The 61,708-nt window shown below is 42.6% G+C and overlaps 3 protein-coding genes across 5 annotated transcripts in view; 1 reads left to right on the top strand and 2 right to left on the bottom strand.

Annotated features, from left to right (window-relative positions):
* Positions 1-1,565: 1,565 nt before the first annotated feature.
* On the bottom strand, positions 1,566-29,443 carry LOC114040589 (arf-GAP with dual PH domain-containing protein 2-like). 2 transcript variants are annotated; one of them, XM_027858705.1, is made up of 10 exons: positions 29,335-29,443; positions 28,627-28,721; positions 26,254-26,345; positions 21,817-21,896; positions 19,469-19,581; positions 17,825-17,971; positions 12,194-12,277; positions 6,942-7,004; positions 3,446-3,523; positions 1,566-2,195 (listed from the first exon to the last, which is right to left on the bottom strand). In XM_027858705.1, the coding sequence occupies exons 1-10, from the start codon at positions 29,426-29,428 to the stop codon at positions 1,857-1,859; spliced, it is 1,185 nt and encodes a 394-aa protein (XP_027714506.1). In that variant the 5' UTR covers positions 29,429-29,443; the 3' UTR covers positions 1,566-1,856. The 2 variants fall into 2 exon arrangements, with proteins under 2 accessions (XP_027714506.1, XP_027714505.1); XM_027858704.1 differs by having other exon boundaries at positions 1,842-2,195; positions 28,591-28,721.
* A 16,151-nt stretch (positions 29,444-45,594) lies between these two features.
* On the top strand, positions 45,595-54,360 carry LOC114040587 (transcription elongation factor, mitochondrial-like). 2 transcript variants are annotated; one of them, XM_027858702.1, is made up of 5 exons: positions 45,595-45,671; positions 47,980-48,449; positions 50,253-50,402; positions 52,851-53,045; positions 53,664-54,360. In XM_027858702.1, the coding sequence occupies exons 1-5, from the start codon at positions 45,635-45,637 to the stop codon at positions 53,673-53,675; spliced, it is 864 nt and encodes a 287-aa protein (XP_027714503.1). In that variant the 5' UTR covers positions 45,595-45,634; the 3' UTR covers positions 53,676-54,360. The 2 variants fall into 2 exon arrangements, with proteins under 2 accessions (XP_027714503.1, XP_027714501.1); XM_027858700.1 differs by having other exon boundaries at positions 52,851-54,360.
* Positions 54,361-60,552: 6,192 nt separating this feature from the next.
* LOC114040588 (ATPase family AAA domain-containing protein 5-like) overlaps positions 60,553-61,708 on the bottom strand; it is a 3,563-nt gene continuing 2,407 nt past the window's right edge. Inside the window, exons 3-4 of the mRNA XM_027858703.1 lie at positions 61,518-61,679; positions 60,553-61,428 (exon numbers count right to left, since the gene is read on the bottom strand). Of these exons, the coding sequence (XP_027714504.1) occupies positions 61,350-61,428; positions 61,518-61,679 (241 nt within the window). The 3' untranslated portion in view covers positions 60,553-61,349. The remainder of the gene's footprint in view (positions 61,429-61,517; positions 61,680-61,708) is intronic.

Here is a 61,708-nt window from a genome sequence, read left to right as displayed (position 1 = left end):
GAGAAGAGAGAAAAAGAGAGGGTGAGGAAGACAGAGAAAAAGAAAGCAAGGAACAGAGATGGTAAGAGAAAGAGAGGGAAAGAAGAGAGAGAGGGAGAAACAAAAAGGAAGAAGATAGGGAGACAGGGATAAACAGAGAAAAAAAGAGACAAAAAAGAGAGAAAGAAAGAAAAGGAAGGAAAGAATGAGTGAGGACAGGGAAAAACAGAGAAAAGAAGGAAGGAAGAAAGGAAGGAGGAAAACAAGGCAAAGGATGGGAAAAAGAACAAGAAACAGAAAAAATAGAAAGGAAGAAAGGGCAGCAAATAGAAAAGAGAGAAAGAAAAAAAAAAGAAAAAGAAGTTTTATCTACTACCCTTAATCCAGAAAATTCCTGCCCCACCCTCACCACCCCCCACTGAGGTCAAAGGCCACATTGCTCTGAGGGCTGAAACTAGTTTGTACTCTTTCAGGCAAAGATCACTACTAGTGGTGAACTTGATCGAGCGCCTCCAGGGGGCAGTGTGGGGTCACTTTCAAAGCCGGCTGTTTTCCAGACCTAACTTCTTCTTAGGGCCCCTGCAGAAGGAGGGTCCTGTAGGTCCAGGGGCCCCTAGGCTTCTGGTCAGGCTGTAAAGGGATCAAAAGAGGAACTTTGGGGCTTTTGGAAGTGCTGCAGCTACTGGAGGGACTTAAATTAGACCTAAAAAAGGGCTTCCTGACCACAAAGATTGCAAGACACTGGAGGCAGGGCTGGGGGATGGGGGGGCCAGGGAGCTCATTTTCCCTTTCCTTTAGTGTTTTTAAACACAGAAGCAATTCTTATCCTTCTGGGATTTCACAGGGTCCTGCCCAAGGCTGGGGAGCCACAGATCCCGTCTCCAGATCTCTTCCTGTTCTGGGATTCTCTAGGATGTGTTTTTCTCATAAAATTCAGAACTACAAGGCACCTGTGAGATAATCCAATCCCAACACTACACCCCCTTCCCCAACCATGTTAGAGAGGAGGAAACTGAGGCTTAGAGACCATAAGAGAATGTATGCAGGTGATGAATTAGTATCTACATCTGTAAAAGAAACAGATTTATGTTTTCTCGTGAAAGTTATTGAATTACTTTTTCCACATACGTGTCTACCCCTATCCTACACCCACTTCTGTTGTTTGGGCTGGAATTTGACCTGTCAGATGGCCAGGTGGAGAGAGAGAGAGAAAGAGAGAGAGAGACAGAGAGAGAGACAGAGAGAGAGACAGAGAGAGAGAGACAGAGAGACAGAGAGACAGAGAGAGAGAGAGAGAGAGAGAGAGATGGAGAGAAAGTTTTTGTTGGGAGTCAGACTCCAGTGGTCAGGTAGAGAAAGAGGAAAAGTGGTTCAAGTTGGGGGCGGGGGGGGGGGGGGAATGGGGGGGGAGGGGGCCAGGGGGGGGGGGGGGTTGCTGACAGGAACAGAAAAGAACTGAGGCTAAAAATAGACTTCCCTTCCTGTGTACTCTGAAAAGTCCCAGGGGTGGCCCAGCGGGTGTAGGGCCCCAACTAATAATAAATAATCCAGCAACAAGGTCCACATTTTTCTCATGAGAAAAGGGTTGAGTTTTCCTTCTACCAGAGATCTGGTGGATTGGGAAAGGCGGGGACCAACAACCACCTTTGAGTCAGTGGTGGTGACATTCCTCCAGAATGAGCAGCATTGACTCCTCTGGAGGGGTGGGACCTGTACTTTTCAGGGACAGAACAAGAGAAACAGCAGTGATGGCAGAGACCCTGACCTCGTTTAGTGTCCTGGCATCCTGGGAAAGTCCCCAGGTGGCTGGAAGGAAATTCTAAGAAAAAAATCCAAACGTGACATTTTGTTGCCTGTGTGACTTTGAACAAATAATTTCACTTCCCTGGTCCGCAGTTTCCTCCACTTGTAAAATGGAGATTGGACCGAATGGCTTCTGAGGCCCCCTCTAGCTCTATGTGGACGTCTATGATTTTGTGGGTCTTACCATGAGGACTGAGGGCAGTCATGGGGAGGGCCAGGACGTGTTGTAAACTCTCCAGCCATTCCTTTTGTTCCTTGTCGTTGGGACAGGCGAAGACAAATCTTCGCTCTGGGGTGATGATGGTGATGCCAGCCTTCCATCGGTTCCCCCGGATGCCCTTCGGGAGTTCATTATGGATCTCATACCCATGCTCCTTGCTCCCAATAAAAACCTGACCCTGCTCAAATGCGTCCTGGAAGGAGAAAAGCAGGTGGGGAAGTGAATGACACGGAGGCAACCGTCGCCCTGCGTTGCTGTGGCCCTACGGGAGGACTCTCCCTTAGAGCTCATCTTCTTCCTCTTTTCCCAATGGATTTAAGGGTCTTCCAGATATTTTTTGCTGGGCGCCCCAGAACATGATCAAGCAGCAGCCCGACTTGAAGCCATAACTAGGGTGGGACAAGTGAGACTTTTTGTTTTTGTTTTCTTCCCAGGGTACCAAAATTTAGAAAGCATAGACCTCGAGCACCTTTATCAGATAGGAACTACCAATCTTAGCATCTCATTAACATAAATAATTAGTCCTAGAGACCATATCCCTCCCTGCTGGACTCCCCAGTAATAACCTCACAGTGTCCTAGACTATGTGTCTCCCTCTCACAGAAGTGTGTCAAGAGTCTCTCCCACCATAGTGTCTTATGTCCCAAGGTCCAAGGTCCCTCTTCCTTATCCTCCTTATCCACCTCGGCTGAATTTGGATTTGCCACAGAGTATAAAAATTGCTGATTTCTCTGTTTCCGGGTAAGGTGAAGATTTGGAAAATGAATGATTTGCATCCAGGATAAGCATTCCTAACCTAGAGTACAGGACTTCCAGGGAGTACCAGAAGCTTGTCAAGGGAGTATAGGGACCATCCTAAAATTAGGAGTATTAGTGGCCGGCGGGGGGGGGGGGGGGAATTGTAGATTAGAGGGAGAACAACTCGATGATACCATAAAATGTTATGTACCGAATAAAGTTTTTTTAGAAAAAATTAATATTTTTATCTGCATATACATGGGAAAATATAGAATTTATTTCTTTTCATATTGAATGGGGGAACAAGAAGGTTTGCTGAAAGCCAAGGGTCTGGAGACAGAAAAAAGCTGAGAATCCTTGAACCAGAGAACAACTAATTCCAGAGGTTATGATGGTAACAACAACAAAAAAGAAGCAGGCTCATTGAGCTGTAGCAGGAAGGATTTAGGTTAGATACAGAGAAGGAAAGACATATCTGACCCTAGAATGAACAACCAAGGATGGAGCTGTCCATTGGTCTTAGATAATTCGGGAGCACGTCTACCCAGAAACAGAAGGCTGAACGAGATAACTCTCTAACATGTATTTCCACATCCTTTAGTAAACTGGCATTCCCTATGTAAATTACAGTCATTGTCCACACTAGATTCCACACTTCCCTTTGGGGGCTGGAGCTCCCTTTGAGTCAACACAATTGTCCCTTACCAATGGGTTCTTGTAATACAGCAGCCTCCTCTCCTGAGGGTCAAGAGCGAACCACCGTTTCTTAAAGGCTTCTCTCTGCTACGAGACAGAGACAGATTATATCATCAGAGAGAGACAGAGACAGATAAACAGAAAGAGGAAGGGAGACGCAGAGACAATGAACCTCTTTATCACAGAGGATGGGGTGACGAGCACCTCCCAAGGCCAGAAGTCACAAACCAGACGTGGACTGAGCCCATGCAGAATGCCAGTCCCCCAAACAGGCTAGGGACTTCCCTAGGATGTCAATGGGAAGAGCATTCAGGGGACTGGCATGTTGATGCTTCTTTTCCCCCTCCAAATACCTCCTAGGAAAGATCAAACAGTATAGATTATCTCTCCCTGACTTCTGGAAGAACCATGGGATCATAGATTTAGAGCTGGAAGGGATCTTATAGGACAGAATCTAGCTCCTCATTTTTACAGATGAGGAAAATGAGGCACTGAGAGGCAAAGTGACTTGCCCCAAATCAATAGGTTATAAGGGGAAGAGATGGAATTTGAACTCAGGTCTCTGACTGCAACTCCATTAGTTTTTCCACTGTACTCACTCCAGAACCCCTTCTTCCAATTAATCAATCAACAAGCATTTGTTAAGTGCCTACTATGTGCCAGGCACTAGGCTAAGGATGGAGCAGTCCCTACTATCAAGAACTTTCCTTGGACTCATGATGGTGGAAAGTAAATTGGGAAGAAATCAGCCCTTCCTCCTAGTTCCCTCATTCCCTAGTTCCCTCACATGGCCTTGCTCTCTTACTCTCCTGATATAGCAAAAGTCCGTTCATGTGGGGGAGGGAACATTAAAAAAGGGATTTGTAGAGAAACCCCACTAAGTTGATAAGAGCCATCCCCACAATTCTTTTCTATTCCTGTTTTTCCCACAGGTTGAAGACCCTATAGCTCCCTCAGTCATGTCCCCTCCCTGATAGGTCTCCTCAGGCTCTGAAAATGTAGGCTTTTTGACCAAAAAGGAAAATGACAAATGCTGGAGGGACTATGGGAAAATGGCTATATCAATGCATTATTGGGAGAGCTAGAAACTGGGCCAGTATTTCTGGAAACTAATTTGAAAATGTGCCCAAAAAGTTATTAAATTGTACATATCCTTTGACCCAGTGATACTCCTACTAGATCTAAACTCCAAAGAGATCAAAGAGAGAGGAAAAGAATTCAGTTGGGCAAAAGAATTTATAGCAACTATTTTTATATTGGCAAAGAACTGGAAACTGGAGAGATATCTCCATCAACTGGGAGATGATTGAACAAGTTGTGGTATATGAATGTTATGGAATGCTATTGTTGTTGTTATTCAGTCATTTCGGTCGTGTCTGACTCTTTGTAACCCCATTTGGGGTTTTCTTGGCAAAGATACTGAAGTGGCTTGCCATTTCCTTCTCCAGCTCATTTTACAGATGAGGAATCCTGAAGCAAACAGGATTAAGTAATTTGCCCAGGGTCACACAGGTAGTAAGTGTCTGAGGCTGGATTTGAACTCAGGTCTTCCTGACTCCAGGCCTGATGCTCTATCCTAGCTATAAGAAACGATGACAGGGATGGTTTTAGAGAAACCTAGGAAGAGTTGTATGAACTGATGCAGAGTGAGATGAGCAGAGCCAGGAGAACAATTTGTACTACAAGACAAATGAATTTGAAAGACTTAGCAACTCTCATTAACATAATGACCAAGCATGACTCCAGAGGGCTCACGATGAATCACTCACCTCCTGATAGAGAGGTGATAAACTCAGTGCAAATATATATGGGCAACATGCAAATTTGTTTTGCTTAACAATACATTTTTGAAATGGGGATTTTGTTTCTCCTTCTTTCTCAATGGGGGTGAGTGAGAGGGAAGGAGAGAAAGCAGATTTTTGTTGACTGAAATTTTTTAAAAAGAAAACGTAGCCACCACCACACACCCACCTCCGCCATCCCCTCCTAGAGAGAAAAGCGCCTCTCTCTCTCTTTCTGAGCTGTGGTCTAGAAGCTAGGACGTAACCCTTTCATCAGGAAACAGACATTTCCCTTTTTCAGGTTGTGGGCAAGATGTCTGAGAAAAGGGAAGCCTGAAAAATCAGACAAGTCAACTGCTCAGGAGGACAAAAGTCTAGTCCTTGAATGGAACTCAGCCCCAGCCCCAAACCATTCTAGCGTGCAGGCTGTGGGTCTGGGGGATGATGTAGTACCTCTGAGTCATTGGGGACAGTCAAAAAAGGAGTCTGAGGAGCCTGTTTTTTCCCTCTGTAAACCAGATACAGGGTCCCCAAGAACAGAGGAAAGAAAAAGAGCTATGTGTAAGCCTATACACACATACGTGTACAAGTGGGTCTTTATATCTAGCATATGTGTATTTGGGCAGTGTGGCAGAGTGGACTAGGAATGAGGAAGACCTGTTTTTGAATCCTGCCTCTGACTCTTATTAGCTCTGTGACCCTAGGGAAATCCCTTGATCTCAATGAGCCTCAGTGTCCTTCTCTGTAAAGTGGGAATAACAGCATCAGCTTCACTGGGAGGCCATGAAGATCAAATGAGATAATGTATTGTACAGTGCTGTGCAAACCTCAAAGGGCTATGTAAGTGTGAGTTATTATTATTAAGTTTGTGGGCTATTTTCTTAAGTTTGAAGTTACTTAAATCTGAATACAATGGACTTGCTGTTTTTAGCTGCTTGGAAATAAGTCAGCCTAATCTAACAGTAGAATGGGATAGGGGCTATGTTCTTTCTCTACTTCTGCAAGAGTGGTGCTCCTTCAAAATTATCTTCTATTTATTTTGCATATAGTAATATGCGTGCACATTGTTTCCCCAAAACTGAATGTAAGCTGCTAGAGGGCAGGGAGAATTTCATCTCGGTCTTTGTATCTCCTAGTATCTGGCTCATAGTAGGTCTTAATAAATGCTTGTTGAATGACTGATATCACTGCCAAGAGATTTTATTGTTTACTTGTGATTGCCCAGAAATAGGGGTTGAGAGGAAGGGTGGCAGCTAGGTGGTAAGGTAGATAGAGTGCTCAACCTGGAGTTAGGAAGCCCTAAGTTGAAATCTGCCCTCAGACACTAGTTGTATAAACCCTGAGCAAATCGTATAACCTCCGGCTGCCTCAGTTTGCCCATCTGTAAAATGGGATAATAATAGCCCCTGTCTTCAAGCTGTTGTGAGGATAAAATAAGATTCTATTTATAAAATGTTTTGTAATCCTTAAAGGACTGTATAAATGCTAGCTGTTAATAATTAGACTGAGGTGAAGAGACTTGTCTAACTTTTCACTTTGTCTTCGAGAGTTCAGATAACACTGTTTTTTTGGGGGGGGGAGTGTCTTCACCAGGGCTCTTCATCTAAGACACCCACGACAAACTGATTTAAAAAGGTGCCTCCCTCCTACCTCCCCCAACCACCTCCCAAGCCTCTCTCCCCAACAATACTAGATCTCCCTGTCCTCCCCGCCCAAGAGCATACCTTTGGGCCAGTCTTTTCCATGTAGCCTTGTTTGAGGTAATTCCTGGTGATGTGAGGCAGGAGCTAGGATGGAAAGAGAGGTTAACACTGATTTCCTGCCCCATCCAGCATGGCCCACTCCATTTTGAAGCCCACCCACCACAATATGTTATCAAGCTTGCATTTGAACTCATAACCAAAGGGAAGTCTAGAATGGGGAAGAAGGTATGTTTGTTATCCACAGGATTATATTTGGAGCATGAGGGATTGCAATATTACTACTGAAACAGAATCACTGTCAGGTAGCATAGATAGGATACCTTTCCAGCTCCTCATAGAAGAGCTCTCTGTCTTCTCTGTCTGGGGAAGTTGTAGGAGTAAAGGGCCATGTCCGAAGCATCTTGCTGACTCTTTTTAGCCCTATCTACCAACCTTTGTGAGAGATGCTGGGAAAGTCTGATGAAAAGTACAAGCTATCTTACACTCATGGCATGAGATTACTCCTATGCCACACTCTTACAATGTATTTTCAATCTCTCCCTTACTGGCTCTCTCCCTACTGCCTACAACCATGGCCATGTCTCTCCCATCCTCGAAAAACTCTCACTTGACCCTATATCTCTTCTGCCCTCTGTAGCTAAACTCCTCAAAAAGTCTATCAACAACAGAAGCCTGCACTCCTTTTCCTCTTACTTTCTTCTTAACACCTTACAGTTTGATTTCTGACCTCATCATTCTACCAAAACTACTCTCTCCAAAGACACCAATGATCTCCTAGTGGCCAAATCCAATGATCTTTCTCAGAGGCCAACAGGTCTACTGCCCTCATTTTAAAGATGAAAAAATTGAGGTCTATAGAAGTCATATGACTTGCCCAGGGTCATACAACCAGTAAGTGCTAAAGGCAAGATTTGTACCACTGTCTTCCTGTCTCCCTGTGTCTTCATTCTATCCACAACACCACCACCGGCTTTCCCTCAGGCTGACACCCTATTCAAACAACAGTTTACCATCTGAGACTATAGGAAAAATCTGGACAAATTCTTGAATCTCATGAGTCCCCTTCAAACTTCAGAGACTACACAAAGCAGAAAGGGAGAGGGGAAAAGAGTTTATGGTCCTGAGCTCAAGTGCATGGTCTGGCAGAAGAAGGAGAGAACAAGGAGGAGCCAGGGAACAGGAGAGCTCAGAGGAGCTGCCTCTGCAGAGCAGAAGTGAGGGTTCTGAGATGGGGAACACTGAGAACTGAAAACTGAGATTTGTCACCTAAGACTCAACAATGAACAGTGAAGGTCCAACAATGGTAGTTGGCTGGTGGAGGGAAATTGATCAAGGAGATGAATAAGGCTGCTAGGATCATGCCTGACATCATGCATGGAACTATGGAGGAGGATGCAGGTCCAAGGAAGGATGCAAAGGCCCTGCATCATGATTAAAAGAGCAATTCATTTAAGAGGTGGATGTCCATGGGTGAGGAACATGGCATATGACATCTGATTTTTTTTTTTTTGGAACGGAGAGGGATGTATTAATTGGTTTTACTAATATTTTTCTCTTCCTCTTTTTTAAAACAAATTTTGTTTTAAGGGACAGCTCTCTGAGAGGGAGCAGAAGCAGGAAGAAATGTAGGTGATATTAAAAACAAAATATAACAATAAAATATTTTTAAATAACTACATTATATAGCCCTTTAAGGTTTGTAAAGCATTGTAATATGTTTTCTCATTTTTTAAAATAAAGAGCATTAAGTTTTGAGTCACAGAGGACTGAAATCCTGGCTAGGCCATTCATTATCCCTGTGACCTTGGGCAAGGCATTTGATACCTCCTGGGATCTCAGTTTCCAAATGAGAGGGCTGGACAAAGTGATCTCTCAGGTGCCTTCTGGTACTAAATCTGTAATCCAATGGACATGGTTTGGTGAAAAGATCATTGGCCTTAGAAGGTCAGAAGACCTGAATTCAAGTCCTTGTTCTGGTACAATCTAACAGTGTAACCTCGGGACGGTTGCTTGACCCATCTATAGGTCAGTTTCAGTCTCTCTAAAATGAGAGAATCGGGCTAAATAATGTAGAAGTGAGCTAATGCTTCACCATTCTAAATCAGGCTCAGATAACTATTTGGGATAATAGGCCCCAAGGACAGGAAAAGCCTGGAAGGGAGAGGAGGAGATGAGGGCTGGGGGGGGGGGGGAGGAAGATAAAGGATTAAGATGGTTGAGGGAAAGGATGGGAATGAGAATGCTGCCCAATGACTAACTTCCTACTGTTGGGTCAGCAACATTTTGAAAGCCACTTCAGGTCAAATAAGGCTAAGCATTTGTACTTTGTTCTGTTTGTTGCTGCTGAGTCTTTTCCAGGCATGTCCAACTCTCTGTGACCCCGTTTGGGATTTTCTTGGCAGAGGTCCTGGAGTGGTTTGCCATTTTCTTCCCCAGCTCATTTTACAGATGAGGAACTGAAGCAAATAGGGTGAAGTGACCAGCCCAAGGTCACCCAGCTAGGAAGTGTCTGAGGCTAGATTTGAACTCATGAAGACGAGTCTTCCTAACGCCAAGCCTGGTGCTCTGTACCCTGTGGCACTCCCTAGCTGCCCCACTTTGTCCTGCTATGGTCTTTCAAAGCGATCCCACTGGCCTGAAATGCACAGAAAACCCTGCAAGAGGGGAGTGTGGGCTCCCAGGCCCAAGGCCCAACAACGTACACCCCTTTAATTTCATCAGTTCAGAAGCCCTCCTATCTCCACTCATAATCACAATGGAAAATACTTCCATTTTACCCACTCCAAAGAAATGTTTCGCTTGTTTTCAAAGCCCCAGTTCCAGCACTTAGCACCGCCCCTTCCACTTTTTCCCTCCCTCTCCCCACCCTTCTTTGTCCAAACCCTCAGTCCGGCACATTCTTCCTGTTTCTGACCCCATCTCAGTCTGTGTCCCAGTCAACTCCTTCCTTAAAAAGACAGCTGGACACCAGGCAACTGAAGATAGAGGAGTCAGATCTGTCCTGTTCCTTCCTGTTTCAGTTATAACAGAGACAATCCAGCCTGCCTACCTGGGCACATGGTTGTTGTTTGTCCTTCATTCTGGAAGAAGACCATGACATCGGGAAGGTGATGTCATGGCTTGCATGCTACCCAGGTGGGATGCCAGGAGGCAAAGGCCCATCTGTTCCACCAGAATGGAAACTCCCAGAGGTCAGGGGCAGACCCAGCACCTACCACAGTACCACAGGCACAGAGTAGGCACACATGCTTATTGAGTTGAATGGATGGCCTTGGGTTCTAACCCTAGCCCTACACAGATTTCGAGCCAATTGGTCCTATTCTCATAAAAGCCAGATTGAAGTGCTGAGGTGGGGAAAGTGACCTGCCCCTGGTCACATAACCAGTAAGGTCCTCATCTGACTCCAAATGAAGCATTCATTCCACAACCCCACACTGTGTAACTGCTGAGACTTAATTTCTTACTCTGTGAAATGGGGAGAATGATACCCGTCCTACCATTCTCATAGGGTTATTTTGAGGACTAAATGTAAAACTGAATGAAAGCTGGGTGGGATAAGGGAATAATAACCAGCTGTTAAATCAGTCTCCCTAAAGTATACTCTTCATGATGTCATTCTCCTATTCAAAAGCTATCAATGGTTTCCCATTGCCTACTGAATCAAGGTCAAACTCTTTAGCTTGGCATTCAGGGCCCTCTGTGATCTAGCCCCAACTTCCTTTCCCAGACTCCTCTCTCTGCACTCCCCTTTATCACATCTCCATCTCTCCCAGACAAACAGCATGCTATGAAATGGGGATAAGTCAGCATCCCTGAAACACATCCTATGTTTTATGATCTCCTGCATGATGTCTTCTTTGATTTCTCAGCCTTAAGTAACCTTTACCTACTCAGAAATACCACACCATGTTGTTTGCCTTTAGCATCAGAGACAGTGGCTATAGCCCAGTGAACAGAAAGCTGGCCTCAGAGTCAGGAAGACTTGATTCAAGTCTTGCCTCTGGTACAAACTTGCTGTGTGATCCTAGGCAAGTCATTTAACATCTCCATCACCCAGGGGACTCTAAGACTCCACGGTGCATCACAAGTGCCGCCCTCTACTGGTAGAGGGAATCTTTTCATCCAGAGGTCCCCACACCATTCAGAGCTCTGATCCAAATGCATTTTTTACATTCTGTTTTGTGCCATTACTCATTTGTTTAAGAGGGACATTTTGGATATGTTAAGACCTGAACGAACTGATACAAAGCCAAGTGAGAAGAACCGGGAGATCATTGTGCACAGTAAAAGCAATGTTGTAATGATGATCAATTATGAAACACTTGGCTGCTCTGATTAATGCAATGACCCAAGACAACTCCAAAGGGCTCATGATGAAAAATGCTATTCACCTCCAGGGAGAGAACTGATGAACTGAGTGCATATTGAAGTACAATTTTCTCATTTTTTCTTGCTTTTTAAAAAAAATACGGCTAATATATAAATATGTTTTCACATGTGTAACTGATATATTGTTTGCCGTCTCTGTGGATGGGAGAAGGAATGGGAGGGAGGGAAAGAATTTGGAACTCAAAATTTAAAAAGAAAATAATCTTTAAAATAAATAATTAATTAAAAATGTTTGGGGGGCACATTTTGGTATGAAAGGCAAAATAGCAGGGGTATGGTAGTAAATGTTTAACAACCAGCTGGGGGCAGGCAAGGAGAAAAATGTAAACACAACAGATTTAAGTTTCATTATTTCTCCTTTTTCCCATCACTTTCTTAAGTCTAGACAATCAACAAAACAAGAAATCAAACCTTGATCTATAGCATTTACCAATTTCCAAAATGTCAATGTTCACACTGAATAATTTAACAATCAGGCTCTCTCTAGTTTGAGCTGGCTGTAGCATACCCTTCCAGCAAGGTATAATGGAGAAAGAGCTGACCTAGAAGCTGGGCAGATCTGGATTCGAGTCCTACCTTTGACATGTCCTGGTGGTGTGGCCTTCAGTACTCTAAGCAACTAGTAGAGGGAGTTTCCTCCCTGGGAGTTCCCTATATTAATGAAATCCCAGTTCCAGTACTATCTTGATATAATGAAGGGCTGGGGTGTTCTGGAAGTCCGAAGTACAGGAATTTCTTCCCTCTTCCCTTTGCATAGAAGACTGGGTGCAAACACGTCTCTGCTCCAGAGGATTGAGACTCAAGAGAAAACTAAAGATTGCAGCATGTGGGGAGAGCAGGAGTGTGGAAGAGTCCATTGAAATCAGAACCCTCATGTAGCTCACCTCAGACTCTGGGAGCTCAGGAAAGGCTGTTTTCAGGTAGTGTAGACGGGCGGCTCGGAGGGCATTGAACCAATCCACTATCTCCTACGGAAATACGTAAAAATAGGGTCAAGGCAGTTAGTAAAGTGAGGAGGCAGGCTCCCTACATTTGGGGAGTGAAGATTAGATTGGTTTCCTGGCTGATAAAGAGTATCAGTCATGTGCTCCCTACTCAGCCATGCAACACTCAGCTCCTTTCCCCCTGCCTGAGCATGCTTAGATTTCTCTTATTCTATAAAATCTTGTCTCACACTCAAGGCATTGTGTCCCTGCTTCACCACTAAACTCCAAGAAAAAGTCCTCTGCATTTGCATTCTCCAAATATTTTTCATCATCTATTCCTATCATTAAAAAATATATATTGTATATATGTTTACTCATTTATAAATTATGTATATTACATTTATAAATTTATGCATATAAATTGTTGTGCTAGTAGTTATACACATTATAAAACTTAAACAAAAATAGAAATTATAAAAGGTTGAGGTAAAGAGCAACTTATATTGGATCCTAGAGTCAATGGGGAGCCACTGGAGTTTATTGAGGAGAGGAGTGACAGGGAAAAACATGCACTTGAGGAAAATCACTTTGGTAGCTGTGTGGAGGGTAGGTTGGAGCAGGGAGGAGCTTGAGGCAGGGATCCCAATTATGATTCTGAGGAGAGGTGATGAGGAATTGGACTAGGGTGGTAGCTATGTGAGAGGAGAAAGATGTAATATATCACATCCATCAGCAAGTAGGGTCAACAAGTCTTGGTAACTGATTGTAATGTTGGGTAAGGGAGAGTAAGGAATAAGGATGATTCCAAAGTTATAAACCTAGGTGCCTAGGAATGCTCTTAATAGAAACAGAAACATAATAGAAAGAGACAAGAGATCAGAGGGAAAGAGAATGAGCTTTGCATTGGATATGCTGAGTTTGAGATGCCAGAGTGGGAAATGTCCACTGGGTAGCTGGTGACACAAGATTGGAGCTCAGGAAAAAGCCCAAGGCTGGATACAGAGATCTGGGAGTCAAGTCATCTACACAGAGATGCTAATGGAACCATGGGAGTTGATGAGATCACTCAGAGAGAGGATGGAGCGGTAGAAAAAAAGAGGGGGCTCTAAGACAAAACCTCAGAGCGTGTTTGGTATACCCATAGATAGGGGATGAGATGCGATGCTTGGACGATGATCCAGCAAAGGAAATGGAGTAGTCGGACAGGTAGAAAGACAAGTGTCAAGAAACCCCAAGAGGATGTCCAGGAAGAGAGGATGACCAACGGTGCAGAGAAGTCAAGAACAACGAAGACTTTAAAAAATCCACTGGATTGGCCATGAGGAGATCACTGGCAACTTTGAAAGGAGCAGTTTCAGTGAAGTGTCTCGGAGTGAGCAGAAGGTAAGAAAGTGGAGGTAATAAGCATCAACATGGGAGGAGATGGTCAACCTTGAAGTTTGCAATAGGGGGGAAAATCATGGATCTGAGTTCAAATTCAGATTCTGCTACTTACTACTCCAAAACCTTTTGGACAAATCATTTAATTTGATTAGGCTTCGGTTTCATTATCTGTAAAATGAGGAGATTAGACTAGACCACAGGGGTCAAACAGCCCCACCCAGCCCAAAATGCTTTGGGGTATGACCAGAACCAGATTAAAATGTAATGGGGAAATAGTTAACAAAATAAATAAAAATAATATTAATATGTGGTTTTCTAACCCAATATGTGACCTCAGGGACTCTAGTGTATGCTTTAGTGGCCTCTGATCCTTTCTATTTGAGTTTGACACCATTGGACTAGCTGACCCTGAGGTCTCTCCCCATGCTCACTGCACGGTCCTATCTACCTTAATTCTTCCCTCACTATTATCCAAGAGGTTGCTAAGTCACAACTCTGCTTTCACACTCTCTTACATCTGTCTCCTCTCTATTCAGAGCTACCACCTAGGTTAAGGCCCTCACCATCATTCTTTTTTGTCTTTCTCAATGGTCTCCAAACCCTCTCAATCCACCCTTCACATTTATTGACCAGACTGTCTTCCTGAAGCACAGAGCTGCTCACAACCCTTCAGTGGATCCCTGTTGACTCAAGGATAACATATGAACTTCTCCCCTGGGTGTTGAAGGCTCTCTACAATCTATCTTTCCAGCCTTATTTCACATTATTCCCCCGTATCTACCGTCCATTCTACCTAAACTAGGCTGTCGTATCCCTCTGCCCTGCTGCTTCCGTGCACTTCCAAAGGTCCTTCCCCTTGTCTAGAATTCACATCTTTCTCATCTCTTTTTGTTGACATCCTCCCCTCTTTGAAGTTCAATCACCTCCTTCATAAAATCTTCCTCCATCCCAGGTGAAAGTGTCTCTCCTGCCTGAAATTGCCTTGGAGCGCTCTGGGTCCCTCCTTTGCTCCTATCACATTTCACCTTGGATTATGCTTCTTTGCCTACATCCCCTGCCTTCATCTTCGTAATGCCAGCATCTAGCAGAGGGTCTGCCTCATAGTAGATACTTAATAAATTCCTGGTATTTTCGACCAAATTAAAACATCAGAACATCTCACGAGCCTAATCTAAAATACAGTTGAGGGGCAGGTAGGTGGCGCAGTCGATAGAACACCGGCCCTGAAGTCAGGAGGACCTGAGTTCAAATTGGGCCTCAGACCAAACATTTGACACTAGCTGTGTGACCCTGGACAAGTCACTTAACCCCAACTGCCTAAAAATAAAAAAAATAAAATAAAGTACAGTTGACTTGCATGGCCAGAGTAGCCTTAAAAAGAAAAAAAAGAGGATTATTGAGATAAAAAACACAGGGAACAAAAGACTGGAGAGAAGCACAAACAAGCAGGATAGCTTTGAAAGCTACAGGTTGACCTAATAATATATTTAAAAAGAAAAGCAAGCTGTATGTAATGAAGACCTTCAGCTTTATGTACAATAATCTTTTTTTGTTCTATATATGAGAATATCCAGGGTGGGGGAAAGGGGGAGGGTACCTGGGTGGGGGGGGCAGATTTATTAAGTTCAAAATAAAAATAGGTTTTAAAAAAAAAAAAGACTGGTCTTGATCATGGGACTATTAGCATCCATGCCAATCCTTTCACAGTATATAACACGAACAGCCAAAATGTTACTGACACCTCAAAAATGCTTTCCATTTCATCTGTGCATATACTATATGTACGTAGTTGTTTGCATATTATCTACGCCATTGGAAGGTATAGTTCCTTAAGGGTAGGGACCATGTTTTTCCCTTTCTTTCCCTAGGTTTACCAGGTGCCTGGCACCTAAGAAGTGATTGGTAAATACTTATCAGCTGAGTGACTGTGCCTCTAGAAGTGGGCTGCACAGACAGCAAAAACAAGGTATTTGGAAAGTACAGAGCTAGAGTACCTACGGTGAGGTGCCAGGGGATATTGGAGACCCATCTTGTTCAGGCTGTTATTCGGGATGAGGCTAGGCTTGGTGGCCATTGTCAGAACTGCTCCAATCACACTGTGAGAAATGAGGGGTGCATGGAAAGAGCCTTGGATTTGGAGCCAGAAGACCTTAGCTCCTAATCTTGGTCCTACCTACCCACTGGGTGGTATTGGAGAAGATGTTTCACTCCCCTGGACCTCAATTTGTCCCTCTGTAAAATCAGGGGTTCCATTAGATGACCTCTCAAGGCTCTTTTCGAATTTAACTTGGATTCTTTTTGTGGTTCCTTGAAACAACTCCAACCAGCTCACCACAGTCAATGGTTGAATTGTCCAGGTGAGCCTTTACGCCTCAGAAATTGCTGAACAATACAAACCAGGCCTTGATTTGTTTTTTTGTTATTGTTGATTGTCAAGACTTAATAAAATGATGAAAAAAATGGTAATAACAAAGAGTAAACTGAAGAGTGTTTCCTGTGTACATTTTTTTTTCCTGAAGAACCAGCTGTTAAACATTTACCAACACACCATTGGGTAGATCCATACCTGTGATTTTATTAGCATAGGGAATTTCCAGTTTGGAAATTCCCTCTACCAGTGAAGATGCCATACCCTTTTCTGGGACTTAATCTTGTTGCCTTTACCCTGAAAAGTTAAAGTGACTTGCCCAGGGTCATGAAGCTAGAATGTGTCAAAGGAAGGATATGCACCCAGGTCTTTTTGATTTCAAGGCTGGTCTCTCCACCCCACCAAATGCCCCTCAATCTGTGTTCCTATGACGGGGACAGGGCAACCTCTGACATGGCAGGTGTTGGGATTCCTGGAGGGCCCCCTCCTCCTCTTTTTTTGGCTACCAATCAAGAAAGAACATCTGGATTCTGTAGATTTCTGCCTTTCTCTGGAAGCCTTCACCTATTGGCCAACCCTGTGACTGTCCACACCAAGAAGCAGGGAGCCGAAAACCTAAAACAGATAAGCCCTGCCCTGCAACTGGTACTCATCACCCTGTTGCTGATAGTAATAAAGATGAGAGCTGGCATTTATGTAACACTTTAAATTTTACAAAATACTTTACAGGAGGCAGCTAGGTGGCGCAGTGGATAGAGCACTGGCCCTGAAATCAGGAGGACTTGAGTTCAAATCCGGCCTCAGGCCAAACACTTGACACTTACTAGCTGTGTGACCCTGGGCAAGTCACTTAACCCCAATTGCCTAAAAATAAAAAAATAAAAACAAAAAAAATGCTTTACAGAATTCTATTATTTGACTCTCCCAAGGTGAGGTAGATTGAACAAATATCCCCATTTTGTAGATGATTAAAAGGAGGCAAAGAGAGATCAGGTGACTTATCTAAGGTCTCACAGATAGTAGCAGAGCCAAGATCTGAACAGTCTTGCCTGTTTGGTCCTTCCCAGGACTTTTTAAAACAGGGGCTGGTCCCTTGCTTAGCCTCTCTTTTCTAGGAGTGTGGAACCTATGGCTTCAAGGCTGCATGTGGCCTTTTAGGTCCTTGGGTACAACCTTTTGACCGAGTCTGAGTTTTACACAGCTAATCCTTTAATTAAGGGGATTTGTTCTGTGAAGTTTGGATTCAGTCAAAGGGCTGCACTTGAGGACCTAGAGGGCCACATGTGGCCTTGAGGTCACAGGTTCCCCACCCATGCTAGACTCTCTGTTGCCTGGTCCCCAAACTACAGACCAGACTCTATCTCCACCTCTATGTTTGGCCCTTTGCTCCCTGCCTGTCCCTCTATGCTCATGCTGATCTCCTGGACCTCTCAACCTGGACTGTTTCACTACATTTGGGACCAAGGTACCCACTTCTCTCCCCCAATTTCTCTGACTGGGCTTCTCATCCACCACCACTCTTGCACCGAACCCAGATTCTCTGCCCTCCATGGACTCCCCGAACCCCCAGGACTCCCTCACACTAACTGATTTCCCCTTTGTGATCCATTGCTACCTAAAAAAACCAGCCCCTGGGGTTGCCTGGTCTTTGGTCTGCCTTGTTTTGATGCCACTACAGATTTAGTGGCTGGAGATTAGTTAAGGTAATGCCTTTCATCCACGTAGGGAGAATGTCAAGGCACAGAGGAGAATGATTAAGAATAGAAATGACATTAGTCAGCCAGAGGACCCTGGGTCTGGTATCCTAACAGAGAAGCTGGGGGCTCTGGGCTATTTACCTTCCCACTCTCATGATATACGAAGAGGTTCCTGGTATGGCCATCTCTCTTGTAGGTGATCTGCAGCCCATGGGGGTTTCCTATCTTCTCTGTCTGAAATGTGGCATTCAAGTCCTTTATGCTGATGATGGCTTTGGGTGCTTTTCCCTGAAAGAAAAACAATCATCCTGCAGCAACAATCCCTTTACTAGACTAGAAGCTGTTCCCTAATGCTCAGTACACAGTAGGTGCTTAATAAGTGTTTGTTGAATGAATAGATGAATGAATGAAAGGAGAGTGATAGGCAGCATGGTGGCCTTATCCATCCAATGCCTCTCAGCTCCTAGTTCAACACAAATACTCACCGTCTCACATATCCAACCCAGCCACCCCAGCTGCTAGAGCTTTCCCTTCCAGGGTTAGGTCCTGTCTATTTTTCGGGTACCTTGCCCGTACCTATCTGTATTCATGTTGCCACTCCCATAAGAATGTACACTGCACGAGGACAGGGTCCGATGTTGCCTTTGTATCCCCAGCACTCAGCACTGTGCCTGGCACATAATAAGTTCTTAATAAATGCTTACTGACTGGCTCTGCCCCTGCTCGTTGAACCAAGGAGATACGGTCTAGGCATCAGGAGACCTTGGCTCCAGCTCTGGGTCTAACACTTCCTAACTCTGTGACCTTGGGCAAATGGTTCAACCTCTCTGAGCCATTTTCTTCATTGGTAAAGTGGGATCTTGGGACCATAGCTTTAGAGTGAGAGGGACCTTGGAGACCACCTAGTCCAGCTTCCTCTATTTAAAGATTTGCCATTTACATTGTCAGCTGGATGCGGACCACCCTTGCTCCCCAAGGTCCTTTGGGCCTTACCATCTGTCCTGCTAGCTCATGTACTTCTTGATCTTTTCATCTTCCATAAACTGAATATGAGAATGAGCTCCCCTCTATGTGTTATTGTTCAGCCATTTTTTAGTCATGTCCAACTCTTCGTGGCCCCATTTGGGGTTTTCTTTACTGGAGTGGATTGCTATTTCCTTCTCCAGCTCATTTTACAGATGAGGAAACTGAGGCAAACAGGATTAAGTGACTTGCCAACAGTCACACAGCTAGTAAGTATCTGAGGCTGGATTTGAATTCAGGTCTTCCTGACTCCATGACCAGTGCTCTATCCACTGTGCCTAACTGCTCCCCTTTATGTATTATCTCCTTTAATTAAAATGTGGGCTCTTTGAAAGCAGGGACTGCCTCAATTGTCTATCCCTGCTCTAAAGACATAGTAAGAGCTTAATAACTGCTTTTCATTCATTGCTGTTGTCTAAAAATACCCTTGGTGCTAGGGTACAACTGGCTACAGTTGAGCCCTCTATTGGGATAATGGTTGACCCTATTGACCTAACCCAGGGGTTCTTAACCTTTGTGTGTGTGTGTGTGTGTGTGTGTGTGTGTGTGTGTATACCATAGATTGCTTTGGCAATCCAATGATGTCTATGCTCCCCTTCTCAAAACAACGTTTTTTAAATGCACAAAGCATAATACATAGAATTACAAAGGAAACCAATTACACTGAAATGCAGTTATTGAAATATTTTTTTAAAAAACAAGTTCATAACCCCCAGGTTCAGAGCTCTATTCCAACCTGTTAGAACCAACAGTAACACTTACCTCTTCTTTGGTGTAGTATTTCAAAAAGCCTTCTCTTGCCAAAAGGACAAACTTCCTCTTCAGATACTGCCCATTGTCCCTTCCCCGTTTCCATAGGAGCCCTTCTCGGTTGTCTTTAATCAACAAAGATGAGAAACAGACCCATCAGCACCTCTGGTGCCACTCCTAAATCCCCTCACCAAAGAATCCCTGGATCGATTTGGTTACTTCAGTTCAACAAGACCAGAGGCTGCTCCCTTGAGCTCAACAACCAAATGTTGTTGAGAATATGGCGGAAGGAGCAAGGGATTTGAACTCAGGTGAGACCTGCATTAGAAAGTATGCTCTTCGCCTAAAACAGAACCTGGCATTTTATAACTACTTGTTGATTGATTAATTGATCCAAATTCAGTCTCTGACACTTAACATGTGTGTGACCATGGATGACCGACTCATTCAACTCTCAGCCTCAGTTTCTTGATCTGTAGAATAAGGAGGATAGTAATACCAGTAGTACCCCCCTCATGGAATCGTAATCAGGATCAGAAGAAATGATATACATAAAGAGCTTTGTCAACCCCAAAGAGCCATTTAAGTATCAGCTATCCTCATTATTGTTCTCCAAATAATCCAAAGTGTGGGTGATGCCAGTGGAAGGCAGAGAGGAGACTGACAGCACACACAAGCCTAAAAGAGGGCGTAAAAGACAATATCAAGGAGAGCCAGGATCATCAGATGGACTGCCCGACAGACTACAGAACTATCCGTGAGATGGTCAAGGAGGTAGGAGGCCTACAGAATGTTGGAGAGATCTTCTCTGGAGGAATGTGGAAATGTACTCACAAGAAAGGCAAACAGGATGAGATCACCATCGGCATCGATGAGAGCTGCGATAGATGCTGGATGTCCCAAGCCATTAGGGACACCATACCCCAGGGGTTCCAAGTTAAGGGCCTCTGGCCTGAGTGAGAAGAGTCATTCCTGACCCCTTTTCCCAAGGATCCACCAAATCAGATGCAGTTTTATTATCCACATATGGGTTATTTCGTTTGTGAATTAGCTGTAGCAAGTAGCTATAGCAGGAAGTTGGAAAAATAAACAAACAAATGTGTTTGTTTGTTTGTTTTACAGAAGCTTCTGAGCCATCAGAGCCACCAGAGGGCTGGTCTCTTCCAGCTCTGGAGTTATGATTCTCTGTGTGGTTTAGGAAAGCAATTTTATTTCTCTGGGCCTCAGTTTCCTCATCTGTAAAATTTAAGGGTTGAACTAGAGATCCCTTTCAGCTCTTGAGCTTTAATCCTATGGACAGAAAATCCCCGGCTGGCTATCCCAAAGTATCATATATCAATTTATATAATCCTGATTAACACATTCTATGGTCTAACCATAGTGACTTAATAGGACTAAGGCTAAGAACTGGACCTATGATTTCATTAGTAAAGGAAATGACCAAATGAGGAAACTTGCTCTACCGATGCAAGTCAATACCTTCTCTGCAACATAGCAAGTTGCCTTTGACAAGTTTTGGACAAGGACTTGATCAAGGTCACATAGCCATTTCGAGTCAGGCAGGACTTGAACCCAGGCCTTTCTGGGGACAACAGCTCAAACACACAGCAGTTTATGGTTTCAGAGCCCTAAAGAAGCTCGATTCATTTGATTTGATCCCCCTTTGTGAGGTAGGTGGCCTGGCATTATCTCCATTTTACAGATGACTAAACTGAGCTTTGGAGAGACTAAGAAGCGTGCCCAAGCCCATAGCAAATAAGCAGTAGTGCCAAAGCTTGAACCTATGCTGGGTTCACTGTGTGGTCCTCTGTGCCAGGCTCTCTGGAATTGGAGTTCTGTAGTATCTGTGTTGGCACCAGGTAACTGAGAGCTGACTACACTGATTTGGCAATCGTAACCAGCCAATCAATAATCACAACCTGGCTGTGTGACTCTGGGTAAGCCTTTTACTCTTTCTGGGACTCAGTTTCCTCATCTGTAAAATGGAGGCAATTGGATTCATTGGCCTCTAAGGTCCCTTCTAAATGTATGATCCTGGGTAAGTCACTTAACTTTTCGGTGTCCCATGAAGTTCTCTCATACAATAACTTATAGAGCAGGTTCTGATCTGCTACTGATGGATACAAAGTAAATTTTCTCATCCAGAATTTCCCTATATGAGTGAAATCACAGGACCTCTATAAAATGAAGGAATTGGACTATGTCACCTTTAAGGACTCTTTCTGCCCTGAATCTCTTATCTATATGTAAAACATAACTGGAGAGCCAGCACCCCTCTGTTAAAATTCTGCTCGTGACACTGGAGTCATATTTTCTTGTGCCCATTAAAACACAAACTTCAGCAATAGAATCTGCCTTACCAGAGATGGTCCAGGTGAGGCTGCCAGCCACAAACTCCTGTCTTTCATATTTGGCTCGGATCCATTGCTCCTTTAAGACCCTGAAGAGAGAAAGGCTGTGGTTAGTTAGCTGGGTCTGCAGCATTTTTTTCCACAGGAAAATTAAGCTCTTGATGAAATTCCTATAGCTGGATGGAAACCAGAGGTACAGCCTTATACGAGGCTGGTACTAGGCTCCCTCCTCCAAATAATCCCTGGTTGGTAAAGCAGGGACCCTGACTCCCCTAAACTGTTTGAACCCTCAAAAAGGCATTGGAATTTAGACAATTAAGCTTGCTGAGTCCGTGCTCACTCTACGGGCTGTGACAGGAGTCAAAGAGCATCTTCCTGACAATGTCACCTGTACCTTCTGGAAAAAGAATACACAAACAGAGAGAGAGAAAGAGAGAGAGAGAGAGAGAGAGGGTAAGCTCTCAGGATTAGAGCTCTCATTGATGTGAAACTCAGATTCTAGAACTAAGAAGTCATCCCAAGACCTGGGTGTTTGTGGTGGTGGGAAGTGCTGTGTCCAGGCTGGCCACGGATTTAGCAAGGATTTCTTGGGTAAATATTGAAAGAAGACCAGCCCTGGGCCCCGGACTTGGGCTTTTAAAGTGTTTAGTGGATTTCTTTGGGGTTTTTCCAAAGCAGTTTAAAATGTCCTCAACTTTCTAACCCCTTTTGATCATATCCAATTATATATGTATATGCATACATATGAATATATATGTTTGTGATACAAAGGTGTGCATATATACACATATATGTTATTTGCACATAATTATTTGCATGTTTTATCTCACATTAATTAGACTGAGAGATCCTTGAGGGCAAGGACTGATTTTGCCTTTCTTTGTATCCCTAGAGCTTAGTTCAGTGTTTAGCACATAGTAGGTATTTAATAAATGCTTGTTGACTTGATTTTGAGGTTAAGGAGTAAGGACTAGAGATGGGTTCAAAACCTTCTCAAAGGTATCTGGGCATATCCCACCCCCTTAACCTACCTCTGCTGCCTCTAAAACAACAGCCCTAGGCAACGCCCTCCGGCACTCAGGCTACTGTTTCTCACTCCCTCTCTAGGAAAGGGCACTAGCTGCTTTGCTATCTTGGGACTGTTGCCTTGAATAAGAAAGCTAAGTTCCTGGGGTGAGACTTTGCGCCTGCCACAAGATCTGCCATTTCTGCAGCATGTGGTCTCCCCCATTAGAATGGATGCTCCCGGAGGGCAGTGCTGGATTTCTTTGTTTGTTTTACCATCTCTTAGTACAGTGCATGGCACACAGTAGGCGCTTAATAAATACTTGTTGGCTGACTAATTCTATGCCTCTGTTTATTGGGCACAGGGAGACACAGTCTAGGCATCTAGGTTCTAGTTTTGAGCTTCCTAGCTGTGTGACCTTGGGCAAATGGTTTGTCTCTCTGAGCCTGTTGAGCCTGAGCTAGAATCATGCATTTACAGCTGAAGGGTCTTAAAGGTCACTTAGTCTAACTCCTTGCTTTTAAATATTTGCATTTTCTTTTTTATGGTTTTTTTAAATGTTTATTTTTTAGGATTATATATATATACATATGTATATGTATATAAATATATATATATTGGCTAGGCAATGGGGTTAAGCGACTTGCCCAGGGTCACACAGCTAGCAAGTGTCAAGTGTCTGAGGCCGGATTTGAACTCAGGTCCTCCTGACTCCAGGGCTGGTGCTCTATCCACTGCACCACCTAGCTGCCCCTTCTTTTTATATTTTTAGTTCCAAATTCTCTCACTCACTGCAGCCCCTCCCCTACCCATTGAGAAGGCAAGCAAAATGATGACCATTACGTGGATTTGCTTCTTCCACTACCAGCTGGATTCTGACCCCCTACATACCCTACATCTCTGTTGGAGATATGCCCAAACCCCATTCTACTCTTAACTCTTGGACACACTGTCCTCTTGGCAGGGAACCATCTGCCCTGACATTGCTCCCCCAGGTTCTCAGGACCTTGCCTTCTTCCTCGCTACTTTCCCTACCCAAGTATTTTCTGGCCTCGTCCTTTCATGAAGAGAACATGAATATAAGTCTTCTTGTATGTGCTTTGTCTCCTAATTAGAATGTGAGCTCCTTGAGGGCAGGGACTGTCTCAATTTTTCATATGTATGTTCATTACTTAGCATAGTGCTTGGAATATAGTGAGCACGTAAAAGAAGTCCTATTATTATCCCCATTTTACTGATGAGGAAACTGAGGCAAACAGAGGATAAATTACTTGCCCAGGGTCACATAGCTAGTGAGTGTCTGAGGTTGGATTTGAACTTAGGTCTTCCTGACTCCATGTCCAGTGCTCTATCCACTGCACCACCTGACTTCCCCTATGTATCTGTATCTATCTGCATCTATCTGCATACTGTACCAAGTATGTTCATATTTATATCTATCATGTTGCCATTTTCAAAGAGCTTTCACACCTTATTTGATTCTTACAACAATGCCATGAGGAACATAGGGGAGGCGTTTCATCTGGAATGGATGGGAAAACATTTTTTAAGTGCTTCCTACATTCCAAGTACTATGCAAAATGATGAACATACAAATGAAAAATTGTTACAGGATGGCTGTACTTAGAATGGAGAGACTGGCCTCTGGGACCCATGTCTCACTCCTAGAACATTCCAGACCCTTTTGCTGTGTTTCAATACTCTCTTAATTCAATTCAATTGAATTCAATTTAACAAGCGCTTTATTGAACGCCTACCAGTTCTAGGCAACAGCAAAGACAAAACCCTGAGTCCCTGACCTCAGGGAGTTTACATTCTACTTCTGCAATTCCAAAGTTAGGAGACTGGGAAGTCCAGAAACCTGACTTTTGCCTACCTACCTAGGTAGACTGCTACCCAGGAACCAGGCTTAGTTTGGGGCACACCCAGTACCGTCTCTTTCAAAGGCAACTTGGCTCTTCCCTTGAGCCAGCCTAGGTAAGCATTTGAAATGGTGAGATGCTCACTAGGTCCAGAGAATCTCACAAAATCATGCAAGTCAAGGGGGTCAAATCTCAAGTCCATTTTAAGAACACTTGTGAAACTACCCAAGCCCTCAAGGGTTTCCACATCTGAAAAGGAACCCAGTATGTGAAAGATGGTGACATTAAAGAATCAAGGTACTCCATTCCGTCAGTATGATAGTGGAGTTGACAGGCGTGGCTCTGGTAAGCCGTGGTCGTTGGCCCAAAAAGAGGGTTGAGTTCTTGCTGCATATGCTCAAAAATGTAGAACGTGATGGAGAACTAGAGGGTTTGGATGTGGATTCTCTTGTCATTAACCCTGTCCAGACTAGTAAGGCTCCCAAAATGCACAGGTATACTTACAGGGATCCTGGATCACTCAGCTCACGTAAGAGTTCCCCTTATCATAATGATACGATACTTACTGAAAAGGAAGAACTCATCCCTAAGTCAGAAGAGGAAATTACTCAAAGGATGCCCCAAAAGAAATGGAAGAAACCAAACCTTATTGCTCGGGAGTAAATGTGCCTTGAACGTGCAAACAGAAGTGGAATTAAAAAGTTTTTAAGAAGAGAGAGGAGTCACAACCCAGTCATCCCATCCAACACTCACACCTGACTCCTAATCAGCCCAGTTGCTTCTGGAACAAGGAATTATCAGAGCTGGAAGGGACCTCAGAGGCTATTTAATACAAATTCAGGGAAGGAATCAGAAGTTTCCTCAGAAGGGAGGTGACTTGTCCAAGATCATACAAACTAATGAAGGAACTAGGACTAGAACCCAAGACTCCTGACTGCCATGCCAGTGAGACTTCCCCTTGATCACACTGCCTCTCCAAAGAGGAAGTCGCCTGGAAGACTTTGGCCTTGATATCAGGAAAAACATTTATATTTAGAGCTGGAATAAATAGGCTGCCTTAAGAATCAGCAGGTTCACCCTCCCTGGTGGGTCTTCAAGCAGAAGCTAGAGGACCACTTGTCTGGGGGGTCATCCTGGGGGTTCCTTTCCTGTACAGGTTGCATTAGAAGGCTGCACAGGAGCTTTTCAACTCTCTGTGATTCTGTGACCTAAATTCTGGTTAGATTAGCTGCCAGCCAAGCGTAGGCTCTCTCCGTGGGCAAAAACATTAGAAGTCACAAAAGGAGAGATGAATGAGCAGGAAGATCAGAATGATGTAGTGAATATAAAGCACTGGGCTTGAAGTTGGGAAGACCTGGGTTCAAATCCTGCCTCAGACACTTATTAGTTGTGCAATCTTAGGTGAATAATTTAAACTTTCTCAGCCTGAGGGAGCTGAACACAATGGCTTTCCAAAATCCTTCCAGCTGTAACTCTACGATCCCATGAAGGCCTGAAGGTCAAGCACTGGGAGTTCTTTAACTTGAATGATGGTAATGGGAGGGAGACCAGCTCAGACCCTAAAAGAGCCCCACTTACAGGCAGTCTTCAGACTGGGGGATGTAGTAGAAAGCAGGGACTTTTGCTTCATATTTTGCCTTGGAACAGAGGTTTCCGTTTCGTGTCATGAACTGAAAAACAAAAGTCAGCTTGGCGGCTGGTGGCAGCATCAGCGTCTGGGCCTGGGCCCTTCCTCCTCTCCAGCCCCCACCTCCGGCCTGCCTCTTGCACTCACCCATTTCCCTGCATGATCTTAGAGCCTAAAATGTGAAATGAAACCACAGCAAGTGCAGACAAATTCCTGTCTTTCAAGGGAGGCGCACCATGGTCATGGGAAGAGGCTGCTGCCCTGGTCCTAGAGCCACTGCTGGTAATTCGGCCATCAGTCTGGTGGCTCTAGACTGCAATAATGAGCTCTAGCCACAGGCAACTGGGGAACCAACTTGACAGACAGAGAGACCAGCCTGGCATGCTGCTGGCTAGGACAGTGGTAGAGCAGGCTCGGCAACCCTGGAAGGGTTGCCTTCCAGGAGAGCAGAAGGATCAACGTTATTGAATCAGGCAGATGCCTGCAAACACTGGGAAGCATTTGGGGGCTTGGCATTTGGATTCGTCACACATCTGATTTTTCCGTTTTGACCGGATGCTTTGACATCTTGTAGCCCCCTGAGGCAAACCACCAGGGTGCTGAAAACAGTGGCTACTGCTGGACTCTCACAGACCAGGCTGGGAGGAACCGAATGCCAACCTTTCAGTTAAAATCTCTGCCCATGGACACAGTTAACTCTCTATCATCCACACTCACTTTCTGTATTGCCTGGGGGATCTTAACACCCAGCTAGCTGCTTACCAACCAGCACATTTCTGGACAGCGTCCTAGCCATAAGCATGCGACAGCTCTGGAAATGCAAGTGTGTGTGTGTGTGTGTGTGTGTGTGTGTGATTTCTTTGTTGTAGGAAACTCCCAGGTTAGGAAATTCCCTTCACTGATACAGCTTGACAGCTTCTCTTCACCATACAGTCTTAGAGAGTTTTCCTGGGGCACTAAGAGTTTAAGTGACTTGCTTAGAGTCTCAACGTCAAGATGTGTTAGAGATGGTATTTGAACTCAGGTCTTCCTGACTCCGGGACAGCTTTCCGTCTCCTATACCAAAATGCATCTTGCATTCTCATTTTAACATCACCCTGAGCTGAGCTTCAAGGAGGTAAATTTTCCTGGGAAAAAGGACTGGGGTCTATTTCCCCAGTCAAAGAGATTTGGGGGAATTATCTGATATTTGGGGATTTTATGGCCACCACTACCCTCTGTGAGAGAGGCAGCCTGACGATGGGAGAGAGTTGTCTGCTGAACCAGGAACACCTGGCCCTAGGTCCCTCCCGGACACATGCTGACGGGCTTATTTATATTTTACTCTCCTCCACCACTCACTCTATGATCCTGCCAAAATGACCAGCTACATGTTCCTTAAATACATACATATGCCTTTCCATATTGCATCTCAGCGCCTTTGTATGTAGCTGCTTCTTATGCCTAGAATACACCCCCTTTCTCACTCTCCTCCCCCTTGAATCACTGGCTTCCTTCAAGGCTCAGCTCAAATGCCACCTTCCCCTGGAGGCCTTTCCTAGTCCCCCGCCAAGTGCTAGAACCTTGCCCTCTAAGGTTAACTTACCCACCTCAGTAAGTATCTTATGCCCATGCTTTTGACTGCCAGACTTCGCTACGAATTCCAATGTAAGTTCCTTGAAGGCAGAAACTATTTTTGCCTTTTTTTTTATCTCTAGCACTTAGCACCGTGCCAAAACACATAAGTGCTTAATAAATGCTGATTTACTAGGGGTTGTGTTGACTCGATTTAACCTTTCAGTGCTCAAGGCAACTCTCTAAGACTAAGCTGTAGAGAAGGAGGGAGATCCGTCTTGGTAGAGGGAATTTCTCATCCAGGAGTTCTCTATACCAATGAAATCAGAGGCTCAGTCCCTGAACAGGGATAAAGGAAGATTAGCCCCAGGGCTGGCTGCCCATTAGTATCATCGTTACATCTAAGAAATGGGAATATATGGGGGCCAGCCTTGAACACTGCTGCTCTGGGTTCAGTGTTTGTTTCTTGGGGTGATGTGGGGAAAAGCACTGGCTTGGGAAGCAAGGGACCCGGGTTCAATTCCCTTCTGTGTAGGCATCTGGGATGGAACCATGCGGTATGCACATGCTTTTGACTGATTGCTGGACTCCTCTATCAAAATGTAAGCTCCTTTGAGCAAATCGCTTCCCTCCCGGCCTCAGTTTCCTCCGCTGTAAAAGGAGAGAGTCTGGGAGTCCTCGTCACCTCCGACATTTTTCCGACTATGATTCTCTAGCCCCGTTCCCCCTTCTACCTCCACGATACTGTCATCCCAAAAGTCGAGTCGAACCGATTTCACTTTACTAATCTCAGGGAAGTTCCGGTGCACTCCGGAGCAATTCAGGCAGATGAAAATCCCCAGCTTGTAGGAGGCCCAGTCAGGATCTGCAGGGGGAAGAGAGGACAGCTAGAAAACTGGATTGGGGTGCGGTTTAGCTGCAGACGGATAGCCCAGAGTGCTGCTGCTGGCACTTTGGGGAGCAGGGATGGATTGTCGTGGCTGCGTTAGGAAGGGGCTGGTGCAGTCTAATGGACACGTGGAGGAAAACCTAGCCTTGCGCCAGAGTCTGGGAATCAGGGCTACTGGCTCTAACACCAATTCTCAAAAAGCATTCTAAGGGAGTACCCTGCTTTCTTCAAAATCCTCCCTCGCCCCATTTCCTCCAACAGGTGGACGCCTCACCTGCGCAGGAGTCTCACTGAATGCTAAACAGCCTCGCTGAAAGAACGGTGACTCAAACTACTGACAGGTCCACTTCTACGGGGATAGGAAGGACAGCGCTAGGAAATACCAACGGAGTGAGGAGGGTGAAGAGGGCTTGGGCCAGGGAGCCAGTAGAAAAGCACAGAGGAAACAAGGGAGCTGGGGTGGGCAGATGCAAGACAAGACTGAGGGCTCTCCGGGTGTGGGTCCGACTGCTGGGAGGCTTCATGGTCCAGGCTGGGGGTGGGCTATCGCCAGGCGCGCCTGGGGCCCCGAGGTGTCCGGGTCTCTTACCTGGCGCCCCGCAGTCCGCGCACACCCCGTTGCCGGTGCCAGCCGCGCGCAGCAGGTCCAGCAAGCGCCTCTTGTTGCGCTCCCGGTCCCCCATCGCCCGCCGGGGGCTCCCTGCTCAGCCAGCGCGGCCCCCGACACGCTCTCGGGGTTCCTGGAGAGCCCAGGCTCCGGCCATGGTGTGTGCGTCCGGTCAGCTCCGCGCGGTGGCTCGCCTCTCATGGGGAAGAGTGACCGCTCGGGAGCGAAGCCGACGCCCTGGCCCGCCCCGCTCCACTCAGTCCCCGCCCAAACAGGGACTTGAGATTTTTTTCTTTTTTGTGTACACTTTAGTTTGTGTTTGTTCCTGTGTGCACTACAGTGAGGGACAGCAGCGGGGCCGTGCGGAGAGCCCACCTGTGTTTATGTCCTTGTAGGAGTGGACATTAGAGGTTGCGTGGCGCAGTGGGAAAAGCGTTGAACCTGGAGTGAGGAGCCTCCGCATTCAAATTCCACCTCCAGCTCTTCCTAGCTGTGTGATCTTGAACTAATCGCTTACTTTTCCCGGATCTCAGTTTCCTCATCTGTAAAATGGTCATAATAGGATCCAGAGCTGGAAAGAACCTCAGAGGCCCTCTGGAACAACAATTTTACAATTGAGGAAACTGAGGTCCGGGAAAGTTAAGTGATTTGCACAAGGACACCAACTAGAATTTGAACTCAAGTCCTCTGACTTCAGAAGTAGTGCCCTTTCCACTGGACCGCACTGCCTCAACGTTAATAGAGCACTGGTCCTGGAGTTGGCAAGACCTGAGTTCAAATATGACCTCAGACTGGTTGGACAGATCACTTAACCTCTCTCAGCCTCAGTTTCCTTCTGTAAAATGGAGATCATAATAGCACCCCTCCTCCACCCCCTGCCAGGGTCGTTGGGTGCAAAAACAAGATAATAGTTGTAGGGCATTATTACCGACCTCACAGGGATGTTGCGAGGGACAAATGAAATAATTATGTAAAGGGTTCTGAAACGCTAAAAGTATTATTACTATTATTGCTCTGTGCACCCGTGTGCACATATATCCGAAATCTTGACAGCTACCTACTAGTAAGTAGCGTGAGCCCTTTGATGTTTAACCTAGCCTAAAGGATCATGGGATTTAGGGAAATGGAAGAAGGCTTCAGAGCTGATCTCCAATCCCCTCGCTTGACGGGTGAGAAAAATCTACGGCTGAGCAAAGTTGAGTGATTTGACAGCAAAGAACTTTGTCCCAAAATTCAATTAAAAAAGATTGAAGCCATCTCTCCACACCTCAAATCACTTCATCATATCTGACTCCTCTCTCCTTTGTTGCAGGCTCAGAGGATGAGGTGGCACCAACCCCTTCAGGTGTGATCCTGTCTCCTCTGTAATTTATCTTCTCAATTATTCCCCTTCTCACCTGAATTTGTGTGTGTGTGTGTGTGTGTGTGTGTGTGTGTGTGTGTGTGTGGCGATTGGGGTTAAGTGACTTGACCAGAATCACACAGCTAAGAAATATTGTGTGTCTGAGGTCAGATTTGAACTCAGGTCCTCTTGACTCCAGGGCGGGTGTTCATCAACTGCGCCACCTAGTTGCCCCCGTCTTTTTTTTTTTTAATTAACCATGTTTTTATTGGCATATTTTGTTTTTACATCACATTTATTTCTGAATATATTACTCCCCACCTCCTAAAGGCAGTAACTTGACCCTGGTAACAACTATTAAAAAAAAGAGAGAGAAAAAAAAAAAGAACCAATTGTGTTAGACCCTGTCAGTGTATGGAATATCCCACACTCCATCTCTGTGATGTGTAATATGCGGTATTCCACAGTCCTCCTGCTCCGTAACGAAGGGTTTCTCCCTAATTTAAAATCTCTCCTTCCCTATTTCTTACAAATGCACCCAGATATCAGACTAGAGCGCTTTCCTCCCAGTTCGGGGTTCTACCCACACATCACTAACCTTCCAAATCCAGAGCGATACCTAAGGGGGATGGCAATGTGATTTAGTGAGTGGTGTCCTGGACTTGAAAGTCAGAAAGATCTGGTTTCATACACTTACTAGCTGTGTGACCCTGGGCAAGTCACTGAAAGTTTCTTTGCTTCATTCTTGAATAGGGAGTCAGGGAGTTGGATCCTTGCAGCTCAATTTATGATTTTAGATCAGGCAGACAGACTCTGTGATTGAGGGGCATTGTTGGGTTCTTCTACCCGAAAAAACCTTCTCCAACTGCCAGCCCAGGTACCGGTAACCCCTTTCATTCCTCCTTTGCATTAAGATTTTCTTTTCAGAAAACCTGTTTAAAAGCAAGGATGCTGCCCGAGGGAGTTAGCTCTTCAACTTCAAAAATAAACAAATAAACCAAAGTTCCCAGACTCGTCACCTTCTTAAAAACCTTCACTTTATTATACAAGCCCTGGAGCCATGCTCCCAAGTTCCTCCTCCAGTTCATAACCTAGCTCCTGGAAAAAGCGTTTTTTTGCTTCCACTTTCTTCTCACTCCCCTTTCACTTCTCCACCCCTTATAACCTAACTTCTAAACTCTTCACTCAACTGACTCTTCGCAGCATCCGACGCCAGTGGTTCCGCTCTCCTCCCGCACGCTCTCCCCTCTCTGGGTTTTCTTGGCACTTCTCTCTCTCCTAGTTTTCCTTCTACCCTCTCCCGCTCCTCATTTGGATCACCGTGAGGGTCAGCAACCCTGCTTGTTTGGGGTTTTTATTTTTTTTAATCTGAAATTAACAAACATAAAATAAAATGAGCATTTCCATGTCAAGTCAACAAGCATTTATTAAACGCTTGCTATGTGTCAGGCCCTGTGCCAAGCACAAGGGATGCAAAGAAAGTCAAAAGACAATCTCAGCTCTCAAGGAACTCACAGTTTAAATGGAGGGGAGGGGGCGCGAGGAAAACAACATGCAAGCATTTATGTACAAATAAAATATAGACAAGAAAAACTGGAGATAATCAACCGAGGAAAAACGCTAGCATTGAGGAGGGTTGGGAAAGCCTTCCTGTAGAAGGTGGAATTTTAGCGGGACTTGAAAGAAGTCAGAGAAGTCAGAGGTGGAGGTGGGGAGGCAGAGAATTCTAGAAGTGGAGTGAAAATGTCCAGAGTTGGGAGATGAAGCATCTTGTTCAGGGAACTGCAAGGAAGCCAGTATCCCTAGATTGTAGAGTATCTGGAAAGGAATAAAGATGTAAGAAAAATAGAAAGGTAGGAAGGACCCAAGTTAGGAAGGACTTTAAATTTGGGGATTTTATATTTTATCCTGGAGGTGATATGGAGCCACTAAATAAATATGGAGTTTTTTTAATTAATAAATTAATATGGAGTTTATTGACTGTTGGGGTGATATGGTCAGACTTGTGCTTTAGTAATCAATCAGTCCATTAATAAATATTTATAAGCACCTACTATGTGCCAGGCACTGTACTGAGTGCGCTGGGTACAAAGAACAGTAAAGGACAGTCTCTGCTCTCAAGGAATTAACATTCTAATGAGGGAGACAACATGCAAATAACCATATACAAAGAAGGAAGGGGAGCTAGAGGGAAAGAGGAACCAGGGATAGAGTTGCACAAAAAAAAAAAAAAGGAAGAAAAAGAAAAGAAAGCAAAGAGGGTCATTGAAACACTAAAAAAAAATACACAGACGAGAACCGAATATGCGAGCAAGACAACTTCGAAATATACATGTTGAGAATTTATTAATTAAAAAGAAAAACAAACTGTCCATCATGAAGACTCCCAGTTTCATGTACATGACTTTTCTGTTATAGTATATATATATATATATATATATACACATATATATATATCACCAGTGATCTCTTAATTGCCAAGCTAATGACCTTTCTCAGTCCTCATCTTTCTTGAGTCTCTGCAGCCTTTAGCCGTATTCATCACGTCTTCTCCCTGATACTCTCTTCTCTAGGTTTTCCTAACACTGCACCCTCCTAGTTCTCTTACCATGTGACTTCTCAGAATCCTTTGCTATATCTTCATCCGGATCATACCCATTAGCTTCAGGAGTATCAGAAGGCTTGGTCCTTCTCCCTTTTACACTATTTCAATCGGTGATCTTATCAGCTCCCATGGACTCCATTATCATCTCTATGCAGATGATTCTCAGATCTATTTATCTAGCCCTCATTTTCCTCCAGAGGGCAGCTACATGGCACAGTGGATAGAGTGCTGGGCCTGGAGTCAATATGACTCATCTTCCTGAGTTCAAATTGGCCTCAGACATTTACTAGCTCTGTGACCCTGGGCAAGTCACTTCACCTTGTTTGTGTCAGTTTCCACATTTGTTAAATGAGTTGGAGAAGGAAATGGCAAACCACTCCAGTATCTTTGCTGCTGCGTTGATGGAATTCTCTGGAATACTCAAAAGGCACCAGACCTTGTCTTTGTTTCCTTGGTTTTGATTCTTCCAGTCTGAGACAGCATCCCGGGAAGAGACTAACTATCTGTGAAACCTTGGGCTGGTCTTTGAACTTTCTCTGGATTTCAATTTCCTCATCAGTAAAACAAGGGCCAAGGTCCCTGCTCTAACAAGTTGTCACGAGAATCAAATGAGATCATTGTGGGATAATGGTTTGAATGAAACCCATGCAGTGTTAGAGAAATAAAAAGTGCTGCTACTATTTTTAGCCTAACGGTTTGTATCTGAGTCACATCTGATCTATGCTGGAGGTCAGACACTAGCCTGGACTATCATTCCGGGAGCTGGAGATCTCTTCCATTCTTCCACTTAGGACTAAGTGACGTTAAGACAGTTGAGGGAATGTGCCAAGAACAATTCCTGGAATGAAGGGAATCTGTGACTGTGGGGGGTGAGGAGAGAACCACAGAAACTGGTCAGAGAGTCAAGCATCAGTGGGAAAGGCTAAGATGGGGATCAAAGGGCACTGGGATGGCTCACTGCAAGGGCACAAAGATGATTCATTTCCTATGTTTAGAAAAGAAAGGGGACAGAAATAAATCTCTTAAGAAATGGATGACAAAGAAAGTCTGGGTCATGAGAAGAGCTGGATAAACCAAGGAGACAATCATTTTTCCTCTGCCTGGGACCCTAGGCATATGAAGTAAAATTTGTCTGAGGGACCCAGTGGCTGGGGCATAATGGTAAATGTTTAATAAGAGGCTCTTTACTAAGGACAGCACTTTTTTTTTTATCTTTAATCACCATTATTCACCTTTTCTCCTTCACTTATTTAAGTCTGGAAAATCAACAAAACAATAAGTCAAGTCCTGATTTGTAGCTTTTGCTGCTTTCCGAAGTGTATTTGCTCACCCAGAACATTTAACAATCAGCTCTCTGGAGAAGTCCTGGCCCAGCCTTTCATCCTCTGGCAGCTGCTCTTCCATTCAGGTGGACAGTTTGTAGGATCACTGATTTAGACATGGAAAGCAGCTTAGAGGTGATTGAGTTCAACTCGGTCTTTTTACAAGCAAGGGACCCGAGGCCCATAGAGTTTAAGTAACTTGTTCAAGGTCACACAGGTAGTAAGTGACAGAGCTGGGACTTAACCTCAGGTCCCCTGATGTCAACACCACTCCTCTCTTTTCCATATTCCTGTTTATAAAAATCTGCCATCAAGAAACAATCTGCAACATATTCACATTATGGGGTAAGTGCATGATAGTAGTTCTAATCAAGGCAGCTAGGTAGTGCAGTCGATAGAGCACTGGCCCTGGAGTCAAGAGGACCTGAGTTCAAATCCGGCCTCAGATATTTGACACTTACTGGCTGTGTGACCTTGGGCAAGTCACTTAACCCTGATTGCCTCACCAAAAAGCAATAATAATAATAGTTCCAATCATCTCTTCTCCTGGGTTGTTTGCTTCTTAAGAGGTATCAAAGCCCTAAGCTAAAGTCTTGAAGTTCTGAGTGGTAGAATTGCAGTTATTGTCCAGCTGTATTTTTGGTCTGGGGCCCCTGAAATCAAACCTCTCCATGGTTGCCCTGTCACTCAATAAATAAGGCTCTGCCTCTGATCTTTGCCCTCTTTGCCCCAGCTCCTCCCTTTTGGGTTGCTTCAGGCTGTAAAAACTTGAACTCAGTCCCAAAAGTTGAGTTTTGGGCCAGGAAACTTCAAAAAGGGCACAAGAGAGGGAAGAGAGGGACAGAGAGCCTCAATGGCTTTAAAAAAAAAAAATGCTATCCTCATCTATTTGTACCTGCTCTTCACTGGTTGTCTTGTCGCTGGTTGTTGGTGACCTGACCGGGTTTTGTTGACTCAGTTTGATCCTTCGTGTGACCAAGGCTACACCAGGCAGCCAGCAGATTGCGATCATGCTTCTAGCTCTCTTCCCTCTGTATAAAGCTAAGTGGATCATTTCAGAACCATAAAAGACTCAAGAACTCGGTGCTCTAACCAGCTAGGACAACTGAAGGTTTTAATTCAATTCATTTGAATTCAAAAAACACTTATGAAGTATCTACTAATTTGAAAGGCACTATGGTAGGTGATAGGGATACAAAAACACTCCCTGCCCTCAAACAACTCCTGTTCTTGGTGCTGGTGCTGGTGGCGGAGTTGTTTTCCATCAGGTCCAACTCTTTGTGATCCCATTTGGGGTTTTCTTGGCAAAGATACTGGAGCGGTTTGCCATTTCATTCTCCAGCTCATTTTACAAGTGAGGAAACTGAAGCAAACAGGGTGAAGTGACCTGCCCAGGGTCACACAGCTAACAAGTGTCTGAGTCTGCGTTTGAATTCAGGAAGATGAGTTTTCTGATTGCAAGCCCAGTGCTCTATCCCCTGCACCACCTAACTGCCCACCTGTTCTCCATTCCACCCCAAAAGAAAAGACTCTAGCATCGTACAGATTAGGTTTGATTTTCGGGGCTTACCTCAAGAGGATCAGTTTCTATCTTTGGCTAGTGGTGTCGCTTGGAATTGCTCCAAGAAAATCTCCTAACATACTCAATATATAGCTTGTATCTATATTTCCCTAAATATGGGTAAAGGCTCTCCTTAGGTCCTATGTAAGCACTTAAGGTATGATAGGTGAAGTAAGCACAGAATAGCTTTTATTTCAATCCACAGAAAGTACATAAGATGTATAGCATTCATAAGAACTCATTAAACCCAGAAAACAAACAAATCACTCAAATTATCCATCAGCTTCCTTAGAAGGAGACCTGACCTGAGGCACGATATTAGGATGGCCCTTTGACATTCTGGTGAGTCACTCTTTCCTAAAAAGTCCCACACAGTATCCCCACGACTTATATTACTTTATTGTGGTTTGGACTCCATGCCAGAAGAGAGACCATATGTTGCGGTACTGCTGGACAAACAATCCCTGTGCTGTCTAATGCTCTGCCTTTGATCTCTAAGTAGTATGTGCAAGAGCTATAGGTTTGATTCTTTTTCTTCAAGAACATTGTGTCAGGGAATTACCTTCTTTCTCTTTCCCACTTGGGAACTCTCAACCTTGGAATGACCCATGGGGCACTGCCTGAGAAAATCTCCTTATTTTGGCTAGGAAGCTAGATTCTAGGATCATGTTTTTTAGGGAATTCAAAATCTCTCCCCCATCTCTTTCAAATGGGAGTTGGGGTTTAGAAGTATTACCTATGAACTATTCTTTCAGGTCACATGCAAGTGTATGTCCATGTGCTTTTGCACAAGTTATCATCATCTGGTCCTGGAGGTGATAAAAGGAAAAACTTCTTTTCTCCTTTCTTCCCTCTTCCCTCCCCGACCAAAATTGCTATACTCCTAAAGAAGAAAAGATTGAGTCTTGAAGAGAGTAAAGGAGAGAAAGAGAGACACAAAGAGGCAGAGAGAGCTAGAACAAGGAGGGGAGGGGGGTGGGGAGAAAGAGAGAATGAGCAAGCCATGGAGAGCAGAGAGAAAGAGAGAGCAAGTGAGAGAGAGAAAAAAGGGGGAGAGATAGGACAGAAAGAGAGAGAGAGAGGAGAAAGAAAAAGAGAGAGAGAGAGGAGAGAGAGAGGAGAAAAGGAGAGGAAAGAGAGAGTGAGAGAGCAGCTACTTTAACAAGAATCCATCCCCAAGTTCCACTAAGCCAATCATCTGGGGTTTTTTTAAATTAAATTTTATTTTTTCAATTGTCAAGAATTTTCTTCTATCCCACCTCTTCCACAATGAAAAAAGAGAAAAACAAAGCCCTTGTAATATATATGCACAGTCAAGCAAAACGAATTCCCATCTCGGCCATAAATGTGTGTCTCATTTGGCGTCATAAGTCCATCTCCTCTCTGTCAGAAGATGGGTAGCAGGCTTCATCATCATTTCTCTCAAATCAAGTTTGATTATTGTATTGATCAACATTCTTAAGTCTTTCAAAATTGTTCATCTTTATGATGTTGTTATTATAGTATAAATCATCCTGGTTTAACTCACTTGACTCTGCATCATGCAAGCCTTCCTAGGTTTCTCTGAAATTGTCTCTTTCATCATTTATTACAGCACAACAGCATTCCATTCTATTCCTATGCCATAACTTGTTCAACCACTTCCTAGTGGATAGGCATCACCTTAGTTTCCAGTTCTTTGTCACCGAAAAAAGAGCTACTATAAATATTTTCCTACATATAGCATCTTTTCTTCTTTTTTTCATCTCTTCAGAGAAAGACTTGGTAGTGGTCTCCTAGCCAATAATTTTGGCAGTGTCCATAGTAATCTGCATCTAAGTAGGTCAGCATACCCACTCGCTATGAGAGGGTGCCTCTCAGCTGCTTCCAAATCTACCTGTCTGTCTTTTTTTGAGCCTCCTAACAAGTATTTATTAAGTTTATACTATGTGCCAGGAAGGCATTGGGTTAGGTTCTAGAAGTACAAAGACAAAAATGAAACAGTTCTGGCCTTTAAGAAGCTTACGTTCTATTGATATAGATTAGTGTAATACACAACATTACATGATAAATGAATTTATTAGTTAAGAAACAAAGTACTCAATAGATGGGCAAAGATGGGGAAGAATTGATGAGTATTCCAAAAGTAGGGAATAGTCTATGCTTTTCAAAGTCTATGCTAAGCAAAGGTTATGGGGTGAAAGCACACAGAGAATGCTCAGGGTATGGAGGATTGTCTAATCTGTCTGGAATGTGGAGTGGAGTAATAGAAGATAAACCTGGAAAAGCAAAGTGCTGCCAGATTACAGTGATCCTTGAATCCCTGGCAAAGGAACTTGAATGTTTTTTATCATTAAACATTATTCATGAAGCTCTAATAATGCCCAGCTTCAGGCTCAATATGAGATCGACACATCCTTCTTTTTTTTTAATCACTGTCATCCAAGGCCTTTTTTCAGCCCCAGTTACTGCACAGAGTCAGTTAGGAAGGCTGATTCTGCTTTCTGGGAGGCTGCCACCTGAGAGAGATGCACTGTCCTAGATAGGGAGGGAGAAGAGCTGCAAACAATTGAATAATGAATGCTGAACAAACACTTAGTGTAGGGAGAGTGTTTACATTTTATATAACAGAAAGCTAAGTGGGCCAAGAGTAAGTAAAAGGATAGTGGTAGAAGCTTAAAATTTAGTTAGATTGGGATTGGGACCAGTGACAGAATAACTTCATAGAATTTTAAGACTAGAAGGCACCTCAGTATATAGAATGATGGACCTAACAAGACTTTACTATAGAGAAGCTGAAACACTGAGTGTTAAATTACAGGATATAAACATAATGGAGAACTATTGTGTCATAAGAAATAGAAATGGAAGAAAGGGGAAAAGGGAGGAAGGGAAGAAGGAAAGAAGAGAAGGATGAAAGGAAAGAAGGAAGGGAGGGAGGGAGGAAGAGAGTGAGAAAGGAAGGAAGCGAGGGGAGGAATAAAAAAGGAAGGGAGAGGAGAAAGGGAACAGGAAGGAAAAGAGAAAGAAAAAAGGGAAGAGAGGAAAGAAAAGAAGGAAGATAGGAAGGAAGAGAGGGAAAAGAGAAAAGAAGGAAGGAAGAAAAAAGGAAGAGACAGAAGGAAGAAAAGAAGAAAGAAGGGCAGGAAGGTAGGAATGAAGAAAGAAAGAAGAAAATGAGAAGGGAATAAATAAAAAAAGAAGGAAGAAAGGAAGGAAATAAGGAAGAAAGAAAAAGAGTGAAAAAGAGAGAAAGAAAAGAGAAAGGAAGAGAAGAAAGAAAGGAAGAGAAGGAAGAAGGAAGGGAGGAAGGAAAATAAAGAGAGAAAGGAGGAAAAAGAGGAGGGAGGAAAGAAAAGAAGGAAGGAAATTAGAGAGAAAGGGAAAGAAAGAAGAAAAATGAGGAAGGAAAGAAAAAAGAAAGAAAAGAAGGAAGAAAAAAAGGAAAAGAAAGAAGGGAAGGAAGGAAAGGAAGAGGGAAGAGAGAAGGAGGAAAAAAGAGAAGGGAAGAAAGAAAAAAAGGAAAGGAAAGAAGAAAAGAAGAAAGGAAGGGCCTTTATATGATATAAGCATAGGCAAGCAAAACAAATTCCCACATTGGCCTCATCTCAACGTGTGCTTCTGACTTTGCATATTAGCCAATCATGTCCCTGTCACAAGGCGGACAGTATTCTTCATCAGTCCTGTGGAATTACGTCTGATTGTTTGATTCTGCAGAGTTTGTAAGTCTTTCAGAATTGCCTGTTTCCACAATCTTGACGTTATACTACAAATTCTTCTGCTCACTTAATTCCACATTGGTTCCCAGGTTTCTCTGAAACTGTGTCTTTCTTCATTCCTTAAAGTACCAGAATATTCCACTACATTGGTAAACCATAGTCTGTTCAAGTTGAGCCACACTAAAATTGATGGGTACCTCTTCATTTCTACTCTTCAAACATTCCATCACTGGTCCTATTATTGTAGCCTCTCTACTTTGGTAGTATACACTGGACTTTGCGTTCCATTGGCATCATTTTGGATGCAGTAGGGTCAGTGGGGGCAGCTAGGTGGCACAATGGATAGAGCACTAGCCCTGGAGTTAGGAAAACCTGAATTCAAATCTGCCCTCAGACATTGACTAGCTGTGTGACCCTGGGCAAGTCACTTCACCTTGTTTGCCTCGGTTTCCTCATCTGTAAAATGAGCTGGAGAAGGAAATGGCAAACCACTCCCCTGTCTTTGCTAAGAAAACCCCCAAAGGGGTCACAAAGAGTCAGACATGACTGAAACAACTGAACAACAACAACAGAGTCAATCCAAACAATGATGAGGCATTGGAGAAGGACTTTAATAGAGAAATATCTATTTTTTCAAAAGTTCTGTTTAAAGACTAGGCCTCTCCCTAAGGAGTGTGTATCTTAAATTCAAATTCCAGAGAATCTGAACAGATCTAGTACAGGAACTAAGTACATGACAATAGCGACAGCTAACATTTATATAGCACGTCAAGGTTTGCAAAGTCATACAAAGTCATTGCAAGCTATACAAATATTCTCTTATTTTAACCTCACAATAACCCTTGGATATAAGTGTTATTATTATCTACATTTTACATGTTTGAACTCAAATTTGAACTCAGGTCTTTCTGACTCCATGTCCTGAAAGCCACCCTCCTACCTGCCTCTAACTCTAGGCACTTAACAAAATGATAACAACTTTGATTGTTTGGATAGGCTCAATCAATTTGGAGGAGAATTTCAATTCCATTCTGAAGTAAATAAATTAAATTTATAATAATATAATATATTAATTATTAATTATTTAACTAGTGATTAATTGATAATATATAATGTAATAAGAAAATTAAATAAAAAATTATCCTGGTCAGGTTTGGGATTTCAAGGTATAAAGACAGAGTCTCACACTCAGTAGGTCTATGATAACGATAGAGAACATACTATTATATACACACTATACAGAAAAAGGTATACAACCACATTCTGGATCCCTTTCTCTGGTTCAGGGAAATAAAACTGCACATGTAACTATTATTAGGGAGTCAATCCTATCTAGACACTGCGTAAACACCAGATGGCCCACAGATGTAAGGAGCTTATACTAAGGCAGACAAACAGAAACCTCTAGATACATCTACGTGGCGCCATGGTGCACAGAGCGCTGGACAAGGAGTCAGGAGGACTTGAATTCATATTTGGCCTCAGACACTAGTGTGACCCTGAGCAAATGACTTGACCTTTCTAAGCCTTAGGTTCCTCATCTGTAAAATGGGGATAATAATAACACCTACCTCCCAGGGTTGTTGTGAGGATCAAATGATACAGTATTTGCAGAGCTCATTTTGCAAACCTTAAAGCACTGTGCCAATGCTAGTTATTATTATAAATGCTTTAGTCTTAGGATAAACAGAGCTCAGATACCTTTGAATATACCCATCGTGAGTAGGTCAGATAAGGCTGTCTGAGTCTTTTTGCTCTCACGGGTGTCCGTCAAGTCACATCTGAGTGGAGGGTCCCAGTCTAATCAGCCTGTATCACCAATTAACCTTTCTTTAATATTTAAGAAAATAATTCATACTTGTACATTCACACCTCTAAAATTCAAGTAATTAGCCAATAAAAAAACCCTACAGTTTCAGCCACACAGTCTCAATGGATTTAATATGAATATGATTATTTGGTACTTGCAATGGATTCCTACCATTGAACCGAAAGATTCCGACCAAGTCAATCACTAATTTCCAAGCAGGGATGAGAATTTAAGTTAGTAGCCTCTTTGCTAGGTCCTGTTAACACTTTGTAAAGGAGTTTGTTCTTGAAAAGCCATATCCTCATCATAGGAAAGTGGCTGATAAGGAGTTGTTTACCCGCAAAAATGAAGCCAGACAGGATGTCACACAAGATGAGCAGACATGGATGGACTGTGATATGCAGATATCATTACATACTTTTTTTTTTTTAACTGTACTTCTTTGTTAACAAAGAAAGGCTCTTTTGGGGTCTGGAGGAAGTCACTGGGAAATGACAGCAACAGAAAAAGTTATAAAAATACATTTGACCCAATAATTTCATTGCTGGAGTTATACCCAGATATTTTTTAAAGGAGCATGAGATGTTCAAAGATTTTTATAGCTGCATTATTTATAATTGAAAGGAAAAAATGGGAGCTGCCTAAATTTTCTGCTATTAGGGGATGGTTAAATAAATGGCAGTATATTAATATAATGGAATATTATAATGCACATAAGATAAACAAGTATGAGGAATGGAAATGACTCTGGAATGACCTTTAAGAAATAATGCAAGGGCAGCTAGGTGGCGCAGTGGATAGAGCTCTGGCCTTGGAGTCTGGAGGACCTGAGTTCACATCCAGCCCCGGACACTTGACACTTACTAGCTGTGTGACCCTGGGCAAGTCACTTAACCCTGATTGCCTCACCCAAAAAAAAAAAAGAAAAGAAATAATGCAAAGCGTATGGAGAATGTGGTGAAAAGGGGATCAGAACCAAAACAGAGTACATACTAGCCATGACCACATAAAAGGAAAATTGAATAGGAGTAAAGAACAAAATATAAAGCTGGGGGAGAGTTACAGAAAGCAACAAAACTTATCAATCAATAAGTCAATCAACATGTATTTATTAAGTGCCTGTTACTTGCCTATTATTTAGAGCAGCACAGTGGATAGAGTACTGGGCCAGGAATCAGGGAAACCTGAGTTCTAATTCAGTTTCTAACACTTATTAACTGCGTGACTCTGTATAAGTCACTCAACTCTATTTGCCTCAGTTCCCTCCTCTGTAAAATGGATAATAATAGTGGCACCTTCCTCCCAGGGTTGTTGTGAGGATCAAATAAGATAATAATTGCAAAGTACTTAAGCGTAGTGCCTGGCACATAGTAAGAGCTATGTAAGATAGAGTCCAAGTGATAGTTTTAAAGAAAGGAATACATGAATTCAAATCCTAACTCATATGAGATAACTTGTCTACCATATTAACAGTAGTTATCATTTACAGAGAATTTTAAGGTTTGCAAAACATTTTATATACACAATCTCACTTAATCACAACAACTCTAGGAAGTAGATGCCATTATTACTCCCATTTCCCAGATGGTGAAATGGAGGCAGGCAGAGATACATGATTTGCCCACAAGCACACAGCTACTAAGTGTCTTGAGACAAGATTTGAACTATGCCACCTAGCTTCTCTAGCATTTTGTTTTTACCATTTCCTTGGTTCCTATATATGCAAACTTTCTCCCTAGCTGGATTATATGCTTTGCAGAGAACACCTCACCTGACTACCTAACTCAGTGCTCTATATATGGTAAGTAGTAAGTACACAAAAATACTTCACAATGAGATCAGTTGGTTTATTAGGAAACCCACTGTATTTGGGGCAATGAGAAAAAATTTTAGTGATGATGCAGTTCATGAGTAAGCAATTAATACGTACAATGCTATGGTTTAAATGTTATAGTTGTTTGCTATTCTGGAACTATTTATTATTTTTAATTTAATATTTACAATATATACTATTCAGGAGACAAACAATCAATCAGACAGACTGTTCTAGTCCCAAGTCACAGTGATCTTAGACAAGTCATTTCTGCCCTTGGCCTCAGTTTGCTTAAGTATAAAATGAGGGGAGTTGGAATAGATTCTCTTTTAAAGATAATTTTAAAGTCCATTTCTCTCCCATCCCAACACTGAATTCTACCAGCAAGTTTTAATTCTCCCGTGTAATTTACTTACAGACTCTCCCCAGACCCTCAGCCCATTCCCCTATCATTGTCCCAGGCACTGTCATCCTTCCAGGCATCTGTTTTGCACAACCTCAAAGTCATCATCCACTCATCACTTTCCTTTATTTTATACAGCCAGTCAGTTTCTACATCTTGTCAGTTTAAGTCCACATCTCCACCATCTTTCCCTTTCTCCCTATTCACACAAATACCTCCTAAGTTGAGGTCCTCGTCATCTCTTCCTGGATGTAACTTTCCATTTGTTCTCTTGGTTCAAGCCTTGAAGGACGATTTGATCTTGATCTCCCACCAACTGTACTCATCGACTGGACTCCTCCATCATCGTGCTCCTTGGAAACCTCTTCACCAGAAAACTCATCATCCTTCCCAATTGCACCAGCTTTGGTACTCAGACCTCTGCAGAACTGTCAGACATGCAGCCATGGGGCCACCTGCATCCCAGGGCGATTCTGAATGCAGTCAGAACCAGATTAAAGTGTAATTGGGAAATATTTAACACAATAAATAAAATACAGTAAAACACAGATAACATTACATTTTAAAACTGAGTCAGCATGTGCCAGCCAGGATCCTCTTTTTAGCATACCTACCCTACCCCATCCTTCCTATTTGAATTTGACACCATGGACCTACAGTATCCCCTGATCCTCTGATTGGAGGGCAGATCAAAGAACTCCTCCCAAAGCCTTCATTTAAAGAGGGCTCACAGACCAACCAACTCTTAGTTTCCCACCAGCTGGACCCCTAGGATGGACTCTACCACCCCTCCTTCCACCCCCTTCCCCTTCCCCACCTTGCCTTATTCTTTTGTTATTTGTCTTCCGGGCTAGATTGTAAGTGCCTTGATGGCAGGAACTATCTTTCTCTTTATTATTTGTATCACCAGGGCTTAGAACAGTGCCTGACACATAGTAGGCCCTAAATAAATATTTTTTGAATGACTGATCTGGTTTCTAGGGCAAAGAATTTGGAGTAAAAACAGACTTGGGTTCAAATCCCACCTCAAACACTTATTAGCTGTTTGACTGTGGGCAAGTTACTTAATTTCTTATTCACTCTGTTTTTCGCCTGTAAAATGAGGAGGTTGGACCAGGACCTCTAAGGTCCCTTCCAGTTCTAAATCTGTGAGGCAATTATCCTCTAGTCCATCCTTCAGCCAGCTGCTAAAGAGATGTTCCTAAAGGTATCGCTGACTGTTCCTCCTCTCCCCAATAACCTTCAGTGGCTCCCTACTGGCTCTAGGATAAAATAATATTTCATCTGCATCTCATCCTTTTTTATTTCTATTTGTGTGTTTTATAATGTAATCACATCTAATATAATTTGATTTGTAATATAATTTATATGTAATATAATTATAAGTAATGGTGTATTACATTAATGTAATGTACATTATTGTTAATAAGTATTTACATAAATAAGTACACAATATGGGCTGGGGTGTTCTAAAAAATTTTTTTACTGCTGGGGAGCCCATTCAAAGGATCATGGTAGCTTCTGCTCTGGGAGAAAGCCCCGCCCCCGTCATGCCCAAGCCTGGCCGTCAGGGTGCACCAGAGCGCCTCCTCGTCCCCTTCTCCTCTCCCGGAACCCGGACTGCAGGCCGGAACGTTTGTGCAGAGCTCCAGGGCCGGAAGCCGTCTTCTAAAAGCGCAACCCCGGCCGGAAGTAAGGGCAGGTGGCAGGAAACGCGGCGATTTTAACATGAGCTTTCCGGGCGTCCTGCGTCTGTTCCCGGGAGGTAAGAAGGCCCTAAGTGCGTGGCGGATGACGCTGTGTCCGTCCTGTCCGGACACTTCTGTGCCCCACTGGCCCTCAGGCCCGGAGAGTGACCGCTCCCCTCCCCCAAGCCTTGACAGCTCGTGCCTCGTCCGGACGTCCTCCTCCCCTCCCCCTCCTCCTCGCCATCCCTTCTCTCCCCTCCTCTCCTTTCCCCTCCCCCTCCTCCCTCCCCTCTTCCTCTCTCCTTATCCTCGTCTTCCCATCCCCCTCTCCTTTCCTTCTGGTCTTTCCCCTCTCTTCCTCCCCCCCTTTCCCCCACTCGTATCTTCCACCGCCCCTTCCCCTCCCTCCCCCCATTACACATGGAGTGTTTGCAGGACCTTTCTTTTTTTCTTTAAACATTTCAATTTATTACTTATTTTTAGCATTCTTTTCCTTTTAAATTTTGAGTTCCAGATTCACTCCCTCCTTCCCACCCTCTCCCCCATCTATTGAGAAGACAAGCAATATATGAATTATACATGTGAAATCATGTACAACGTTTCTGTATTATATGTTTTATATATTATATCTATATATTATATATATTCTGTATTATATTTTAAAAATAAACTGAGAATTATACTTCAGTTTGCACTCGGAGTTCGTCAGTTCTTTCTCTGGAAATGGATAGCATTTTTTTCATCATATGTCCTTTGGAATTGCCTTGGATCATTGTATTGATCAGAGTAGCCAAGTCTTTTATCTTATTCGTCATTAGAACATCGCCGTTACTGTGCACAATGATCTCCCGGTTCTTCTCACTTCACTTTTTATCAGTTCATACAAATCTTGCTATGTTTTTTTCTTGTTGGGTTTGGTTCCAGTTAGTATTTTTCTTTGAGGCTTTTTATGTCGCTGTTTTCACGTTGGTATAGTGGTCTGAGTTTGTGTCTCTGTCTTCCTTGCCACCATAGTAGCTTTTTATGGTCAAATTCTTTACTTTTGATTGTTGTTTGCTTATTTTTCTAGCCTTTTTTTTTTTTTTTACTTTGAACCTCTGATCACCTTGGGGTGGGGAGGCACTGTGCCAAACTTTAGACTTTTTCAAGCTGGTGTTTTCACAGCAAGTTCCGGGGTTCTTACAAGTTTTTGGTGCATCCAAGGTAATGTGATCCAGGGAAAGGTGTGATTTGTGCTCTAGTCTTTACCCAGGAAAGAAAGGCCTCAGGCCCCCTGCCGCTGAAAGGGCTAGTGATCCTCACGGCTTTGAAACAGTGACTAGAGCCCCTGCTGCCTTGTGCTAACCTCCAGTGCTCCTCTCTGCCCTGGAACTGGGACCCAGAACTGCATATGGGCAATGGAGTTGCCAATCAGCACCAGCTGTACCCAGTGCTAGCAAAGGGTCCCCAGTAATCTCTTTCTGAACAGTTGTCTGACCCCTTCAACCATCTCTGGGCTGAGAGCTCTGTAAACTGCTTCTGCCACCACTAATACCACTACCCCGTGTCTGGGCCACAGACAGGCCTCTACCCCAATGCCACAGACTCTTTAAGTTTTCTTAGGCCTGAAAAATGTCTTACCCCAACCTTTTGTTTGCTGTGCCGCTCGAAAATTTGATTTGAGGTGTTACTTACAGTCCTTTAGAAGGAAATATTGGGAGAGTTCAGCTGAGTGACTGCCCCTAATTGGCTATCTTGGCTCCACTACCTCTACAGGCCCTTTCTGCAGACTTGCCCAGTCTAAGGTTGTTTTGCATTGAGGATGAAGCTCTTTAGAGGGAATAAAATTTAGCTTTATATATTCTGTCCCCCCATTCCCTCAAGCACACACAAATAAATACATCTGAGTACATAGGAAATAAAACTTAGGGCCTACACCTAGTTAGAAAGGAGAAAGGAATCTGGGGACCACTGATGTCTGGTGGCAAGAGTGTTGGATCTGGATTAAGAGGGCTTGGGTTCAAATTCTAGCCCTACCATTTATGACCTTACTGCTGGGTGCCTTTGGGCAAGTTCCTGTACTTCTCTGGGACTCTTATTTCCTCCTAGGTAAAGTGAGGGAGTTGGGTTACTTATAGGCTCTTAACTTTTGTTTGTGTCGGGCTCCTTTGGCAATCTCTTTCTCAGGATCATAGTTTAAATGCATAAAATAAAATACATGAGATTACAAAGAAAACCAATCATATTGAAGTATGGTTCAAAATATTAAAAAAAAAAACAAAACTAAGTTCCCAGACCCTGAATTAAGAAATACTGGACTTGATGAACTCTTAAATCCTTTCAGCTTTAAATATGTGATCCTATAGTTCCAATTAACTATGTGACCCATTTTTTTTTCCATTTTAGGAAAGTGGAAATATTTTCAGGTTGCAACGTGCCCATCTCTGTACCAGCCTTTGCTGTCCTGCTGTCAGAGAAAATCGATAGCACCATTGAAGAAAACAGACTTTGTTTCAACCCCGTCAGATGAGAGCTTAAAGGACACTGGAAAAAAGTTGGAAGGCCTCTACTCTTCTGAAGAGAAATCAGCTATTTTGCAGGTGCTCAATACAGCGTCTGTGAACGAACTCGCTGCTTTCACATTTCTTCGAGGAAGGAAGTCTGTCAACATTGTAAAGCACAGGGAAAAGCATGGGCCTTTCCAAGATTTGGAGAGCTTATTGGACGTGCCCTTGTTTCAGTACAAAATTACAGTGAAAGTGTGTGACTCAATTCTACAGCCAGTATCGAAAACTAATAAAAAAGAGAAAAGAACACTGGACAACTGGTCATTAACAAAGGTTGCCAAACCAGGAATAGAAAAAAAGAAGCTTAAGGTATGCCTTTTTCTTAAAATCTGTCTTACATATTCTGTGTAAATCAATGTCCTAGGCACTGGGTGATAAAAAGACATTGTCCCTGTCCTCAAGAGCCTCTTATCTATTTGGAGGTACAAAGCCCATACAGATACACTTAATATATACCCATACACTTCATCGGCAATATATGCTGAGTATTAAGAAACTAAGTGTCGTCAGTGAGCCAAGAAGTGAAGAAGACTGTGAGAAAACTGTGGGCTTGATTAGTCAGGGAAAGCTTCCTTGATCTTGAAGAATGGGCACGATCTGGAAAGGAGGAGAGGGAGTGAGCAAAAATGAAGAAGTGGGGATAAAACTAGCTTGTTTGAGGGATGGCAAATAGAGGAATCGGAGAATGTGGCTGGAACAAAGTGGGGAGGCATGTGAGGGAGGTGGTGAAAAACTAAGTTACTCAGCTATATTGGGGCCAGATTTCAGAGCACGGAATGATGCTAAAAGAAGAAAGAAAATGAAATAGTCCTTGCCCTCAAGGAGCTTATATTCTCATGGGGAAATGCAACTTATATGTATTTAGATTTAGAACAAGAAGAGACTTTAGAAGCCAAACCCTTCATATTAAAGATGAGGAAACAGGCCTAGAGGTGATGTGACTTGTACAAAGTCACGTCTGTGTGTAGAAAACCTAAATATAAAATACATAAAGCGTTTAATTTCTAGGGGAGAGGGCATTAGCAGATGTCGAAATCAGACTGGCTTCCTGTAGGAGACGTCGCTTTAGCTGATAGCTAGGGATTCTAAAAGGCAGAGGTGAGGAAGGCTTGGACAACAGCCTGAGCAAAGCCATGGAGCTAGGAGATGGACTGTTGTACGTAGGCAGTGGTGAGCAGGCCAGTTTGGCTGAAATAGAGAGTTCAGGCCGGAGCTAGTTTGGGAAGGTCAGGGAGTTGAACTTGATCCAGCAGGCAAGACATTAAATAATCATTGAAAGAGAAAGCGTTCGGGAATGACTTCTACCAGTGGTGCCCACCTTGATGGCTGTGGAATTACTGCAGAGGGGCCGCACATCTCTGCACATTCAGCCTTGTGTTTATCTTTATCACCAACAAAACACACAGCCTGACTTGTGAGAATAAACCCCTGTGCTTTTCTGTAGACTGAATGTCTTGCACATTTTTGTATGAGGTTTTCAAATATATATATAAATATATCTATAACTAATAAAATATAAATTCACGTGTTTCTTTTTGTTTTTCTGTGTCTTCTCAATCATCAGTTACTTACAGGTAAGGACAACTCCATCACCTGTGGGCCTGTGAAAGGTGTTGATGTTAAACAGGTTCTGACAATACCCATGACCTGTTAGAAAAAAATGAGAAAGGCAGTTTTTCTTTTCCAGCGCAGTTGAAGAAGAATGTCTGTCTTTCAGTAGGGCTTTTGTATTGTTCCCAAAGCAAGACTTAGCTCTGTTGCTTCCAACAGATTCAAAAATTGGTTTCCATCCCTTATTTCTGAATATAATTCCCTGGCTTACTACCGGGGAATGAAAGGGTTTAGAGGATATAATTCTTATGTCTTCAGTAGCATCTGTCCAGGCAAAGCATGGTCGTGTCCTAAAGCTCATATTATAGTGCTTTTCAGGCCTTAAAAATGTTGTGATTGCTTCCTCTTATGCTTGGTATATTACCCATATTATTTGTGGGAAACGGAAGACTAGGCGCTTAGAGAGTGACCAGGTATGCCATCTATATAAAGGGAATCTTTTACAGTGCCTACACTCTTCAAGGATGTTAGCAGTTGAACCATATTTTTTATTTGTTTTAGGCAGCTAATAGTATTGTATCTGTTGTTTTTGGCAAAGAAAAAATTGCGTGGGCTCATCTTGATAGCAAACTAATGGTTCTCGATTGGCAACAAAGAAGTAACTTTAAACTGATGAAAGAAACCTTCACACCATCTGTGTATCTGGAAACGGTGAGTAAGTTGTCTTTCCCAGTGTCTAGCTCCCAAAGCCCTCTTTGCAGCTTAATCTATGTCCTCATACTGTAAGGAAGAGTAGGACAAAGAGAATTGTGGTATAGTTCTTAGACCCCATCTATTCTTTTTATGTTTGTCTTCACCTGGATCCCACTGGATCTTCTATCCCATTGGATCTTCGTGCACAGTTGTCTTTAGAAATACCATTTTTACAATTGAGTAGGACTAAAATTTTATTAGTAAGCACTGGAAAAAATAGTACTAAGTTACAGTATTGTAAATTTTTCAGAAAATCATCACCATTTTACGTAATGATAATTGACATTTATATAAGACTTTAAAGTGTGCCGAGCTCTTTACATACATTATCTTGTCTAAGTCTCACAGTGGCCTGGTGATGGTAGTAGCTACAGATTCTGTTATTCCTATTTTACAGATGAGAAAAATAAATCCCAGTTAAGGTGAATTGACTTGCCTACAGTCACACAGTTAGGGTCAGAGGTGGGGGGTATTCACCTAGTCGTGGATCTTCCTGCCTCCAAATCAGGCTTGTTATCCATGTCTAACTTTTGAAAGGGCCTCCATGTTTTCATCTAATGCTCACATTGACTGGAAGAGGTAGACAGGGCAGGTCTTACCAATTGCTTTGTGGCTATATCTTCATGTTGCCATTGGAGACAAGTGACTTTGCCTGTAAACTAACAGCTGGCAAAGGTAGAATTAGGACCCAGGTCTCCTGAGTTTTGTCCCATTTTTTTTTATTTAAAGAAAAAGAAAGAAATTAGGGAATCATGGAAAATTTTACTTGTTAGATCCATGGATAAGGGAGAAATTTACAACCAAACAAGAGATAGAGAGGCTCAAGGGAAGAAAAATAAATCATTTTGATTATATTCAATTAAAAAGTTTTTGTACAAACAAAACCAATGCAGCCAAGATTAGAAGGAAGGTAAGAAACTGGGAGGAAAAATTTTTTTACAGCAAGTTCCTCTGATAAAGGCCTCATTTCTCAAATACATAGGGAACTGAGTCAAATTTATAAAAATACAAATCATTCTCCAATTCATAAATAAAGAATATGAACAGTCAGTTTTCAGAAGAAGAAATCAAAGCTATCAATTATTACATAAAAATGCTCTAAGTCACCATTGATTAAAGAAAGGCAAATTAAAACAACTCTGAGGTGCCACCTCACACCCACTAGGTTGGTTAATAAGACAGAAAAAGGAAATGATAAATGCTGGAGGGGATATGGAAAAATAGGAACACTAATTCACTGTTGGTGGAGTTGTGCACTGATTCAACCATTCTGGAGAACAATTTGGAGCTATGTCTAAAGGGCTATAAAACTGTGCCTAACCTTTGACCCAGCAATACTACTACTAGGTCTATATCCCAAAGAGATCAAAGAAAAACGAAAAGGACCTGTATGTACAAAAATATCTCTAGCAGCTCTTTTTGTGGTGACAAAGAGTTGGAAATTGAGGGAATGCTCATCGATCGCGGAATGGCTAAACCAGTTGCGGTATATGATCATGATAGAATGCTATCAGAAAAACCTGGGAAGACTTATATGAATTGATATAAAGTGAAGTGAGCATAACGTTGTACACAATAACAGCAACATTGTAATGATAATCAACTGTGAAAGACTTGTCTGATCAATAAAATGACCCAAGACAATTCCAAAGGACTTATGATGAAAAATGCTATCAACCTCCAGAGAAAAACTGATGAGTCGGAAGTGCAGATTGAAGTATTTTTTTCCCCTTTATTTTTCCTGCCTTTTTTTTTTTTTTTTTTTTGCAACTTGGCTAATATGGAAATGTTTTGCATGATATCACATTTCTTGCCTTCTCAGTGAGTAGGGAAGGATGGGAGGGAGGGAGAAAATTCAGAACTCAGACTTTTTTTAAAAAAATGAATATTAATCTTAAATACATTTATTAAGAGAAAAAGAAAGAAAAGCAAGTTCAGCAAATGTTGATTTGAAAACATCATGTGGTAAATAGTCACTGTAGATTGGTACAAGACCCATGATCATCTTGCTCAGTTGCCATCCTATCCATGAGGTGACTGAAGCTCCAGGACTTGCCCAAACTTTCTCCAGCTGTTTAGTGAGAGATCCAGGCCTGGTGTGGCCCCGGCTCCTGGCTCCCACATGGCTGTTTTCCCATTATAAAACCCACTTATGAAAAGTTAGTTCCTGTTGATGGTAAAAATATCATTTCTAGTGTCAACTCTGAATAAAATCCAATTTTTAAAAAGAACACAGAGTAATGCAACAGTACTGAAGGATAATCTAATCTTTCTGTATCAAATATATACAACTACTAAAGTCAGGGTAAAAGTGATTAAATAGTTTTGGTGTTAGGAAATAATGATGTGCTAAGGGGAAAAAAGTGACTCACCAATGACTTCTCTGTGATTCTTCCTTGCTTTTAGATTTCTTCAGTAGTTTCAGAAATCCCTGAAGCAGATTTCTATATTTTGGAAAAAAGAATATTTTCTCTTCAGCAGACAGCTTTGTTTCCGATTGCATTACATTACCATGTTGTGGAGGCCATGCTGTATTCCTTGTTAAACAAAACGTTTTCTCAAGATGGCCACCATCGGGTGTTGAGCATGAGCCGGAATATGGTAGGGAAACACTTTGATTTGATGCTTGGGAATGTACGGACTAGCGGCATGGCTGTGGTCCGGCAGTTTCTGTCAGACTCTGCACTGAAAGCAGGGTCCCGGGTGTCCTTCCCCTCTAAGAGTGTGATGCGCTATAGAAGCATGGTAAAGACTGACGTAAGAGAAAGAAAGGAAGAATTGTGGGATTCCCTGCTGCAAGCAGTGGCTTTTTATGAACTCTTGGTGTTCGGCCCTCATTCATAAAGCTTTTCCTAGATGCAAGATGGCGCAAGGCAGAGGCTCTTAAACCTTATCTTGCTCACAGCATAGTGTAGTGGAGAGAGCACTGGAGTTGGAATCCGAAATCTCTGGGTTCAAGTCCTACTACGTATACTTTCTCCTTGTGTGAGCCTGGGCAAGTCACCTCAGCTTCCATATCTGTGAAACAAAGGGGCTGGACGCCACGGCCTCTAATTCTAAGCCCTTCTAGCTCTAAATTGATGGCCTTCTAACTCTCAGCACCATGGCCACTTAAGTTGGCAACAAAGAAACATTTCCAAACCCGGGCCTTGGGGTTTCCCCGACTTTCCTTCCCATCAGTCCTCCAGCAGCTCGTCACCCTCTTCTTCGTTTCTTCAGGACTGGATGTAGAAGAGGTGCCTTTGCATCAGCCTCTGTGGATAGAGCTGACACCCAGCCAGGAGGGCTTAGAGTCGGGGCGAGAGGTCTACAAGCTGCCGGGCAGAAACTCATGGCATCCCCCTTCCTCCCCTTTGAGAAGCAGCAGACATGATTTTTGTTTGGTGACAGTTCTACCAGCTGGGTGATCTTGAGCAATTCAGAGTAACTTCCCTGGCCTCAGGTTAGGACCAAGATCCTGTCTGTGTTGAGAGAAGAAGAAGGCATTGGAGGTTCTCCATTAAGAGTCTCAATTATCATCAGCTCTTACTAGCAGCATTTCTAAGATTGGCAGCTTATCCACTTTTTGATTTTTCATATCAAAGGCTGGGAGAACATGATTGGTTGAAATTGGGAATTTTAGACACCTAGATGGCTCATACTTTTTTTTAGCGATCACCTAAGAAATGATGTCAGATCAGTTTTTAGAATGCTGCTAGGCGCCCAGTGCTAGAGTTACCTGTCTGTCCTCTCAGGTGATGGTGCCTGAACAGCACAAAACAGGCCTATCACCATCCCCCTTGAAAGGTGTGCCATAGGTATAATTACACTGCAGATCAACAAAGGAAGTGTATTCCCATTGTGTGTGGGTTTTTAATGTCTGTGACTTTTCCAGGAGATACTGGAATAATTAAAGCTCTTTTGCTTTAGTGACAAAGCCTATTGTGTTTTAATTATTTGTTTTCTTTTTGCCTTTCTTAAGGTTTTTGATTCTTAAAAAGCCTTTACAACCTGGTCCCTTTCTGCTTTTCTGGTCTTATACTTTACTTCCCTCCATGGCCTCTGTGATAATAGGAAGCTGTCCTTGAAGTAAGGAAGACCTGAATTTGAGTCTTCTCCTTTGGGTTATAAGACCCTCATCAATCAGTTAACCTCTCCTTGCTGTAAGCCAGAGGGGTCAAACAGCCTGCTGGCAATATTCTGGAGTGCCATGGAATAAGATTAAAATGTAATTGGGACATATTTAACAAAACAAACATGCAATAAAACGTGTTAATATGTGGTTTTCTAGGTCAATATGATGCCATAGGGATCCTTATGTATGCTTGGCTGTTTCTATTTGAGTTTGACACTACCCTAGGCACCCTAAAACTGAGTTGCAGGGAAGGTTCTTACATACATTGGTAGAAGGAATTTCCTCACCTGGGAGTTCCTTATCTCAATGAAACCATAGATCCAGTTCCTATCCCCAATACTTTATATGGGACTTTCTCTGGAGGGGTGTGCAGAGTGAAGAAAGGAGTACAATGGGAAATGTTGCTGATGTGAAAACAAAAGCTATCGTTAAAAGTTTATCTAGGGGCAGCTTGGTGATGCAGTGGATAGAGCACTGGCCCTGGATTCAGGAGGACCTGAGTTCAGATGTGGCCTCAGACATATAACGCTTATTAGCTATGTGACCCTGGGCGAGTCACTTCACCCCATTGCCCAACCCCTCCCCCCAAAAAAAGTTTATCTAAATTTAAAACAGTTCAGAAAAGCCTTTTCCTGATCAATAGCATCTTTGTAGTATAGTCTTACTTCTAGAGTCCCTGGGGAGGAATATGAACAGTTGACAGCCTGATTGGCAGCTGCCGTGTTGTTCTACAAGTAGCATACTGATGAGTCTTTTGCAGTTTTGTTTCTTTTGAGATTGTGGTTTTCCAGCCCTATCAGCTCACCAGGAATAATGTCATTTTGTTTTCTAAGCCTGGGTCCTCTAGGCTGGAAGTGCCAGGGCTAGTCACAGCCCCGATCCCCACTCCTGATGTTGCAGGGGTTTTGACCTGATTCCAACCTGGGCTGGTTTACCCCTTCTTTAGGTAACCTGGCACATCCACCCTCCCCCCCAACACACACACTGTCAACGAATTGGTCAATAAATATTTATCTAGTATCTCCCATGTGCCAGGCACTGTGCATTGATGTGTTAACTTGAACTATGGCCCAGGCCACTGTGGCTCAGAACCCCTGACCTCTAGAGATCCAGTGGCCCTCAGCCTCTCCTGCAGCAAGTATGGTGGGCATGCACCTCCCATGGAGACCAGGCCCTCTCTTCTCATGGTTACTTTAAGACCCAGAAAAGAGTTCTCACCATCAAAGTCCTTGGTGCTGCAAGGTAAGGCTTCATCAGTTCAAATAACGTTTTTAAAAAAGGAGCACTGCTTTCACAATGTGACTAGTATGGAAATTTGTTTAATATAATTGTATAGGTATAGCCTATCTCAGATTGCATGCCGTCGGGGAGCGGGGAGGGGAAAAATTTAGAACTCAAAATCTTATAAAAGAGAATGTTAAAAACTAAAAATAAATTTAATAATAATTTTTAAAGAAAAGCACTGGCCAGCCTTATTTCCCATTTATACACTCACCAAACTGGATTGCTTTCCAGGCCCACAATCAGGCCTTCTTCTGCCAGACTCCATCCTCAGAACCATTGGTCTTTTTTCATCTGCACTGCAATAGAAGCCCCCTCTGTGTTTTACTTCTCCCCATTAGACTATGAGCACCTTGAGAGCAAGAACCGTCTCTCTTTTCTTTTTGCATACTAAGCACTTAACACAGTGCTTCGCAGAATGAGCCTTACCTTAACATATGTTTTTATTCATTCATTCATTTGTTACCAGGGCTTAACATAGTAAAAACTTTTTTAAAGTATCAAATAAAGACTTCAGAACTCTGATACAAATTTGGTGACCAGTGTTTCACAGATAAACACACAGGGAACACCATTTTGGGTCAGGAGAACAGAGGGGGCTCCTAACATTAACAGGTGTTCTAGCCCAGGTTCACTTTTGATCTGGTCAGACAGGAAGATGGCTTCGGAGGGGTTAAATAAGCTTATTTCATTATAGTCCAGTCTTCTCAAAAGAGTGTTGTTGATAATGGGAGCACCAGCCCCTATAGCATTCCCTAACAACCCTTCTCGCAGGGGCTGGCGTGAAGGGGGTCAGTTGAGACAAGCACAGTTTGTGTACTCCCCTAAATCTCCTCCCAAGCCTTGATGGGGGCCGATCAAGGCGCATACAGCATTCCAGCTTGTGCATTCACCCCACGAGGGTCCCCACTCACTGACCAGTGCCCACTTGCTTTATAGGGCAACAGACAAAGAAGGCATCTTGCCGACATTAAGCTCACAGGTTAACTTTAGCAATATTGTCATGACCTAGCACAGCACAGGCGTACATTATGTCATCCCTATATCTCACCATGCAAGCGTGGTGATGTTTTCAACCATAATTCGTGGGAAATATTTTCTAGGATTCTAGAACTATTATCTAAAAAGGAATAACAATCCTTTTTACACACACTAAAATTCACCTTACTTACAACCAATCATGACTTCAAAACTCTTAATGGTGAAACATGCCCCATCTCAGCACAGGCGTTGGTCAAGAGGTGTGGAATGAGGTTTGACTATACTTAATTCATTAGAAGGAAGGGTTCTATGGGGTGAGGGAGGAAGCAGGAATCATTGGGAAGTGACAATCATATAAAAAGAAGCACCAATAAAACATTTTTAAAAGATACAATATAAAAAGGTGTGGTTTCTAAACCACAAAGACTGAAATAGTACCTTCACTGACAAGCTTGCGGATGTGTAATTGAAAATGTGACTGCAAGGGGCAGCTAGGTGGCGCAGTTGATAATCAGGAGGACCTGAGTTCAAATGTGCCCGCAGACACCTGACACTAGCTATCTGACCTTGGGCAAATCACTTAACCCCGATTGCCTCACCAAAAAGCAAAAAAAAAAAAAAAAAAAAAAGTGACTCCAGAGTTACATGATTCCAAGCACCCCTGCATTAATTGTATCTCCTATCAATGGAGGACCTTTTAGTGAAATAGTACAACTAGAACAATTACACAGGTTATGTATAAGAAATACTCTATTTTTTACTGATGTTACTTGATCAAAAAAGCTGAAACCACACAACTTAGAAGTCAAATCAATGTTCCTAGTCAAAGTTTGTTTCTTTGAACTTGTAACATAAAAGCCAACATGTAGAATGAGATACATTTTGGAACATGGTCAATTCCTTGAGTATGCATGTATTACAAGGTCTTATTTTGTTTTTCTATGGGTGAGGAAGAGAAAATAAATGCTTCACTGGAAAAAATTTTTTTTAAAAAAGCCAAGAATCACAGTTCATGCCTTTGGCATACATTATGGGTCAAAGTTTACAAAGCCACATTTCTTTTCTCGAGAATATTAAAATCATCTAAGTCAGTTTAAATGTATCCTTTTGCCCTATTTGCTTTGTTGTTTCAATGATATGACTGTTCCCTCCACCAATGCAGATTGTATCTCCTTCTGCAGATCTTAATAATCTTCCTGAGTTGCTGTCCTCATCCCCCCACCCCATGCAAAAAAAAAAAAAAAAAAATCCTATCAACTTATTGGCCAAACTTGTGGAGATGGTCCTTAGACATTGCTGTACAATGTGCTGCGGATACCATACTTTAAGCTCACCTTTCTTATAGAACTGCCAGACCTTGTGCTCTCCTGGTGGGTCCTCAAGAACCCAAGCTCATTTCCACATCACTGTGATGTATAGAACTATGACTTGAATGGAATGTTGGGAGCCGAGCTGTTCATGGGTAAAACTGAGGCAATCACATAGGACTCTTTTCCAAGATGCGTTCCTCCAGATGACATAAAATAACCAAAGATATATTGGCACCTAAGATTGTGTAAAGAAAAAGTGCCCCATTAAATTCTATTATTTTATCAGATCACTTTAAGTACCTTCTGTAATTATTTTACTGAAATGAGGCACTGTTTGTCTTCCTACATCCCTTTATTGTCTTGAGAAATATTATTGGGGGGCGGGGAGGAATACTTACTCTTAACTACCAGTCAGAGGCAGAGTGGTAAAGTGGACTATCCCTGGAGGCAGGAAGCCCTAGGTTCAAGTCCCATGTCTGACCCATGCTAACTAGATGATCCTGCCTAAGTCCCATAACCCCGGGAGGGCTAAGAAACCTTCTGCTCTTAAGTTTCAAGGAAGTGCTGACCTGCATTGTGGAGAGGTCGCTCTTCACAGGTAGCTCCGAATACCAATAAAATCATGATCCAGAGAAAGCTCATTTACAGCCTCACAAGAAGCTCTTTCAGCAAATGTCACTTACTTTTACCTTTTCAAAGCCAAAAGTGACATGTGCCCCCCAAAATTATATGCCTATAGTTCTTTTTCAAAATACCAATGAAGCTTTCCTTTGGCCATTAATTAAACCAATATACTAACTTGATACTTAAGAAAAGTTTGGAAAATGTGCACAATGATCAAAGATTTCCAATACTACATTAAGATTTCCTATTCCTTTAATATTCAGAAACCAGTTAAGGAAAACTACAGCCATACAAGTATCCAACTAAAGATTCATTTTGTTTCATTATCTATTTTCTAAGGTTACCAATGGTTTTTCAATTACTCAGAGACTGGTTGCTTTTTAGTGATTTTTTTTCAACTACAATATTGTAACCACGTATAATTTCTTTGGGTTCCATTTGTTGATAAAACTTTCCTAAGCATCTATGAGTTTCTCATATTTTAAATAATATTAATTTTCTACTTTATTAATCTGTGTCCCTGAATATTAATTTTGTAAATGTATAACCTATTTAGTTATCTGAGATGCCTAAGTCAAAAGGCTGGCACATAGTAAGTGACTAATAAAGGATTTTTTATTTGATGGAAAAAATCAGGAAGATATTTCTAATTTATGATTCATTTAAAAGTAGAGTTGGTTATATTGATTAGAGAAATGCAAATCAAAACAACTCTGATGTACCACATCACACCTATCAGATTGGCCAACCTGACAAAACAGGAAAATGATAAATGTTGGAGAAGATGTGGGAAAATTGGAACACTAATGTATTGTTGGTGGAGTTGTGAAATGATCTAACCATTTTGGAGAGCAAACTATGCCCAAAGCGCTATAAAAATGTGCATACCCTTTGACCCAGCAATAGCACTTCTAGGGCTATATCCCAAAGAGATCATACAAATGGGAAAAGGACCCACATGTACAAAAATATTTATAGCAGCTCTTTTTGTGGTGGCAAAGAATTGGAAATTGAGAAGACGCCCTCAATTGGGGAATGACTGAACAAGTTGTGGTATATGAATGTAATGGAATACAGTTGTGCTATAAGAAATGATGAACAGGTTGACTTCAGAAAAACCTGGAAAGACTTATAGGGTCTGATGCTGAGTGAAGTGAGCAGAACCAGGAGAATGTTGTGCACAGTTACATTATGGGATGACTAATATTGATAGACTCAACCCTTTTCAGCAATACAAGGATCAAAGACATCTCCAAAGGCCTCATGGTGGAAAATGCTGTCCACATACAAAGAAAGAACTATGGAGTTTGAATGCAGATTGAAGCATACTATTTGCTATTTTTTTTTCTTCTGTTTTGTTTCCTCTTTCTGGTGGTTCCTCCTATTAGTTCTAATTATTACTTACAACATCACTAATTTGAAAATGTGTTTAATAGGAATGTATATGTATAGCCTATATCAGATTGCGTGTGCTGTCTTGGAGAGGAAGGTAGGGAGAGAGGGGGAGAAAAATTTAAAATTCAAAAGCTTATGGAAGTGATTGTTGATAATTCAAAATAAATTAATTTTTAAAAAATTTTTAAAAAGTAGAGTTGGTTGAACCATTTGCAAAGTAATTTCAAGTACAACTTGACCATATTTTAAATCATTTAATTACATTTTCCTTCTTTAATCAGAAAGCAAAATCTTAAAAGGAAATACCTTAACAGTTATTTGGAAAAATACAGGAATTCAGTCACCTCAAGATACAAACTGATCAAGAATAATTCATCCAAATATGACCAAATTCAATTAATCTTGAAAAAGGTATATAAAATGTTCAGTCATATGAAACTTTGTTAAAATCTTTATGAAATATTACACATCAAAGGTATAAAAAGGTAGAAAAATGTACAAAACAATTGGTAGGTTGACAAAGATGATAGCAGAAAAATATTTATAAAACTCCACTGTCTAGATAATCCAATATCACTAAATATCAAGGCAATAGGGAAAACTTCCATTTTAGAATTAAAGTCAATTCCTTCACTCTTGAAATTAAGTTCTCTTCAAAGTATGTCTATGGTACGTGGTTCTAAAAGTCTTAAATTAGCAACATGCATGTTTTCAACAACAAAGTCAAACAAGCTGGGGGTGAATTCTGCAAAATCTATTTTGGAAGAAATTGTCCTGCTACTGAAATTCATAATTAAATTAAAAGAAGCCCTGGTCCTGTCAGTGGAACAGGGTGGCAGTGAAGGAGAAAATTTTTGAGAATAACTTGGAACACAAACATTTCTGGACACATCTGGGTTAAATCTACACTCCAGAAGAAATAACATACTCATCCACAAAGAAATAAAGTTTAAAAAAAAAAGGTCAGATCAGACAAGAGAAAAGTACAAAAACATCAGTCTAAAGAAGAGCTATCACAACCAAATATACAGTTTGTAACCCAGGCTTTCTGTTATTTTAAATACTTGCAAACAAATATAAAATATACAAAGTCTATTTTTACTGTACATCAAGAAGAAATTTAATGACACAGGAAAATCAATGAACTATCAAACTGTAATCAGTATCTTTTACTGTACATGGCACCATCAGCACAGAACACTAGGGGAAGTCAGCTGCCAAACGGCTCACAGTGTCTTTGGGTATGTCAAGATGAATTCCTTCAAAATAGTGCAGGAACCTATCAAAAGGGAAAGAAGAAGAAATAGTTTGGTCATGTCTCTTTTCATCTAATGAAGACAGGCCACAGAAGCATTCTCAGAGCTTTACCTTCTCTTATTCCTTTCTTGTTCTTTTAACTTCTCCGTCCTACAGATGCTCCGGAGGGCCGGTAAGTATTCAGCGAGGCTGGCCTGCCTGCTGCTCCCCAGGTTTAGAAGAGACTTACCAGAAAATACAGCTTTTACGACTGCCAACCTCTTCTGTGCTTTGCTGCAAGTTAAAAAGGAAATAATTAATCT

This window comes from Vombatus ursinus, unplaced genomic scaffold (assembly GCF_900497805.2).
Source record: "Vombatus ursinus unplaced genomic scaffold, bare-nosed wombat genome assembly UNPS02013709.1, whole genome shotgun sequence".
Classification (NCBI taxonomy): domain Eukaryota; kingdom Metazoa; phylum Chordata; class Mammalia; order Diprotodontia; family Vombatidae; genus Vombatus; species Vombatus ursinus.
Note: the sequence above shows the minus strand (reverse complement) of the source record. Positions and strands in the feature narration are given on the sequence as shown.

Bases quoted from the DNA above. Each gene is read 5' to 3' on its own strand.
- LOC114040589 (XM_027858704.1), bottom strand. From the start codon at position 29,428: ATGGGGGACCGGGAGCGCAACAAGAGGCGCTTGCTGGACCTGCTGCGC. The intron at 28,722-29,334 runs GTAAGAGACCCG...TTCCCCCTGCAG, and splicing joins CGCGGACTGCGGGGCGCCAG to ATCCTGACTGGGCCTCCTAC. The intron at 12,278-17,824 runs GTAAATAGCCCA...GTATTTCCGTAG, and splicing joins TATATCATGAGAGTGGGAAG to GAGATAGTGGATTGGTTCAA.
- LOC114040587 (XM_027858700.1), top strand. From the start codon at position 45,635: ATGAGCTTTCCGGGCGTCCTGCGTCTGTTCCCGGGAG. The intron at 48,450-50,252 runs GTATGCCTTTTT...TATTTGTTTTAG, and splicing joins TAGAAAAAAAGAAGCTTAAG to GCAGCTAATAGTATTGTATC. The intron at 50,403-52,850 runs GTGAGTAAGTTG...CCTTGCTTTTAG, and splicing joins CATCTGTGTATCTGGAAACG to ATTTCTTCAGTAGTTTCAGA.